General features: G+C 48.6%; 3 protein-coding genes and 1 pseudogene across 6 annotated transcripts; 2 read left to right on the forward strand and 2 right to left on the reverse strand.

Annotated features, from left to right (window-relative positions):
- The first annotated feature begins 12,457 nt into the window (after positions 1-12,457).
- Bsdc1 (BSD domain containing 1) lies at positions 12,458-43,411 on the forward strand. Of its 3 annotated transcripts, none has more exons than XM_063287288.1 (11): positions 12,458-12,768; positions 13,015-13,075; positions 15,904-16,020; positions 21,505-21,672; positions 22,766-22,820; positions 24,796-24,911; positions 25,311-25,379; positions 25,566-25,644; positions 26,466-26,936; positions 37,513-37,616; positions 43,275-43,411. In XM_063287288.1, the coding sequence occupies exons 1-11, from the start codon at positions 12,758-12,760 to the stop codon at positions 43,392-43,394; spliced, it is 1,371 nt and encodes a 456-aa protein (XP_063143358.1). In that variant the 5' UTR covers positions 12,458-12,757; the 3' UTR covers positions 43,395-43,411.
- On the reverse strand, positions 41,358-43,007 carry Tssk3 (testis-specific serine kinase 3). 2 transcript variants are annotated; one of them, XM_006238925.5, is made up of 3 exons: positions 42,552-42,724; positions 42,257-42,404; positions 41,369-42,084 (listed from the first exon to the last, which is right to left on the reverse strand). In XM_006238925.5, exons 2-3 carry the CDS (start codon positions 42,294-42,296, stop codon positions 41,423-41,425), a joined length of 702 nt encoding a protein of 233 aa, XP_006238987.1. In that variant the 5' UTR covers positions 42,297-42,404; positions 42,552-42,724; the 3' UTR covers positions 41,369-41,422. The 2 variants fall into 2 exon arrangements, with proteins under 2 accessions (NP_001007651.1, XP_006238987.1); NM_001007650.1 differs by lacking the exons at positions 42,257-42,404; positions 42,552-42,724 and adding an exon at positions 42,732-43,007 and having other exon boundaries at positions 41,358-42,084.
- A 56-nt stretch (positions 43,412-43,467) lies between the features above and the next one.
- Fam229a (family with sequence similarity 229, member A) lies at positions 43,468-44,457 on the forward strand. Its single transcript, NM_001109266.1, has 3 exons — positions 43,468-43,604; positions 43,684-43,830; positions 43,936-44,457. Exons 1-3 carry the CDS (start codon positions 43,468-43,470, stop codon positions 44,036-44,038), a joined length of 387 nt encoding a protein of 128 aa, NP_001102736.1. The 3' UTR covers positions 44,039-44,457.
- Positions 44,330-46,843, reverse strand: LOC108351143 (small nuclear ribonucleoprotein G pseudogene; annotated as a pseudogene).
- Positions 46,844-60,948: the final 14,105 nt, after the last annotated feature.

Genomic DNA, 60,948 nt, shown 5'->3' on the forward strand with positions numbered 1-60,948 from the left:
ACCACTGAGCTAAATCCCCAGCCCCTCCCGGGCACCCTTAAAAACTGCCATTTTCGGGCTGGAGAGATGGCTCAGCAGTTAAGAGCACCCGACTGCTCTTCCAGAGGTCATGAGTTCAATTCCCAGCAACCACATGGTGGCTCACAACCATCTGTAAGGAGATCCGATGCCCTCTTCTGGTGTATCTGAAGACAGCTACAGTGTACTTATATATATAATAAATAAAATAAATCTTTAAAAAAAAAAAAACTGCCATTTTCCTGTGTCAGTGTCTCTCCTATCTAAGACAGTGGTCTCCCCCACCCCAGGACAAATACCCCTGCCCCTCTCCCTTGCTCCCTTCTCCCTGTCCTTTACCTCCTGCCTTTGTCTCTTATTCCCTGACCTCTGTCCCTCTGGAGCAAATAAATCTTTGTGCTGAGAATTTGGTCTCAGGGACCTGGGCTCATATGGTTTCTAACATAGACTACACTTGGATTTCCTTTCCCAGTGCCTTTACATATTTATATATTTACATTTTAATTTCCCTCTCTTCCTTCTAGGCTGTTGTTCCGGAACTTAAATTCACCCTTTAGAGAATAGACTGCAGGTTATTATGAAGACTTGGTGGAGAAATGCCAAGGCCTTGGAGGGGTCTTCTCAGTTTCACAAAGCACCTATCAGAATCCGCGGGAGTGGATTTATTTTGGTTCATAGTTTCATATGAGGCAAAGGCACGGTGGAGTTTCTGGTGTCAAAAATGTGTGGGCTGGAGAGATGGCTCAGCGGTTAAGAGCACCCGACTGCTTCTCCAGAGGTCCTGAGTTCAATTCCCAGCAACCACATGGTGGCTCACAACCATCTGTAAAGAGATCCGATGCCCTCTTCTGAGATGTCTGAAGATAGCTACAGTGTACTTATATATAATAAATGAATAAATCTTAAAAAAAAAAAAAGAATGTGTGGTAAGCTCTGGGCATAGTGCCATATGCCTTTAATACCAGTACTCAGAAAGCAGAGGCAAAGGATATCTGTGAGTTTGTGGCCAGCCTAGTCTACAAAGCTAGTTCCAGCACACCCAGGGCTACATGGAGAAACATGTCTCAAAAAAAAAAAAAAAAAAAAAAAAGTCCACAGTTTCTTCTTAGCCCTTGTTGTGTGACATTATTCCCAAGGAGACATGAACAAAAAGACTATTCATCTCAGATGCGGAACCAATGGCAGATGAAGGTACCACCACTCCATCTTGGTGAACCAGTAAATTGTAATGGGGTTACCGACAGATTATGGGTGAGGGGTTACTTACAGGAGCAGGAATGACTCAAAGGCATCCTTATCATCAAAGCCTACCCCAGCATAGGGGCCAGGTCATAAAAGCTGGAAACCTGGAGTACATTGAACAGCCTTCCAGCATCTCAACAAGATGGAGAGCATCTTTTCCAGGTAGCTTGGCTGCTGTGAAAAGTCTCTCAGCAATCCTTACTGCTTTTTTTTTTTCTTTTTCTTTTTTTTTTTTTTTTTTTCGGAGCTGGGGACCGAACCCAGGGCCTTGTGCTTGCTAGGCAAGTGCTCTACCACTGAGCTAAATCCCCAACCCCTCCTTACTGCTTTTTTATATGCTTGGGGCCTAGTGGACCTGATCAGTTTCAGGGATTTCCTGAAGTCTTTTGAGTTGTTTACTTCCTAAGCTTACCAAGTTTCCTTGTACGATGGAGCATCTTACCTCCCTTTTAGAATATCCTATTGTTTCATGGCCCATTTAACATTCTGTGTCTTTCTTAAAAAAGATTTATTTATTTATTTATTTATTTATTTATTTATTATAAGTACATTGTCACTGTCTTCAAACACACCAGAAGAGGGCATCAGATCTTATTACAGATGGCCACCATGTGGTTGCTGGGATTATGAACTCAGGACCTCTGGAAGAGCAGTCAGTGCTCTTAACCACTGAGCCATCGCTCCAGCCCAACATTCTGTGTCTTAAGGCGCTTCTCTCTGGTTAGTTGGGACCCCTGCTTACCCTCACATGTATTATCACCCCTTGCTCTCATGTTTCCTGCAACCCACCTGAGAACGCCTGCCCAGGGGCTCAGTTTTTGATCACATTTGTACACAATCCCAGCTCCTAGCTGGACACATCATCACCTGAGGCCTCAAATCTATAAAATCCCCTTGCCTTAGCCTAGGTGTGCAGTTTCCTTGGGCCTGTTCCTTGGGAACAGGGAACCTGCCCAGAAGCAGTGTCTAATAAACCTGGCTTTATCTATTTTAATCTGGCCTAATCTGGCCTACCCAGAGCCTTACTAATACAGATGAGGGTGTAGCTAACCATTAGACTGAGCACAGGGACCCCATTGGAGGAGTTAGAAAAAGGACTGAGGTAGCTGAAGGGGTTTGCAACCCCACAGGAAGAACAATATCAATCAATCAGATCCCTCAGAGCTCTCAGGGACTAAACCACCAACCAAAGAGTACACAAGGAGGGACCCACGGTTCCAGCTGCATATGTAGCAAAGGATGGCCTTGTCCGGCATCAGTGGGAGGAGAGGCCCTTGGTCCTGTGAAGGCTTGATTCCTCAGTGTAGGGGAATGCCAGGGTAGGGAGGCAGGAGTGGGTGGGTGGGAGGGGGAGTATCCTTATAGAAGCAGGGGGAAGGGAGAACCAGGAAAGGGGTTAACATTTGAAATGTAAATACATAAAATATCCAAAAAAGAAAATTGTTGGGATTGGGGATTTAGCTCAGTAGTAGAGCGCTTGCCTAGGAAGCGCAAGGCCCTGGGTTCGGTCCCCAGCTCCGAAAAAAAAGGAACCAAAAAAAAAAATTGTTGTTATTAAGTAGCAACAAAATAGGGCTGGAGAGATGGCTCAGCGGTTAAGAGCACTGACTGCTCTTCCAGAGGTCCTGAGTTTAAATCCCAGCAACCACATGGTGGCTCACAACCATCTGTAATGGGATGCTCTCTTCTCAAGTGTCTGAAGAGAACTACAGTGTTCATATAAATAAAATAAATAAATCTTTAAAAAAAAAAGTAGCAACAAAATAATTTCTTTTTGCTTTGTTTTTCAAAACAGGGTTTCTTTGTGTATCCCTAGCTGTTCTGGAACTGCCTCTGTAGACCAGACTGGCCTTGAACCCAGAGATCTGCCTCCCTCTGCCTCCTCAGTGCTGGAATCAAAGGTTTGCTCAGCCACCCCAGCACCAAGCAAAGCAGATTTTATTTTTTTATTTACTTATTTTTTTTTTAGTTTCGTTTTGTTTTTGTTTTTTGAGACAGGTTTTCTCTGTGCAGCCCTGGTTATCCTGGAATTTGCTTTGTAGACCAGGCTAGCCTCAAACCCACAGAGATCTGTGTGCAATGAAGTAATGTATAGTTGGGGGCCACTAGGACATGATGAGCTGTATTAAAGGTGGCAGCATTAGAACCACTGAGAAGCACTGGTTTACAATGACACAGCCCATCAGGTCCAAGTCCAGTCAGGAGCAGGCTTGTAGCAGAAATCGGAGGAGAATGGAACAGCCTGTGCTGTGTGTAAACATGTCTCCTCCTCACCCCTCTCCCTTCAGTTTTAGCGTGTGATTGGGAAAGGACGTAACTGCTGGCCCATTGCTGTGTGGTCATTTCGTCCTATTTACAGCAGAGACGATGGTGAAGTGCAGACGATAGCCACCGAGCTGGAGAGAGAGCTTGCTTGGTGAAAGTGCTTACCTTAGGTGGTAAAGCCCCAGGACTCACATTTTAAAAAGCCAACTGCGGCCAGCCTGGCCACCTGAGTTCGGCCTGGGGCCTACATCGTGGAAGAAGAGAATCAACTTGTTGGGGAGCCTTGCTATTAAGGTGGCTGTCCTCCATGACCGGATGGCTTTCTGAGCTTGGTGCAAAATGGGGAACTCCATTTCTCAGGGTCTTCCCTGTCCCTGCCTCTCTTTGTGTAGAGAATGTTCTTGAACTCAGGGAGCAGGCCTGGTCTGAAAAGAAACCTTTTACAGAGCTTTTATAGGCTGTATAGCATGGCATGTGTGTGCACACACACACACAGAGACAGACAGACACACACATACACACACACAGACAAACACAGACACAGACACATACACAGACACACACACACAGACACACACATACACACACACAGACAAACACAGACACAAACACATACACAGACACACACACACACAGACAGAAACACATACACAGACACACAGACACAGACATACACACAGACACACATACACATACACAGACACACACACAGACACACACACAGACACAGACACACACACATACACAGACACAGACACACACACAGACACAGACACACACAGACACACACAGACAGATACACACATACACACACACAGACACACACACAGACACACACAGACAGACACACACACACAGACATACACACACAGACACACACAGACAGATACACACATACACACACACAGACACACACAGACAGACAGACACATACACATACACAGACACACACACAGACATACACACACACAGACACACACAGACAGATACACACATACACACACACAGACACACACAGACAGACACACACACAGACATATACACACAGACACACACAAACAGATACACACATACACACATACACACACACAGACAGACAGACACACGCACAGACACACACATACAGACAGACATACACACACAGACACACACAGACAGATACACACATACACACACACACAGACACACACAGACAGACACACACACAGACACACACACACACACACACACACACACACACATGCACGCACATATTCTGGATTCCCACCCACATGATAATTAAGTACTATACTATAACCAATCAGCCATTCCTGCTATCCTGATGCCATGACCAATTAATGCTTTCTACCCATAACATAAAAATGCCTTCATCTGCCCTATCCCTAAAACAATAAAGTAGACTTGTCTGGCTGCAGCAGTCTCCAGAGGTCATTCCAGCCATACTCACGGCTGTCTGAACCCTGGTCCCTGCATCAGCTCCCTTTCACCCTGAGACCAGTGGCTGTTGGCCTCTGGGGAGTAAAGGGGGCCATACCAAGTCCCATAAACTGTCTTTTGGCCCTTCACATGCACACACATCATAGCACACAGACACCCACACAGACACAAAACAAAAAGACAGAGTGTAGCATAGCTGGTTTACAGAGTGAGTTCTGGGACAGCCAGGGCTACACAGAGAAACCCTGTCTCAAAAACAAAAACAAAACAAAAAAACAAAATAAAACCAAACAGACAAACTAAAGGAGGCAGGCATGATGGCCCACGTTTGTGACCCCGCTGCTGTACCAGCAGACAGGCAGATCCAGGAGGCTCACTGGCAGGCTAGCCCAGCCTCCTCTATGAGTTTCAGGCCAGTGAGCAATCCTATCTCTAATGACAACAACAAAAAGCCAGGGCTGGAGAGACAGGTCAGTGGGTAGGAGCACTTGTTGCACTTGTAGAGAGGACCTGGGTTCAATTCCCTGCACCCACATCACCTAGGCTCAGAAGGTCTGACTCCAGCTCCAGGAGATCCAAGCCCTCTTCTGACCTCCTCAGCCACCAGCACATACAGAAAAGACACTGGGACAGAACAAAACCCAGAGGAATCTTGTGTTTTGTTTCAAGTCAGGGTCTCACTATGTGGCTCTGGCTGTCCTGCCCTCAAATTCAAGAGTTCCATCTGCCTCTGCCTTCCCAGTGCTGGGCTTAAAGCTATGCACCACCACAGCCTGACAAATTTAGATGGGTTTTTTTTTTTAATACTCAAGGTCAAATGTATTAGAGTTTTACAAGAAGTCGCTTGGGCTGGAGAGATGTCTCAGGGGTTAAGAACACTGACTGTTCTTCCAGTCCTTAGTTCAATTCCCAGCAACCACATGGGGGCTCACAACCATCTGTAATGGGATGCTATTTTCTGAAGTGTCTGAAGAGAACTACAGTGTCCTAACATATAAATAAAATAAATACATCTTTCAAAAATATACATATATTGGGGGTTGGGGATTTAGCTCAGTGGTAGAGCGCTTGCCTAGCAAGCACAAGGCCTTGGGTTCGGTCCCCAGCTCTGAAAAGAAAAGAAAAGAAAAAAATATACATATATTATCACATTTTCTTTAGTCATCTCGTGTGCGCGCAGGGGCATAGATGTCTGTGTTGTCTGTGTACATGTCTGTGTGTCTGTGTACAGGCATGTGTGCACATTTCATGGCACATATGTGCAGGTCAGAGGACAGCTTGAGCAGTCAGTGCTCCTCTTTCCAACATGTGTCCTGGGGATTACGTCAGCTTGTACTACTTGTCAGTTTCTACTACCCATAAGGCCATCTTGCCAGCCCGACGTCTGAAACTTTAATAGGCAGCTCTGGAAGCTAAACAAGAACCACTCTGTTAGCGTCCTCTGTGTTACCTGCACCAGGGAAGGCCATTCATTTTTGTGCCCGATTCCACAATTTATTTCATCCTTCCTGCTAACTTTTTACTGGTGTCTCCAGTGAAAACAGTGTGGGATTATGCCATTGAAGCTTCCAGAAGGTCTGGAAGGCTTGAGTCACCTCCTAGGATCATCCAAGTCCTGGCTGAAAACGAGGTCTCGCCAAGGCTCTGTAAATCTTCCCAGGACCACTCCCTGCGAGGAGCCTTGGAGAGGAATCGTACGAATGATCCCACACCGCCATCTAGTGGTCTATGAGTGTATGGGCTTTCTAGGAACAGAGCCAGGATCCTAGAGCCAGGATCCTAGGGCCAGCGTTGGGTTAGGGTTCTGAGGGGAGACAGGGTAAGATCATCAGACCTGACTCACGCAGTCCTCACAACAGCCGAGATTTGGATCACATCTTGGGTTTTTTTTTTTGTTTCATTTCTTTTGTTGTTTTCGAGACATGGTTTCTCCGTGTGCCTCTGGCTGTCCTAGAATTCACTCTGCAGACCAGAGCTGCCCTTGAAACTCAGAGATTTATCTGCCTCTACCTCCCAAGTACTGAGATTAAGGATGTGCACCACCACCGCCCAGCTGGATCACCTTTTAAGGACGAAGACAGCAAGATTCTGGAAAGGCCACATTGCTAGAAAGGGGTGTACTAGGATTTGAGTCCTAGAGTTTCTCTGTCCAATGAGTTTGAAGACTTGGTGAGCAAGCACCGTGCCAGCCTTGGAAGGAAGTTGTGAGCCAAAGGGATTTCACTGAAGTGTAGGAAGTAGCCTCTGTATAGTTTATTATCTCAGTGGGAGGATGGGACAAGAAGGCATAACACAAAAGGGGTAGAAATTTGATTTTTAAATTTTCTTTTAGATTTATCTATTTTACTTTGCATCTGAGTGTTTTGCCTGTGTGCATATGTGTACAGCACATGTATGCCTATTGGACTCCCTGGAACTGGGTTTAACAGGGCCCAGACCTTAGTAGGCCCTGAGACCCTAGCACAACTGACTCCATGATGGAAGGTGCTATTCAGACGGCTAAAACTCAGCGTGTAGACAGCACCGCCTGCTAAAACGAGAACGAAGGCCTGATCCATCAAAGTCCAGCTCTGGGGAAGCCTCTAAATGTGCTGACCTTGTTTTTTTGGCTTCCACAGTCTGCTTCTGGCTAACTGTTCTTGTTAACTGAAGTATGTCAGCCCAGGGTACAGTCTTTGTGCTTAAAAGCTCACCCTGAGAGAGGCTTGGGGCAACACTGGGATCCTGAGCTGTGTAATCACTGGCTGGGTAATAAAGACTTTCTATTGGCTTAAATGCATGTTGGAACAGTCTTCTCTGCTGAACACCCCACAACATGGGCTTACAGGTGGTTATGAGCCTTCATGAGGGTTCTGGATTCAAATCTAGGTCCTTTGTCAGAGCAATAAGTGGTCTTAACCACTGAGCCATCTCTCCAGGCCCAGAAACTTGATGTTAACGGACAACTTCAAGTTCATATGAGAATTCAAGCCTTTCCTAGTTTTGTGGCCTTGAAAAGAGATTTGGTGTCTCTAAATGTTAACATCTTAGTTTATAAAAGACTCCTTGTTTAATAAATGACCCTGCTTTGAACCCATCATTAATACATGGCAAACAAAACAAGCCACTTGTTAAGAAGGCATGTCTCATTGGCCTGGCCTAGAACTTGCTGTGGAGACCAGACTGACCTCAGACTCAGAGATCTGGCTACCTCTAACTCCTGAGTGCTGGGATTAAAAGCGTATGCCACTATGCACAAACAATGTTCTTATCCATTGGTGCATATCCATAATCCCAGCAGGGTGACTCTTCCAATTAACCGGCAGCTTGAGTCTCCTTAGGCCGTGTGGAGGTGGCAAGAAGCGACACAAATGGTGACTTTGTTCTGAATGAAGAATGAGGGATTCCAGGACAGCCCAGGCTGCACAGCAAGTTTGGAGTCAGCTACGTAGCAAGGCCTTCTCTTTCTCTTTTATTTTAAATTACTTATTTATTATGTATACATCATACAGCTTTCTGCTGCATGTATGCCTGCAGGCCAGAAGATGACATCGGATCTCAGTACGGATGGTTGTGAGCCACCATGTGGCTGCTGGGAATTGAACTCAGGACCTCTGGAAGAGGAGTCAGTGCTCTTTTTTTTTTTTTTTTTTTTTTTTTTTTAGATTTATTTATTTATTATATATAAGTACACTGTAGCTGTCTTCAGATACACCAGAAGAGGGCATCGGATCTCTTTACAGATGGTTGTGAGCCACCATGTGGTTGCTGGGAATTGAACTCATGACCTCTGGAAGAGCAGTCGGGTGCTCTTAACCGCTGAGCCATCTCTCCAGCCCGGAGTCAGTGCTCTTAACCCTGAGCCATCTCTCCAGCCCGGCCTTCTCTTTTTTTAAAAGCAGATTTATTTTTATTTTATGTGCATGGGTGTTTTGCCTGCATGAATGTGTCTGTGTGCATATGTGAGTGCTTGTTGCCTGCAGAGGCCAAAAAAAGGCCCTTGGATCTTTTAGAACTGGAGTTATGGAAGGTTGTGAGCCATGGCGTAGGTGCTAGGAATGGGGTTTTCTGAAAGGACAGCAAGGCTCTTAATTGGCAGAGCCATCTCTCCCTTCCCCACAGAGCCTGACTTACAAGACAAAATTCAGAAACAAAAGTAAACATAAAACAATGCCTTTGGTGACATCACAAAGGGAAGATGGAGGTGCAGTCAGCGGTCCGTGGGAGAGCACCTGTCTGCCACACTTGAGGTCCTGGCTTTGATCCCCAAGCTCCACAGAACAATCAACCCTTTGCTGACTCTCCTTGTGTTCCAAAGTCTTGGAACATGCATGTTCCTAGCCCTCCCCTCCGTCTTCTCCCTCCTCTCCATTTTAGCTGCTCCAGATTGTTTTGCACCAATCTTGTCACTGACCACGCTTTCCAGGGACTCATTCTTCCATTCATTCAACAACCGTTCTGGGTGCTGGAGGCAGACAGCACCCGAGACAAACAAAAATCTCTGTCTTCATGGGAATTACAGTTCTAGACGGAAGAGGCAGGTAATTTCTTTTTAAAAAAACTACAATACACAACATTATCTATGGTGATGGATTTGCAGGGTAAGAATTGAAAAGAGAAGAAAGATGGCAGCCCCAGGATGCAAGCCCAAGTACTTTCCCTTTGGATGGGATTGCTTTTGCTTGAACTCTGTGTAGCTCAGTCTGGCCTCGAACTCACAGAGAAATCCACCCACCTCTGACTCTGAGTGCTGGTATTTACCCTGTGTGCCAGACTCAGACACAAGCTGCAGTTCTCAATGACATGGTCAGAGTGGGTGAGAAACTGAGGTCAGATCACTGCAAGAAGAAGAGACAAATTCAAGGTCTCTGGGTCAGAAAAGCACCAGAAAGTTTCTGGGAAATCTAAGTAGCCACTGTATCTGGGGCAATGCGAGCAAGGAGGGGGGCGGTGCCAAGTCAGACCAATCAGGCAGGAACAGGAAGACAAACGTCAGGGCTTAACGGGGCTCTTCTTGTGAACAGATAATGCAGTTTGGAAGACATTGGAGAACGGCGGGAGGAGGCGTGGCAATCTAACTGGCATGTTTTTATATGTGAGATTATAAGTTAACAATTCGGGGCTGGAATGTAATTTACTGATAGCATGCTTGCCTAGCGCCTGCAACGTCTTGGGTTAAACCCTCTAGTTAAATACCTACACCATCCTAACCGTTTTCAGTGATTGGTCCTCGGAATCTGTCCCGCAGTGTGACGTAAGTCACAAGACCAAGCAGCCATCTCCATCGAAGCAGCTCCAGGCCATCTCCTCAAACTGAACCTCTGGACCCATTAAACAGAAATCTATATTCTCTTCTCCCCCCCAAGCCCTTCTAATCACCCTACTTTGTCTCTGAATTTGTCTAAGCACTTCACCTAAATGAAATACTAGTTATCCTCTTGTACCTTTTGTTTGGCATGACATCATCAAGAGGCGCCATGTTGGAGTTGATGTCAGGATTTCTTCCATTTTAAGGTTGGGTAATATTCCTTTACAGACACATTTATGTTTCATTAGGTTTCTTTCATGGGCTGGTTAGTGTAAATGACGTTTCTATGCTCATGGTGCTTATCTCTTCAAGTTTCTGCTTTCAGTGTCTTTTTATTTGGGCGGGGGTGGGCAGTATGTGATCAGTAGAATTGCTAGATCATAGAGTAATGTTTTGAGGAAATGCTTTATCACAAAAGCAGCCTTGTCATTTTACATCCCCCAAAACGTAGTTTATTTACAGAGCAAGCAAACTAGATTAAGGAAAGGCAAAAGTGGGTACAGGCTACACTCTCTAAGTGGCTGTGAGATTAACACAGTGGCAGACAGATAGCAGCTTTGCATCTGCACAGCAGCTGTGGAGATAGTAAGAAGTGACTGGATCCCACCTTTGTTCTAAAGGCAGAGCCAACAGAACTGAAAGAGGGGGGATCAAGGACAATTGGCTTGAGCAAGTAGAAGCATGAGGTTGCCATTTATAGACGAAGTTTATCTTCGGACATGTGAAATTTAATATGTGAATTATACATTTAATAGATCTAGAGAACCTGGTGTTCAGAGAAGGTATTTGAGGTGAAGAGAAAAATCTGAGAGTTGTCAGCATATAGGTGGCTTTCAAAATCTTGAGATTTGAGGTCATCTGAGGGATGATCATTCGATAGAAAAAAGAGAGCCAAAAACTGAGTTCTTGGACATTCTAGAAGCAAACAAAAATCTGTGTGGAGCAGATTCCAGAGGGCAGGTCAGGAGGGCTTGATGTCCTGAAAGTCCTTAGAACAAAGTCTTTTTTTTTTTTTTTTTTAAGATTTATTTATTTATTATAGGTAAGTACACTGTAGCTGTCTTCACACACACCAGAAGAGGGCATCAGATCCCATTACAGAGGGTTGTGAGCCACCATGTGGTTGCTGGGAATTGAACTCAGGACCTCGGGAAGATCAGTCAGTGCTCTTAACTGCTGAGCCATCTCTCCAGCCCTAGAACAAAGTCTTTAGAAAGGAGGCACTGTGGCAACTGTGTCATGTAAGATATTAATGGTTCGAATAGGAGAATAGAAAATTAGCCATCGATCTTGGGGACGAAACTTCCTTCAATCGATTGTGAGAAGCAAAAACCTGACTGAAAAAATAATACAAATCACAATAAAAGAAAAAAATCGGGAGGCTTTAAATAATTAGGATAGGAGTTTTTCCACCATAGAGAATCAGGGAAGTAGTGTGGTGTCAAAAGGGACACAGGTGCACAGCTTTACTCTTAGCCTGGAGTAGTTGACCAAGACAGTTGGAAGCCAGCTTCACTACACAAATTCCAAGCCAGTCCTGGCTACCGGCAAGCTTGTCTCGTTTAAAGGGGAAAGGGTGCGTTTTGTGAGTCTTTTCAACAGGAGAAATGCCAGCAACAATCTTTTTAAAGAAGAGTTAGATGAGAGGCGTTGGGGAACACTGGGAGAATTAGAATAGCTTGTTCCTCAGGCAGGTAAGAAGCTATGGGATCAGGTAGCAGAGATGACCTTAACTAAGGTGTGACCTTCTAGGAGGGGAGTCAAACTCCGGTCGGGAGTGAGGGTGGGGTTTGTGTTGATTGCTGTAGTAGGTAGGGCCACAGGATCTTTGTAAATCCCCCTTCCACAACTCAATAGACCTCAATTCCCCTCTATCAGTCGGCCTCAGGATTTTTCCGAACACACTCAGCTCACGTTTTCTTAAACTGGGCTTATTGTTGTGATAATTGAATGTGTATCTGCCACTCCAAATGATACTGGGAGTCATCCGGAGGATAGCTTAAATTAGCCTCTGGAGTCTCCCCCACAGCCTTGCTCAGAGAGAGGTCCGCACTCTGAGCTTGCTGAATTAGCCTGCAGCAGAACATTAAGCAGCAGCTAAGCTGCTGGTTTCACAAAGGGGGGCGGTCCTAATACTAGGTTCTAAGAACTCGACGTTGGAACCCCGCCCCTTTTCCTCTCCTCTCCTTCCAATTGGCGGTCTAACCACTGCCAAACTTGGCCCAGAGAGGCCACTGTAGTCAGGGACTACCGGGAAAGCTAGCCGCTGGTTGGTGGGACGCAAGAACAATCTAAAACACAATTGGTTCGAGAGTTTAGAGGCGGGACAAATCGAATTTGGGTCACGGATTGGACAAAGGAGGGACAAATTGATGTAGGGGGCGGGGATAAGGCGGAGAGTTGCGCTTGTGTTAAGATTGGGGCGCGCTCTTGGGGGCGGAGTTTGAGGGGGCGGTGCCGTGTCGAAAGTCAAAGGTCGGTAAATAGTGGTGATGTCATGCTGGCAAGATGGCGGAAGGGTGAGCTTGTCGTTCCGCCTTCTGGCGTTGGGGCCTGGGTTATTCAAGGGTTGGGGTACTGATCCAGGGTCCCCTATTGGGGACAGGCTGCCAGTGAGAGTGCGGACCGAGCTGAAAGGGCAGAGTGGAGGCGTGGTGCGAGGGGATGGGAAAGAGGCCCGAGAAGCCTCATCCGCCGGCCACAGCGGAGGCTGGGGCAGGAGTCGCAAAGCAGGCAGGGCCGTCAGATGTGTCTGTCTTCCACAGGGAGGACGTGGGGTGGTGGCGGAGCTGGCTGCAGCAGAGCTACCAGGCAGTCAAAGAGAAGGTAAGCCGGGCCAGCACCTTTCTCTCGGCGGGGCACCGCGGTCGTCTCCTTGCAACCAACCCTAGCTAGCCTCTGCCTGGATTTGTCGAGCTTCTGTGAGGCCATTTAAAAGATAAGAGTAAAACACCACCGCTAACAACACCTTACTCTTAAACAGCAATTTAAATATTAGAGTATATGACAATCACTACTCTCAGGCAGGTTGGGAAGACACTGTTGTGAATACCGTGAAAGGGAAGTACCTAACATCTTGTCTAGGCTAGGAAGTCATGAGCATGCCAAGGAAGGTGTGGCAAAGAAGGTGAAAAGCAAGAATCCTGGTAGAGATGCGGATTGCCATTGGCTGATGTTGCCTATGTGAATTGTTTGCAAAGGGAAGGGGATACAGCCTAAGAGTGGAGACCTGGGGAATTGGCTGGCTAAGTAATCCCTACAATGTGACTAACGCTTCTCCCTGTAGTAGGCAATGCCAGTTGGTGTTCCTGTTTTATCCCACAATACTTTATTTAAAAGCTGCTCAACTAAATGGTGGAATAACTAATTACTATTTACCTCAAGCCAATGAAGTGAGTCATGCTTCAAGGCAGACTCTAAGAGGCTTCTGATCCCAAATCAGCCCAGTACTTTAGGAACAGTTGTTTGTTTGTTTGCTTGTTTTTTGCTTTCTCCTTGGTCTGGGTTCTCCTGAATTGCCCCCTCTCTAGCTACAGCCCAGCACACCTGAGAATTCCCTGTGCTGGCTGTTTTGTTGAACATAAGAGACGGGACTTTATGCTAAGAATTAATGTGATACTTCAAAGAGCCATGCAAAGAAAGTGTGGTATTTAGCAGGTATTGCATGAGGACTTCCTGTGTGTTTTGAGGCTGATATCGGAACATCTCTCCCTTTAGTTCCTTATGTTTCTGGGAACTTGGGCAAATTATTTTGTTGTTGTTAGCGGTGGTGGTGCTTTGTTTTGTTTTGAAACAGGGTCTCATTGTATATGTAGCTCTTGGCTGCCCTGGAACCCTGATGTAGAGCAGGCTGGCCTCAACCTCACAGAGATCCACTTCCCACTGCCTTGAGAGTGTTGAGATTAAAGGCAAGCTTTGGTGTGTTTGTTTTTGTTTTTACCTTTCTAGGCTTCATTCCCTCACCTGTAAAGTGAAATATCACTATCTAATGGATGCCATGAGGATTAAATGATAATAGAACACTGAGACAATAACACTCTAGGTGCTATACAGGCACTCGCTCTTTGTAAGGGAGTGAGCAATTTTTTCTTCTACTTTTCCCTTGCTCCTTTGCTACTGGCTATCCCTGCTCCATTTGGGTCTGTCTGTTCCCTGCTGTCTTAGCAGACATTGACCCAGAGCCTACAACTTCTGAGAGGGCCCTATAATCTGCCTTCCTCTGCTTCCTTCCTGCTCCTGCCCTGAGCCTCCTGTACACCCACCCTATGCATCCAAGCACAAGCACAGACACAGCATCAGAGAAGGCTCAGCTGCTTTGTGCCCCCCAATGCAGATGTCCTGGTCCCACTGAGTCTGGGCACCACCACTACCACCACCACCCCCAGAACTTTCCTTCCTCATATTTTTCTCTCCCCCTTCAGAAACTCTTTCCTCAAGTCTGTGTCCAGCAGCCTGGCATACTTTAAAAATATGACGTCAATAGGCTTGATTTTGGGTCGCTCCCTCCCCACCCCTGAAGCCACCACCTGCACACTTATCTGTAATAACACATATTTCACACTTGCCAGCTCCACTGGGTACTCTAGCCCTTATCTTTCTGGAACTTTCTGTAGCAGTTAGTTGACACTAAGATGCTCCCCACTCCACCCTACTCCCCCCTTTTTTGAACTGTCACTCTTTCAACTTCTGTTGAAACTCTCTCCCAGTTCTCCACACACTTGTCCAGATTTTTCTTTCCTGACTGTTGAGCTCACGTTTCTCTGCCTGCCCTTTGAAGATGGGACTCTGAAGATCTTTGTCCTCAGCTCACAAGTGTGTGTGTTCTACACTCTCACTGTGCACCTCTCCTCAGGGGTGATTCCTGTTTCTTTCTTTAGACCCTTTGGTGCTTAAGGGTAGCTCTTACCAGACAACTACCCAGCTATCTTATGGTCACCTTGACTCTGAATGGCTAAGACTGTGCCAATCCCTAGAGTGACACATTAAAAATGAAAAATCTCACTGTGTTCCACTTGCTTCACCCTCTTAGTGGTTCCTTATTGTCCCACTCGGTCATGCCAGGTCAGAAGTAAGCAGCCCCATCCTAGGAAAAACAAAATAAAAAAACAGAATACTCAAAAACATGCTTTGGCCGGGCATGATGGTGCAGATCTGTAATCTCAGCCCTTGGAAGGGAGGAGGAGGTAGACGGATCAGCCTGCATGGAAAGCCTCCATACAAAACATGCAGGTGATTGATCCCACATGAAGCGAGAGGACAGGAAGGGGGGGAGGAGGTGAGCACAGGTGCTCCAGGAAGTTATCTTGGAGTTGGCAAGTATGACATAAGGAAGTTAGACATAGCAGGCAGCAGAGGACCAGCTGGCTCAAACTAGCTCTGAAACAGGTCAGTTAGATAGGGGCAAATGTCAGTCATTCCAAAGAAACTTAATGAGTGGTGAACAAAACCCAGAACAGTGGAACTGAGCCCTTGCCTGGGGTGGGGTGGATGGGGGGATCCACTCTTCTTGGATTTTTTTAAAAAAAGGCTCTTTTAATCCCAGCACTTGGCTCTTACTTCACTCATATTCCCACATATCTGTCTGGTGCCGAAGAGGCCCAGACACAGGGGATGATGGAATCTGCCAGCTTGGTCCTTCTCTCTGTTTTCCATAGTCCACTGAAGCTTTGGAGTTCATGAAGCGCGACCTGACAGAGTTTACCCAGGTGGTACAGCATGACACGGCCTGCACCATAGCAGCCACGGCCAGTGTGGTGAAGGAGAGGCTGGCCGTGAGTACTACCACACCTTGACTGACTGCCCTCACGGGTTGGTCTGCTCTGGGAGCCGGGTGGGCACTCTCAACTTTTCTCTCATTTTTACCATGTGGGAAGAAAATGATACTTTTCCTCCCACCTTGAGGGACTTGTTTGTCAAGCAGATAAGCTATAGAGTAAAAGTTTTCCCCTGTCTATAATGTGTTCCATGAGCAAAGCTATGCATTGTAGAAAACAGAGGTGGGGGCTGGAGAGATGGCTCAGCGGTTAAGAGCACTGACTGCTCTTCCAGAGGTCCTGAGTTCAATTCCCAGCAACCACATGGTGGCTCACAACCATCTGTAATGAGACCTGATGCCCTCTTCTGGTGTGTCTGACGACAGCTACAGTGTACTCATATATATAAAATAAATTAAATCTTTAAAAAAAAAAAAAAAAAAAAAACAGAGGTAGCGCGCGCGCGCGTGTGTGTGTGTGTGTGTGTGTGTGTGTGTGTGTGTGTGTGTGTGTAAATAAAAGGACTCCCTTCGCATGAAGGTAGCTGTTGTTAACATTTGGGTGATGTACCTTTATGTCTACTTTCTTTAGGGAAAAAAATGTGGGCCAACTAAATATTATTTTTAAATAATTGTGTTAATGTATCTATATGTTCTTGTGCGTGCATGTATATGCATGTGTGGCAGGTTAAAAGGCAACTGTGGGAGTCAGTCCTCCTGACTCTAGGCCATTAGACTTGGCAGCATGTGCCTTCACCCACTGAGCTTTCTTGCCGGTCCTGATTGCCGGTCCGGATACCTTTTTTTTTTTTTTTTTTTTTTTTGGTTCTTTTTTTCGGAGCTGGGGACCGAACCCAGGGCCTTGCGCTTCCTAGGTAAGCGCTCTACCACTGAGCTAAATCCCCAGCCCCAGGATACCTTATTTTTAACCTATTTGGTTTTCTCCTTCTGTTTTCCATTTCAAATAGCCTACAGTAGTCTCAAATTGATTACATATCAGAAAATGGCCTTAAACTACTGATTTCTTCCATATATTTATTTATGGGGCTGGAGAGATGGCTCAGCGGTTAAGAGCACTGGCTGCTCTTCCAGAGGTCCTGAGTTCAATACCCAGCAACCACATGGTGGCTCACAACAGTCAGTAACTCCAGTTCCAGGGGGTCTGACACCCCCACAAAGACATACAGACTAAACACTAATACACATTTTTTAAAAACCTATTTATTTATTTATTTGATATGTATGGGTGTTTTGCCTACTGTATACCTATGCACCACATGCATGCATTCCCCATGGAAGACAGAAGAAGAAGATGCTGGCTGCCCTGGAACTAGGGTTACAGATGGTGATAAGCCACCTTGTAGGTGCTGGGAATGGAATTGGGTCCTCCAGAAGAGGATGACTTAACTGCTAAGGCCAGTTTCTTACCTCATTGTTCACTTACATCATTGCAGGCCTCATTCTACATCGTCCTAAGAGCCCTGGTCTTTTTTTTTTTTTAACTAGTTAATTGATTAATTAATTAATTTATTTATTATGTACACATACAGCTTTTTGCTTGCATGTATACCTGCACGCCAGAAGAGAGCACTAGATGTGATTACAGATGGTTGGGAGCCACCATGTAGTGCTGGGATTTGAACTCAGGACCTCTGGAAGAGCAGTCAGTGCTCTTAACCACTGAGCCATCTCTGCAGCCCAACAAATCTTAAAGGAAAGGAAATATTGTTAGTAGGGAACTGGAGATGTGCTAGCGGGTTGGTGGCTTGTCTCATTAGTGACCAAACACCTGGTAAGAGCAACTTAATAAGGGCTTATTTTGGCTCACAGTCTGTCCTGTGGGGGACAGTTCATCCTCAAGGGGAAGGTGTGACAGGAGCCTGAGGAGGCAGCTAGTACATGGCTTCTCAGTCAGGAAGGAGATGGATGCTCACTTTCTCCTTACTCAGTCCAGGATCCCAGCTCATGGGCTGTGCTAACTACAGTCAAGGGGTAGGTAGTCCTTCATGCGTGTCTAGAGGCTAACCTAGTCAGATGACCCTCAAGAGTGTGCTCAGAGGCTTGGCTCTTAGGTGATCCTAGTCAGATGGTCCCTCAAGAGTGTGCTCAGAGGCTTGGCTCTTAGGTGATCCTAGCTTGTCAAATTGGCAGTCCATACTAACCTCAGATACAGCACGTACAAACCCTGACTCCTAATACTATACAAACTAGGTATGCAACACATTTGTGTAATTGTAGCTCTACAACATAGTGAATTCGAGGTCAACCTGAGCTACACAAGACTCTGTCCTCTCAAATAATTAATCTTTAAAATGTGTGCACGTGGGGCTGGAGAGATGGCTCAGTGGTTAAGAGCACTGACTGCTCTTCCAGAGGTCTTGAGTTTAATTCTCAGTAACCACACGGTGGCTCACAACCATCTGTAAAGAGATCTGATGCCCTCTTCTGGTGTGTCTGAAGACATCTACAGTGTACTCACATACATTAAATAATAAATCTTAAAAAAATAAGTGTGAACGTGCATGCGTGCACGCGTGCGCGCGCGCGCGCACACACACACACACACACACACACACACACACACACACCCCAATAAGATGAATTATAGATTAGCAAGTAAAGCACTTGTCACACAAGCCTGTTGTCAGTCTCCTGACTTCTGACTGCCACATGTTTACCATGCTGTATATAGACACGCCCAAACACACATCACACACAATAACAATAAATGTTAAAAGTGTGAGTACATTCTTATAGACTTCAAGTGTGCTTATCTTGTGCCACTTTATCGTCTCAGGGTTGTGTTCTGTTCTCTGAATTGTACAGTGAAATCCTCTGCTAAGGGAGGAGTTGGGTTTTAAAGTCAATACGTATCTTAGTAGGCTTTCTATTACTGTGATAAAAACACAGATGGTGGGCTGGAGAGATGGCTCAGCGGTTAAGAGCACCCGACTGCTCTTCCAGAGGTCATGAGTTCAATTCCCAGCAACCACATGGTGGCTCACAACCATCTGTAAAGAGATCCGATGCCCTCTGTATCTGAAGACAGCTACAGTGTACTTATATATAATAAATAAAATAAATCTTTAAAAAAAAAAAAAACACAGATGGTGGTGGTGCATACCTTTAACCCTAGCAAATGAGAGACAGAGGCAGGCAGATCTTTGACTTTGAGGCCAACCTGGTCTACAGAGTGAGTCCCAGGATAGCCAGGGCTACACAGAGAAGCCTTGTCTTGAAACAACCCCCCCCCCCGAAAAAAAACCCTCAAAAATCCCAGTAAAAGAAAGGGGTTCATTTGGTTTGCATAACCTAGCTCTCAGTTCAGGTAGCTGTGGGAAGTCAGGACAGGAACTTAAACTGGGTAAGCAGGAACCTGAGGCAGGCGCTGATGCAGAGAATATGGTGGAGTGCTGCATACTGGCTTGCTCAGCCTGCTTTCTTATAGAACCAGGACCACCAGCACAGGGTGACTTCACTCACAATGGGCTGTGCCCTCCCCCATCAGTCTCTAAGAAAATGCCCTACAGACTCCTACATCCAATTGAAGTTCCCTTCTCCCAGATGACTAGCACCTGTTCAAGTTAAGGTAAAACTAGCCAGCACAGTGGAAAAAGGAAAAATGTTATTTGATCAAGGATAACCTTGTAGTCTGTTTAATTTTCTGGTAGCATGCATGCATGTGTGTGTTTGGTAGTTTTGAGAATTCATCTCGCTAGCCCAGTCTGGCCTCAAACAAAACACATGGCAGTCCTTCAGCCTCAGCCTTCCAAGTTCTGTAACTATGGATATGATCCACCATTCCTGGCTAACATGCTGGCTTGTATGTACAGTTAGTTTTCCATTAGTCTAGAAATACACTGGTTTCCTCATTCGGTCTCCAGCTAAGTCAGTTACCCTGAGATTAGTAGAGGCCACAATGCTGGGGTAGGTCTGGTGACATGTAACTGTTTTCCCTATATAAGAGGCTGAGGCAGGACTGGACAGATGGCTCAGTGGTTAAGCGCACTGACTGCTCTTCCAGAAGTCCTGAGTTCAATTCCCAACAACCACATGGTGGCTCACAACCATCTGTAATGGAATCTGATGCCCTCTTCTGGTGTGTCTGAAGACAGCTACAGTGTACTTATATATAATAAATGAATAAATCTTAAAAAAAAAAATCCTGCTAGGGGCTAGAAAAACTGCTCTTTCAGAAAACTTAGGTTCAGTCCCCAGTTCACAACCACCTGTAAGTCCAATTCCAGGGGCTTCAGTGCCCTCCTCTGACCTCTTCATATGTGTACACACACCCTCACACACACATACTAACTCTTAAAAAACAAGAGATAATGTCAGTACATATTGATAATCCCAACACTTGGGAGGTGGAGGCCAGCCTTGGTTACATAACAAGTTTTAGGTCAGCCTGAGCTACATAGCAGAATCCTATCTCAACAAAGCAGCATTAATATAGTTTTTTTTTTCTTTTCTTTTTTTCGGAGCTGGGGACTGAACCCAGGGCCTTGCACTTCCTAGGCAAGCGCTCTACCACTGAGCTAAATCCCCAACCCCTTAATATAGTTTTGTATGAGAGTTTTGGACTCTGTCCTGCCTTTCAGTTCATCACCCCTGCCAAGCAGATGGCATATTGACCTGTGGTGGACAACTGCCTCTGCCTCCAGAGGATTCATTTGCCTTCCACTGTCCCCTGGCAAACATGGCTGCCTGTCCATATGTCTGCACAGGATATTCTACATCCTTAGCAGTGACAAAAACTTGTTTATGTCAGGTAGCATCCATGTATCAGACCTGGGATTCAAAACCACCACTGCCCTCTTTCCTGCTAGAATGACATGGTCTTATTTTGTGTGTGTGTGTGTGTGTGTGTGTGTGTGTGTATGTATGTGTGTGTGTGTGTGTGTGTGTATGTGCGCACGCGCGCATGCACACACACACACGCACTCATGTTCATGTAGGCTTGGAAGTGTGTGTGGGTTCATTTGCTTGTGTGCACAAGCCTCTAGAAGCAAGGACGACCTCAGGCATTCTGTAGCCACTCACCGTGTTTCTTGAAACAGTGACTCTCACTGGGCCTGAATCTTGTCAGGCTCTTCTCTGCCCTCTGGCCAGGGAGCACCAGGGATCTACTTGTCTTTGCCTCCCTGGCTCTGTCATCAAACCTGGTGTGTTACATGAGTCTATAGGACTGACTCGGGTTGTCAGACTTGCACAGTGAGCACTTCTAATTGGGCCATCTCCCTAGCCCTCCTAGCCCTTTTTGATCAACTTAGTTTGATATTTTGTTTTAACAATCAGTTGAAGCTCTTTTCAGGCCTACCTTGGGCATGTTCTGCATCCCCAACTGGAACTAGAGAGCTCTGGTTACCTCCTCCAGTCTGAGATGGAGAAAAGGACTTTTGCATGTCTCTGATTCTGTACTCCTCCCCTGATGCTTCACCTAGACCCCAGGTTGCATCCTGCCCCTAGTATACTGTCTTCCTTTCTTTGGTTTTCTCTGCAGACTGAAGGCTCCTCGGGAGCAACAGAAAAAGTGAAGAAGGGATTATCCGACTTCTTAGGGGTGATCTCAGATACCTTTGCCCCCTCTCCAGACAAAACCATCGACTGCGATGTCATCACCCTGATGGGTACACCCTCTGGCACAGCTGAGCCATATGATGGCACCAAGGTATTCACCAGCAGCCTTTGCTGGAGATTGAAAGCTTTACCTACCAACCTTTGATCACATAAGCACTGATGTGTTCAGGCTAAAAATATAGATTTGTATAATTGGGGAACACGAATAAAAAAGTAGATAATTTCTGCCTGCCTGCCTGCCTGCCTGCCTGCCTGCCTGCCTTCCCTCCCTCCCTCCCTCCCTCCCTCCCTCCCTCCCTCCCTCCCTCCTTCCTTCCTTCCTTCCTTCCTTCCTTCCTTCCTTCCTTCCTTCCTTTTTTTTTTTAATCCCACGAGGAGAGACTTAATGAGAGAAGAAGAGTAGAAGGGGGAAGAAGTAAAGACCGGCCATGGACATGTGGAGGGAAGGGGGTTGGGGGCGGTGGGGAGAGAAGGGACAGGGTTAAAGGGAAGAGGGGAAGAGAGAAGAGCAAAGAGTTTGTTCTTTCTCTCTCCCTTCCTTCCTTCCTTCCTTCCTTCCTTCCTTCCTTCCTTCCTTCGTTTTAGCTGTTTGTTGGCTTGGTTTGATTTGGTTTGGTTTGGCTTGGTCTTTGGGTTTTTAGGACAGGGTCTCTCTGTTTGGCCCTGGCTGTTCTAGAACTCGTTTTCTAGACCAGACTGGCCTCAAACTCACAGAGATTCACCTGCTTCTGCCTCCCCAGTGCTGCTGGGATTAAAGGCCTGCCTGCTGCTGCCCAGATTTGCTGGTGGGCTTTTAAATTTTAATTTTACTGAGACAGAATCTACTGTATAGTGTTGGTTGGCCTGGGACTCGGAATGTAGATCAGGCTGGCCTTCCACTTACAGAGATCTGCCTGCCTCTGCTTCTCGAGTGCTGGGTTTAGTAAAGGTGTGTGCCACTACTCAGCCTTGTTGGATTTTAATTTGGGGACAATTACATTATCTCACAATTTGCCCTTAAGTTTGGACTTTATTAACATAATTGCATTTGACTTTTCTTAAATTGCACATATTTCAGAAGGAGTTGTACATATGATTTTATAACCTGCTTACTGTATTTTCTTAGTTCTCAGGATTGGAATATTGGGTAAGAGACTTTTTCTGCGTCCACCTACCCAGAATTCTATTTGCTCTTTTGCTTACAGGCTCGGCTCTACAGTCTGCAGTCAGACCCGGCAACATACTGCAACGAGCCCGACGGTGAGGGGGTAGCAGTGGGAGTGAGCCTCTGGGGCAGACACATGGGGAGGGTGTAGATCATATCACGTTGTAGGCTTCGCAGACCAAGTAGTCCTGCATACTGGGAACAGAGTAGAACGCTATGGATCTTCTACTCTGTAGGTGGAGGGTCGGCTCCTTTTCCTCCCTGAACTTCGAGTATCTTCACCCTGTTTCTTGAAGAGGCTTTGCTCTTCAGGTCCCTCGTCTTCTCTGTTCAGCTTGTCTGCCACCCCTGCTGCTTTCCCAACCCCTCTGGTTCCTGTCCACTGTGCCCCATTCTAGAAACTAGAAACCAGAAATGAATAAGCCTTTAAACTGTCCATTCCTTCAGAACCAGGCTTCAAAGAGCAAGAAATGAAAGGCAAGGAGTCAGTCAGAGGTAATAAGGAGTGGGTTGACTCCTTCTACAGAATGATAGGTAGTGGGCCTCCGGAGGAGTGCACCTAACCTAGCCTGTGGGGCCTAGAAATAATATTGAGGAGTGCATCGTTATTCAGGCAAGGATAGGAGTATGTTTGAAAATTCAGAAAGAACAGGGAGGCCTGGTTTGGTGACACTAAGTCAGAGTTCATGAAGCTGTGAAGGCAGCCAGGGAGCTGCTGGGGAGGGCTTTATGTGTCAGAATAAGCACTCTCTTGGGTCATGAAAGACTCATGGTGATGGTTCTAGACTTTTCTTTAGTCATAGAGGCCTTTAAAAATCTGTCACCAGGCAGGTACAATAGCATAATCCTATAATACCAGCTACTTGGAGGCTGAGGCAGGAGACTTGAAAAATTAGGAGTACGCTAAGCTTTATAATGAGTTCAGAGCCAACTTGGGCAATTTAGCAAAACCTTGTGCTGTAGTAAAGATAAAAAGGACTTGGGATCCTTGGGTATTTGTCTAGCATACACAAGGTCATCTCTAATACCAGGAAAAAAAACTGACCAAAATGGTGAGTCCAGTGATGACACAATACTCAGCACTCAGGAGACAAGGTCAGCAAAGGTCTGTGAGTTTGAGCCCAGCCTGGTCTACACAGTAAGTTCCAGGATAGCCAAGGCTACACAGAGAATCCCTGTCTCAAAAACAACCAAGGAACAAATGACGAGCCTTCCTATAAGATTGTATGTTACTCGTCCAGGCATGGTAGTGAGTCCAGACTGGGGTGGCAGAACCAATCAGATCTCTGAGTTTGAGGCTAGCATGGTCTATATAGGAGGCTATCATGGTCTGCATAGCAAATTCCAGGCTAGCCAGGGCCACATAGCAAGGCAAAACACACTGACACACATTTCCCCTGTGGACCTTAGCTTTTCAAAGCTCACATTGTAGAATTGTAGGGAACTGTTGAAGAGTTTGAGGCCATATTGTGAAGGATGAGACAAAAGGCAGAAGGTGACCCCATGTCAGTGGTAAGGCCAGAGCCTGGATGGAGAGGACACATGTAACAGGGGAGCTTAAGAAGTACAATCAGTGTAGGTAAGTAAGGGGCTGGACTGTCTTCAGAGTTTCCAGCAGTAATGGAGTGGGAACGTGGATGAGCTTTTGTTATGACAGCAGCTGGATCTGGAGCCCAGGGTGGATTCTGGGTACCAAAGAAATAGGAATTGTCAGAAGAGGGGGCTAAAATGATTTCAAGGAGACTCATGAGAAAAAACAAAGTAAGGAAAGGAGATGGAGGAGCCTAGGCAAGACCTAGAATATTCAGAGGAGGAGGAAAGAAAGAGGGAGAGGAGGGCAAAGCCTCCTGGTCACATGATGTAGGGGAGGACAGAGAGACAGGACCATGATCTTAGAATTACCCACCCACCCCTTCACCTTGCCTCACCCTTTCCCCTTAGACAAAATGGCTTTGGAAAGATCCCTTACTCTTTCTTTACTGTTCAAGACCAGACTTAAGTGTTTTCTCTAGTCCAAGTGTTCTTTCCCTAGATGCAGAGAACTGAATGTCAGTGTCTGTCCCTCTGCAGGGCCCCCGGAATTGTTTGATGCCTGGCTTTCCCGATTCTGCTTGGAGGAGAAGAAAGGGGAGATCTCAGAGCTCCTTGTAGGCAGCCCCTCCATTCGAGCCCTCTACACCAAGATGGTGAGGGTCCCGCCGGCAGACCTCAGCTGGCTGTGAGCCTGAGGTGTTGGGACATATGGGAAGGATATGTGTAATGGGAGACCCTGTACAGCCAGATGGGCCTGTGCTGAGCCAAGAAGATGCCAGGACGGGGCTAATTTGCCAGCTTCTGGCAGGCAGAGAATGAGGAGAAATGGAGAGACCAGCAAACTCATATGGGAGTTCTGTTTTCCTTCCTTGGCCAAGCTTGGCCTGGAAGGTGGGTCTGGTTTGAATTAAAGTCGAGTGGAAGGGCTTTGACAATTGCTGTGAAGCTACGTCCTGTGTCTAGACTCTGCAAGAATGACTAGGAACAGACTGATAAGGACTTCACCCACACATCATTCCCAAATTTTCACCTCTATTTTCCTGTCCCTCCAGGTTCCAGCAGCTGTTTCCCATTCAGAATTCTGGCATCGGTATTTCTATAAAGTCCACCAACTTGAACAGGTATGCTGGGCTAACCTGGGAAGGAGACCACCCTACCCCCTAGCCCTGGGGGAAGCAGGCTGGATTTTTGTCAAGACAAGAAAGAGTTGAAGACTAGTTCTTTCTGGAGGTGCCGAGGACTCTAGGGTCAGGCCTAGGGCCTCAGAGGAGGGTACTCTAACCTGGTCATTGCTCTCCCATCCTCAGGAGCAGGCCCGGAGGGATGCACTGAAGCAGCGGGCAGACCAGAGCATCTCTGAAGAGCCTGGCTGGGAGGAGGAAGAAGGTAGTAGGCAATGAAGTGAGATGGTGATAAATGTGTCTGTGGTACTCTAGGCCTTTGGTGACATGGCATCCCTGGGAAAAGCCAGAGTGAGACAGTGTACGAGTGAACAGTCAGAAATGACACACAGCCTGTAACACAGGGCTTGTAGGACCCAGAGTGTGGGTACAGAAACCACACGTGCCAGCTGGGGTAGCTTGCTATGTCACACTGAACCTGCTATTGCAGTTACTTAGGAGTGTGCTGAGAATGTAGAGTCCTTCTTCCCCCAACACCCTTCTACATAAGACTGCAGGGTTGCTGTTCAAGGGCCTGGCACTCAAGAGGCAGATCTCTGAGTTCAAGGCCAGCCTGGTCTACATAGGGAGTTCTAGGTCAGCCAAGGTTACATAAAGAGACTATCTCAAAATAACATTAAAAAGAAAAGAGAGAAGACAAGACTGTAGCTCGGGATGTTTTAAATACTTACACTGTACCTTCAGCCTCCATTAAGAACTTAATGTGTGGTTAGCCCTTAGCCGAAGCCATTGTCTTTCTCACTGAGGTAGCAGGTTAAGTGCTGGCTGCACAGAATGAGACTAGAGTCTGGCCCAAACCCAGAGCAGACCCTCTTCTAAGCCTTGGCTTTCACATGTCTCAGGCTGTGAGTCATAGTCCAGCTTGTGCGTGACCAACTAGCAGGGGATGTCTTCCTGTGCTGGAGTAGCCGTGAGGGATACAGGCTAGCCTTCCTCATGGTAAACATGGCAGGGTGTGCATGTTCCAAGGCTGCCTTTGAACCAACTGAGGTTACACTCCCTCTTTCCCAACCTATCTTTCCACAGAGGAGCTTGAACGCATTGTACCATCTCCAAAAGAGGCAAAGCTTCCACAAGAGACTAAAACTTCTACAGCCCCTGAAAATGAGCCAGCCCCCCAGAGCCCTTGTGAAGAGATTCCAGTGGAGGCCCCTGCAGAGGCTACCCCATCAGAGAGCAGTGAGAGCATCTCCCTCGCCACACAGATCGCAAACCCAGCAGCTGCACCTCAGCCACCAGAGCTACCTAAAGACCTGTCCCAAAAGCTGCTCGAGGCGTCTTTGGAAGAACAGAGTCTGGCTGAGGATGCGGGTGAAACTGGACCCCCACCCCCCGTTACCTCCAAGCCTCTAACCCCTGCAGGCCGAGCCAGTGGCCTAGAACCCAGGCCTCCAGCCAGAGTAGAGACCCTGAGAGAAGAGGTGCCCACAGACTTAAGAGTGTTTGAGCTGAACTCAGACAGTGGGAAGTCAACACCCTCCAACAATGGCAAGAAAGGTAGGTCTGAGTGCAAGTGGATGTGTGAGCAGGGCAAGCAAGAGCTGCCATCGTGTGTGTGGATTATCTGTGTCCTCCAAGCAGATCCTGGGAGCTGATAAGCTCCCTTTGTGATCATGGGAGAGTAGCTGCATCCATATGCCATATTTATTAGCTAACACTACCTCGTCGGTGAGTGACGGATGATGCACTTGGGAGTCCTTGGGGTCTTTTTGTTTGCCTTGGCTTTGTCTTTGTTGTTGTGGGGTTTTGGGGGGGGGGTGTTTTTTTTTTTTTTAGATCTATGTACCATGTCCATGCGGTGCCCACAGAGTCCAGGAGAGTGTGTTAGATCTCCTGGGACTGAAGATAACAGTGTAGATGCTGTGAATCAAGCCCAAGTCCTTGTGAAGAGATTCCAGTGGAGGCCCCTGCAGAGGCTACCCCATCAGAGAGCAGTGAGAGCATGTCCTGTAAGAGCAGCCAGGGTTATTAACTTCTCAGCCATGTCTCTAGCTTCTGGTTTTGACTTTTTGAGACAGGACCTCACTATTTATCTCAGGCTGGCCTTAAACTGTAGCCTAGACTTGGCCTTTTTACTCTTTTGCTTCCCAAGTAGTAGAACTTCAGGAATGAATCACCATGCCCAGTGCAGTGGGGTTCTTAAGAATCAGCAAAATGAAGTGTATGCCAGGCCTGTGCTAACCGTCACATGGTTTGAGTGTTTGCCTATTTCCCACACCTCATGTCCATATTCTCTTCAGGTTACAGATGAAAAAATGATGTCTAGAAGTGCTAAGTAACTGTTTAAAGTTGCTATGACTGAGAAGTAGAAAGCCTAGCTTCAGACCCAGGTTATGCCGGCCTTGAGTTGTGACCTTACCTTACCTTATCTCACATTTGGCCCAGTCATAGCCTTTTAAACAATTCTGCTTTGCTGTTATTGGGGGTTCCTGTGGTGTTGGGGTTAAAGGTCTTCTACCTGTGGAGCCCTGGGGAAGTCACCTTCTCTCAGCCTTTTGTTGTGAACCATGGAGACACCATGGACCTCGGAGGCCCGTGTCTCAGGTGAGCTGTTCCACAGCTGGGCTTTAGCTATGTCTGAGCAGTGGAGTTGCAGGCTGCAGACCATGGTTATGTGAAAGAAGAACCTTTTCAGCTCCCTTTCTACCCAGGCATGGGTAGATCTGTCACCTGTGTCTCCCAAGACCCCACTGCAGATTGCCACTCCTTGACAGACATGCTGCCATAAAGCTTGCCCTGCAGGGGAGGCCTGGCCTGCAGCATGATGGTTTGCTGCAGGAAACAGTAAATGGGCTCGCCTCAGCCTCCATCAGCACTGACGTGTGCGCCCTTGCTCCTTGACGGAAACCTCCAAGTCTCCAGTCTGTAACACAGTGCTTCTGTTTTGCTTCTGCTTTGTTCAGTGAGGTCATCCATTGAGCTCCTCCTGCCCTTTATGAGACATGGAAGGGGGTGGGGCCGCAGGGACAGGCTTTGTGATGAAACATGAGCACTATGGGACAGCTCTGACACTGGAGGCATTCAGAGAAAGGAGGCCTCTGAGCATCAGCAGTGGTTCACCAAGGAGACAGACAGGTGGAGAGTTGGTGCAGGTGTTGGGGGTCATAGTTCAGCTGGAGGGGCGTGTTTCAGTGGTTATGATTAAAGCTCCCATCGCATTTCTCAGGAAAGCAGGATAATTGGTTCTTGTTTGTTTGATGTTTTTTGAGACTGGGTCTCATCATGCACTCCTGACTAGCTGGAACTTGATTGTGTACCAGGCTGGTCTGGAATTCACAGAGATCTCTCTGCCTCTTCCTCCTAAGTGCTAGGATTAAGTGTCTGCCCACACCCATCCGAGTGGGTTGTTTTGGGATTTGTTTGTTTTGTTTTTGTTGTTGTTGGTTTTTTGTTTTTGTTTTTCCCTCCCTACCCTCCGTTTTTGTTTTTTAAAGATTTATTTATACACTGTAGCTGTCTTGAGACACAGTGCATTGGATCCTACTACAGATGGTCATGATTCACCATGTGGGTGCTGGGAATTGAACTCAGGACCTCTGGAAGAGCAGTCAGTGCTGAACCACTGAGCCATCTGAACCATCTCTCCAGCCCCTTGTTTTGTATTTTTTTAAGATTTGTTTATTTGTGTACGTGAGTACACTGTAGCTGTCTTCAGACACACCAGAAGAGGGCATCAAATCCCATTACAGATGGTTGTGAACTACTATGTGGTTGCTGGGAATTGAACTCAGGACCTCTGGAAGAGCAGTCAGTGCTCTTAACCACTGAGTCATCTCTCCAGCCCCTGAGTGGGTTCTTAAATAGCAATTGAGAACTTAGTATCTGGAGCTGGACTCGGAGGATTGGACAGAGTGCCGAAAGTGACAGGGTCCAGAGGCTCAGCTCACTCATGAGCCTTGTGACTTTAGGAAAGTCACTGCTCTTCTCCAAGGCCCTACTTTCTCTTCTGCAAGTGGAGATTGTTTCATGGTAGCCCTCACTTTGGGGAGCAACTTTGGTAGAGCCCTACTTTGGGGAAATGAGTGTCCTCTATTGCTGTGATAAACACCATGATCAAAAGCAACCTGTGGGGAGCCTCTGTTCTATCCTCTCCTTCCAGGTAAAGCCCATCACTGAGGGAAGTGATTGCAGCTGCAGGGCAGGAGCTTGAGACAGGAACCTGGAGGCAGGAGCTGATGCAGAGGCAGGCCGTGGAAGGAGGCTGCTTATCGGCTTGGTGTCTTTGGATTGCACAGGTCTTATAGAACTCAGGACCACCTGCCCAGAGGTAGCACCACCCACAGTGGGATGGACCTTCCCACATCAATCATCAACCAAGAAAACACCCCACAGAATGGCCAGGCTGAGAGACATTGTCTTCATTGTGGTTCCCTCTTCCCAGATGACCCTGACCCTAGCTGCATCCAGTTAACCAAGGAAAACAAAATGTAACCAACACTGTGGTAACGATAGGCGATAGTCTCTTATTTTCTATATCTAGACCTGTGTTAAGCACTGGATATGCCTTCATTAGAGACTCACAAAGCCCTCTACGATCTGTGCAGTTCCCTATTTTTCTACTGGTAAAAAACAACACAGGCGTCAGTGGTGGTGCACGAGGCAGAGGCAGGGGAATCTCTGTGAGTCCCAGGACAGCCAGGGGGGCTGTTCTCTGTCACACAGAGAAACCCTGTTGGGAAGGGTTGGGGACAGGCGTAACCTACAAAGGTAGAAAGGTAGCTCAGCAGTTAAGAACACCTGTTCTTCCAGAGGTCCTGAGTTCAGATTCCAGCACCCACCCAGGCCTCTCAAAACACCTATAACTAACTCCAGTTTCCGGGGATCTGATACTCTCTCTTCTGGCCTTTGTGTCACTTACTCGTGTATGCTGACACATAGACATAGACATAAAAATAATCAAATTGAAAAGAAAGGCCCCCTGGAAATGAACAGGGAGATCAGGTTGGTGCCTGGGACATAGTGTGTAGGAAGGTGGGGGAGTGCTCAGTAGGCCTGACAGGAGTGGGTCATGGCCATGGATTTCAAGTGACTTAAACCATCTCTGTTGTGCTTCCCCACCTTGCACTGTGGTTTGTCTGTTTTTGAGACAGGATCTTTCCATGTTCCCCAGACTGGCCTCAAATCCTCCCTCTTTTTTTTTTTCTTTTTCTTTTTCTTTTTTTCGAAGCTGGGGACCAAACCCAGGGCCTTGCGTTTGCTAGGCAAGCGCTCTACCACTGAGCTAAATCCCCAACCCCCTCCCTCTTTTTTTTTTAAGATTTATTTTAGTCTTTAGTTTATATCTTGGCATGTAAGCTTGTGTGTATTTAGGTGCCTGTGGAAGCCAGAAGATGGAGTCAGAGCCCTTGCAGCTGAAGTTAAAGGTGTTTGTGAGCCACCTGGTGTGGGTGCTGTCCTCTGTAGAGTAGTAAATCCTCAACCACTGAACCCCTCCCCAGCTCTGGCCTTGAACACATGATCCTCTTGTCTCTGTCTCCTAAGTGGTAGGATTACAGCTGTATGCACCAGGCCTGGCAACCCATGCCTGTCCTTCTTCTGTCCAGCCACAATTCCTTGTTTCATGACAGGGTTTAGCCAGGTAAAATAAGAAGAAAAACATCCAGGTATCTGAAAGGAGCAGAAGCCAAGCCTGCTGGTGCGCTTCTGTAATCCCAGGGCAGGGAGGCAGAGGCGGGAGAATAAGGAGTTTGGTGTCATCCTTGGCTACATGACACCTTGTCAGGGGGCAGAGGATCAGAACAGTAGTTTGTGAGATCTTATCGAGCACAGGGATGGAATAATGGGTGGGATTGATTCCTGGCACCCACGTGGTGGCTTACAACCATTCAGAACCCAGTTCTAGAGATCTGGCTTCCTTTTTTTTTTTTTTTAAAGATTTATTTATTTATTACATATAAGTACACTGTAGCTGTCTTCAGACACACCAGAAGAGGGCATCAGATTCTGTTACAGATGGTTGTGAGCCACCATGTGGTTGCTGGGATTTGAACTCAGGACCTCTGGAAGAACAGTCAATGCTCTTAACCGCTGAGCCATCTCTCCAGCCCCTGGCTTCCTTTTCTAACCTTTAACCTATATGGGCATTAGGCCTGCATGTGGTACACATACATACGTGCACATACAGGATTCGTACATCTGAAGTATAATTTGGTTCGTGGGGATGAGGAGCTGGCTCAGCAGTTAAGAGCATGTACTGTTCTTGCCGAGGACTCAGGTTCAGTTCCCAGCACCCACTTCTAAGGAGGATTAAGGCCGCCTGTAACTCCAGCTCCTGGGATCTGATGTCCTCTGATCTCTCTGACTGCACTTAAGCACAAACCCACACACAAGTACACATAGTTAATAATGTTTAAGGCCAGCCATAGTGGCACATGCCTTTAATGCCAGCACTTAGGAGGCAGAGGCAGAGGCAGGTGACTCTTGAGTTCCAAGCCAGCCTGGTCTATACAACAAGGTCCAGGACAGCTACACAGTGAAAGCCTGTCTCCAAACAAAAGTACTAAAATAACTCTTTTTTTCTGTTTTTTGGAGCTGGGGATCGAACGCAGGGCCTTGCGCTTGCTGGGCAAGCGCTCTACCGCTGAGCTAAATCCCCAATCCCATAAAATAACTCTTGAAAAAATAAAATTTAGATTTCTGATACCCAAGGTTATCCTCTGGTCTGCACACATGTACACATGTATATACACACACAAAGAATTATGGTTCCATGTGGAGTTGCGCTGCAAGGCAGGCGAACAGGTAGGAATTGGAGATTATAGAAGTGACCTATGGCTAGTGCTCTAATCACCCTGCTGTGCTACCTTCCACACTCAGCCTGGAGACAGACAAGTGAGGGAGCCAGTGTAACTCAAGACAGGAGCAGTGGGGACAGGGCAGGGGGGGAAGCTTTCTCTGGGGTACTAGAAACTAAACCCAGAACTTGCCAAAAAGCTGAGGATAACCTTGAACTTCTGATCCTTCTGCTTTCTACCTGCTACCCAAATGTTGGGATTCCAGTTGTGTGACACCAGGAGCAGTTTGCACAGTGCTGGGGTCCAACAAAGAGCCCTGTACACCGGGGGGCAAGCAATGACCTGACTGAGATATAGCCTCCTTTTGTTGTAAGAAAGGGTCTCAAGCCAGGTGGGGGTCAAGCACGCCTTTAATCCCAGCACTCAGGAGGGAGGCAGAGGCAGGCAGATCTGAGTTCCAAGGCCAACCTGGTCTACAGAATGAGTTCCAGGACAGCCAGGGCTACACAGAGGAAAACCTGTCTCCAAAAAAAAAAAAAAAAAGCAACAAGAGAGTCTCATATAGCCCAGGCTGGCCTTTAATTTTTTTGTTTGGTTGGTTTTTGGTTTTTGGTTTTTTTTGAGACAGTTTCTCTGTGTGTCCTCAACTGTCCTGGAACTCACTCTGTAGACCAGGCTGGCCTCAGACTCAGAGATTTACCTGCCTCTCTATCTCCCAAGTGCTGGGATTAAAGACATGTGACACCACTACCAGGCCTTAGGTTTTTTTAATTATTTGTTAGATTTATATTTTATGTGTATCAATGCTTGTCTGCATGTATGTCTGTGTACCACATGCATTCCTGGTGTCTGCAAAGGCCAAAATAGTGCCTCGAATACCCTGGAACTGAAATTATAAGTGGCCATGAGCTGCTGTGTGCGAACCCTTGGATCTGAACCCTGGTCCTGTGCAAGAGCAGCAAGTGCTCCTAGCTCCTGGGTTCTCTGTCCAGCCCTCTCTATATGTGTGTGGTTATGTGCTCTGAGTTACTGGAGTGTAAGTCTCCTAGTGTGGGTGCTGGAAAGGACCTGAGGCCCTCTGCAGGAGCAGTGCACATCCTTAATTGTTGGACCATCTCTCCTCCTTCCCAAGCCTTGCTTCAAATCTTTTTTTTTTTTTTTTCCTTTTCTTTTTTTCGGAGCTGGGGACCGAACCCAGGGCCTTGCACTTGCTAGGCAAGCGCTCTACCACTGAGCTAAATCCCCAACCCCGCCTTGCTTCTTGATCCTCTTGCCTCTGCCTCTCAAGCGCTGGGATTACAAGGATATGTCACCACACGTATATATGGTATGCTTTGTTCTTACTCATCCCTCTCCCCTGCTGGAAGAAAACCTTAAAAGTGATGTCATATACCAGGCCGTGCTGTACAGTGGACCTACATCTCCAAAACCCAAGGCCTGGGTCTGGGGGCTGTATTTAATGGAAGGAAAGGCAGTAGCTTGGATACTGCTTCCTTTTCCCTCTGACACTTACACCACATCTCAGGCTACCAGACTGGATCTGTGTGCAGCAGGACTGCCCCAGGTTGTGCTTGTCTCTTTAGCCCCTCAGCAGAGCACGGAAGGAAGTTAAGATGAGTGTGTGGCCTATGGCCCTGGGTTAAAGGCCTACTTCACTATTACCTATGGAACCTGTTTTTAATCTCCATTTATCTGAGGAAGTAGAAAAACAGTGGCACAAAAAAATTAACTGGGTGATAGACCCTCAGGTTAGTAATCACCCAGAAAACAAAACAAAAGGCTCCATCAGGAGGTCTTAGCGTTCTTAACCAGATCTTGTAACTTGCCCTCTGTGGCAGGACAGGTGGCTCAGGTCTATGCCATTGAAGTCTTCCTTCTGTCCAGTAAACTGGGACTGTTGATACCCAGCTCAGAGGGGAGATATGCAATGCTCTCAAGTGCTAGTCCACACATTTCTGCTTCTAGAAGGGTCTGCCCTAGCATATAAGCCTATAAGCCTGAAGAGAGCTTCAAGGCCCAGAGATCGCCCAGAGATCGGGAAGCTGTCATGACCACAGCCTAGCTTAGCCAAGAGTCTGGCTTTTGGCAACAGGAAGCCAGCCACACTAACATAAACAGAAGCATGTCCTGAAGGCACAGCTCCAGGAAACTTTCCCTACAGCATTAGAACTTGAGTCTTGGTTATAAGTCTGCTCTGACTTGCAGTGGAACATGTAAATTACTTAACTCTCAGACAAGGCCCATGAAAGGACAATAGGGCCCTACGTCTCCATTTGTTAAACCTCATTGCATTTCCTCCTTGCATTTCCATTGTGATTGGCAGGTGGCACGTGGCACGTGTTTCTCAGACAGCAGCTCATTTCTTTGTAGAGTTAACCACGATGTCTAATACAGAATCCTGGGCTACCCCTGGCCTGCTGCGTCACAGTGCAGCCTCTCCAGTGGTCCTTGCATAGAGGGCGGTTTGCCCTGAACTGCATTTTTGGTGTTTGTTTTTTGAGACTGGATCTCCTGTTTCATAGTCTGGCTTTGAATTCACTAAGTGGTAGAGGACGACCTTTTGAACTTCTGACTCCTAAGTACGACAAGGGTGGCCACCACACTGGATTTTTTCAGTGCTGGGAACCAAACCTAGCGCTTTGTGCATGCTGGGTCAGTGCAGTACCAGCTGAGCTGCGTCCCCAGCCTGTTTTGTTTTGTTTTGTTTTTCAGCATAATTTGAATAATTAGCAGTTCAGAATAATTTGCCCAGTACTACACAGTCACCCTGGGCCTGCCAGGATCCAGAAACCTTAATTACGCTGCTGTGGTGGTGAGAGAGGGGTGTGCAAGTCCATTTGAGCAGAATGTACAGAACAGCAGCAGACTTCATTTCTTACTGATGACTTTACCATGTTTTCAATAGTACCTGGAAGAAACCATGCCCACGTATGTTTAAAGTAGTTGTCACACTGTAAAAACTGCACAAAGGCAAGAGGAGGGAACTTTGTATGAGCGGGACCAGGACATAAACAGAGTTCTTTGGACTATAGAGTCTGCTGTCAGCACACGGAAGTGTCCACAGGCAACATGTAAACAGAGGCACAGATGTGTTCAGGAATGGTTTGAAAGGCTTTAATTTTTTATTTTTTAATTTTTTGGGTTTTCCAGGCAGGGTTTCTCTCTGTAGTCCTGGCTGTCTTGTTTTTAGGTTTTTTTTTTTTTGTTTGTTTGTTTTTTGTTTTTTTCGGAGCTGGGGACCGAACCCAGGGCCTTGCGCTTGCTAGGCAAGTGCTCTACCACTGAGCCAAATCCCCAACCCCGTTTTTTTTGTTTTTTTTGTTTTTTTTTTTAAGATTTATTTATTTTATTTATGTGAGTACACTGTAGCTGTCTTCAGACTCACCAGAAGAGGGCATCGAATCCCATTACAGATGGTTGTGAGCCACCATGTGGTTGCTGGGAATTGAACTCAGGACCTCTGGAAGAGCAGACAGTCAGTGCTCTTAACCACTGAGCCATCTCTCCAGCCTCCCTGGCTGTTTTCTAACTCTCTCTGTAGACCAGGCTGGCCTCAAACTCAGAGATCTGCCTGCCTCTGCCTCCTGAGTGCTGGAGAAAGAAGGCGTGAGCCACCACTGCCTGGTGACCTTAAAGGTTTTTATTTTTGAGACAGGGTCTCACTGTCTTACAACACCAAAAAAAGGGAATGCGCTACCATATCTAGGTAGTTTTTAATTTTTAAAGATTTCATGAGTGTTTTGCCTGCATGTATGTCAGTGTCTGACATGCATGTCTGGGCCCTTGGAGGTCAGAAGAGGGTGCTGGATTCCCTGGTACTAGAGTTGTGGAACGTTGATTGCCATGTGGGTGCTTAGAATAGGATCAGGGTCAAGACTAGCAAGTGCTTTTAACCACTGAGCCGTGTGTGTGTGTGTGTGTGTGTGTGTGTGTGTGTGTACCTGTGCACGCACAAGTAGAAACACCTTGTGATTGTGAGTTGGTTCTCTCTTTCCATCATATGTGTTTTGAGGATCGAACTCAGGTTGTAAGACTTGACAACAAGCGTCTTTACCCACTAAGCCATCCTGCTGGCCCCTGTATTCCACAGAAACAGTGGATTGGATTTGATCCACAGGCAATAGTTATCCAGCTGCTGACTTAAACAAGAGGTCTAATAATATTAGGTATCAACTTGATGTTCTAGGCAACAGGGACTATGTAAGAAAAACACGCATTATTCTTGGAGGTCTTTAAACTCCCTCTGCTATTGGACAGTAAGCATAGTTAGCCTGTTCTATGTTACAAAGTAAATGCAGTGTGAAGAAGAGCAGAGGGAAGGGGAAAGGAGGTGATGGAAAGGAAGGTAGAGAGCGCCTAGCTTGCAGGAAGCCTTGGGTTTGATCCTCAGCACTGCGTAACCTAGCACCTGTCTCACACTGGAATGGCTCACTTAGAAAGGAGAGGAATGAGAAACTACACAGCGAGGTTGAAGCTGGGACACTTCAGACCCTGTTTAGAGAATTGTTAATAGGATAAAGTGGGCGTGTCAGCTAGGTGGTGCTCCACAGCCTGTAATCTCATCCCTCTACGGCTGTGAAGCAGAAGCAGATGCTTATGAGCTTGAGGCCAGCTTGGTCTAGGGCTAAAGTTTCTCGGGGAGAGGCAAGTCAATTCTTTTTCACCCTTATAGGAGAGAGAGAGACAGAGATGCAGACACAGAATGGGAGCAAGCAAGCACAAGCAAGCACACCCAGGCATGGATATAGACGTCAGAACAGCCTCTCTAGAGCTTTCTCTCTCATCAGCCCTATTTTTTATTAAAAATAAAAAAAATAAAATAAAAAAGACAGTGTCTCATCCCTGCACTCGGGAAGCAGAATCAAGTTGATCTCTTTAAATTCAAGGACATCCTGGTGACAACCAGGACTATATAGTGAGACCGTGCTCCAAAAAAAAAAAAAAAAAAAGACAGGTTGGTCTAGAAAAATCAACTCAAGGCTGATCTTGGGACTCCTGATTCTTCTGTTTCTGCCTCCCAAGTGCTGGGGAACACAGAATATGCCACCACAGCTGGTTTTATGCAGTCCTGGGAACAGAGCCCATGGCTTTGTTCATGTAGGCAAACACTGGGCTATATCGCTAGCCCTGAGTGTATACAAGTATGTTGTGTTGCTGGGGATCTTATTAGACTTGGGTATGAAGTAAGGTCATTGAGCCCAATTAAAAGTGGTTTATGGAAGACGTTGTACATTGTCATCCCCTTTAACAATAGCACAGGCACAGTGCGCCTAGCCAGCCTTCTTCAGACACTCCCTCCTTGTCACATGGTGCTCATTATGTGTGGCTCATGATTCCAGGCTCAAGCACGGACATCAGCGAGGACTGGGAGAAGGACTTTGACTTGGACATGACTGAAGAAGAAGTGCAGATGGCACTTTCCAAGGTGGAAGCCTCTGGGGAGGTGAGTAGGCCTAGTTAGCAGGACAAGCATGGACACTAGGGTAGAAGTGCTTTGCCAGCAAACCTTGCCAGCCTTCAGGGCAAATCCCTACGTCTGTCTGAGCTAATGCTCTTGGGAGAGAGTGAGGTTGTACAGTCAAACCCCTAACAGCTACCACTGGGCTCTGCTGCTCATCTGTCCCAGGAGTGAGTCCTGACCTTAGCCTTAGCTCTGTATCAGTTACCCAAGGAGCAAGAACCACCACGGTGGCACCTATGAGAAGCGCAGGGAGGCCACTGCCTCGAGCAGATAGGCCTGGGTTTGATACAGGGAGAAGTAGAGATGCTGAGCCCTGGCCTGGCCGTGTGACCTAGGAGACCTTAGCGAGTTCCTGGCCTCAGAGGCAGAAGGCCTTGGGCTGGGTCATTTAACATCTGTCTTAGAAGCTGTAGTGAGGGAAACCATGTGAGCACTGTAAGTGGGGTGCCTGTCATGATGTCATTCAGTAGACATTAGGGCAGTAGTTTAAGTTTGGATGGGCCTTTATTCTTAACTAACCTCCCCAAATCAAGAGTTGACCCAGTTTCTGCCAGAAATGACATGGCATACTTGTAATCCTGCCACTCGGGAGACGGGGGGCAGACAGAGCTCTGAGTTTTAGTTCAAGGCCAGCCTGGTCTATATAGTGAATTCTAGGACAACTAGGACTACACAAGAGATTTGTCTCAAAACAAAACCAAAAGAGGTAGTCAGTTTAGAGAGACTGTCTGCCTGTGAGCCTCAGTCTGTGTCTGTGGCCCTCTCTTTCTCTTCCTCTCTTCCTCCCCCCATCTCTCTTTTCTTTCCCTCCTGGGTGGGAAGGCCCAGGTTGGCCATGAATTTGCATCATTCCTCCTGCGTCAGCCTCCTGAGTGCAGGGATTGTAGGCATGGCTCAGCGATGGGATCTGGTTTTCATTTTGAAAAGCTGGGGGATGGGGGGATTAATGTACTCACTGTTACAGAGGCCTCCTCGATGTCCTATGAAGGACTTACTAGCTTATGTCTTAGCTCTCTTTAAATCTGAGTGAGCTTGGCTGGGAATATGGTTCTGTGGTAGAGCACTCATCAAAGCATTTAGGAGCTCCTGAGTTTGATCCCCAACTCTGAGGAATATGCAAACATACAAGAGCTGACTGCCAGGACAACAGAGCCCCACTCAGGCCCTCTGTGGCAGCAGTCAGCTGAGAACAGGCCAGCAGTGATAAGGAAGAGCAAACTCGAGCAGGAGGTTAGAGTGCAGAGCCCTAGAAGATCTGTACAAAGGGAACATACTCCAGCAGGAGGGAGGAGTGTCCATTCGGTCTGTGACAGGAGCAAAAGTCCAGACTCCCTAAAACTTTAAAGTTAACAAAAGAGGGAAACGTTTTAGCTGGCTGGTGATGACTTAGCCCTTCAATCCCACCACTCCAGGAGCAGAGGTAGACAGGGTCTCTGTTAGTTCAAGACTAGCCTGATCTACACAACAAATTCCAAGACAGCCAGGGCTACACAGAGAAACCCTATCTCAAAACCAAACAAACAGAACAACCAAAAGCAGACATCAGCACTTGCAGCCCTGCACCCGTCTCTGAGAGTTCTCGGCTTTGCTCCAGAGATGAGTGTGCTTAGTGGAGGTGTTTCCTTTGGATCTGAAGAAATCAAAGCAGCAAGCTTCTCTCAGGCAGCGTGCATCTGTGTTACATTCCCAAAAGCCAGGGATTGTGGGGACAGCCTGGTCCAGTGGTCGCCTGGCTCAGTGGGGAAGGTGGGCTCTGGGCGTGACTCAGTGTCCGTTCTATCTCCTCACCTTTGCAGCTTGAAGATGTAGAGTGGGAGGACTGGGAATGAGGGGAGCCGGAGCAAGCAGCTCCCCCACCCACGGCACATCCCTCCTCCCTCGCTCGATCCTCAGTCAGCCTTGGAAGACACTGAGAATGTCCCCACAAATGGCCTCTGCCATCCAGAACTTCGAACATATTCTGGTGGCTCCCTGCTGGCCCTCTGCTCACACCTTGGAAGAGCCTTTTTAAATACAGATCCAGAAGTCTGATTTGTGCCAACCTTAGGATGACCTAAGGCGAGGACCCACCCTGCCCCCATCACCGGAGAGCCTGCATTTCCCTGCTATTGTGGGGATCCCTACTGGGAAACCTCCAGGGGGCAGCTGTCTCCTGCAGAGACAAGAGCTGAAGCCCTGGTCTCTTTGAAGACAACACACACTACCCCATAAAGCTAGTAAAGTCAGCAAGGAAGGCCATGCCACCTGCCCTTGGCTACCCAGGAACACTGGACGACGGCTTCATTCCTGTCCCAGGGAGGAAGGGGCAGTCATCTCTGGGACACCTGCCTCTGGGATCGCCATCCCAACCATTTCCCATTCCTGGGAAGTCCTATGGGCTCAGAATCCTAAGACCAAACCTTAACTCTTCTCCAGTCCACACCGGGATATCCCTACACCTTCCCAGGGCTTTTATGTCACATGCACCCAAGTCCTTAGCCCATCTGTGCCACTGCAAGAGTCTGCTCTTGTATTTCCCTCCCTCCCCAGGAAGGGAGGAGCCACTTTCAGGCCCTTCGGTGTGTTGCCTGGTAGGATAATGGCTCCAAGCAGCTACCTACCTACCTTGACTCCCATAGCTTAGGACAAGTCTGCTATGAACTATATGTAGTGAACAGAGAGGAGTACTCACAGGCCAGCCCCTCCTCAGCCCTCTGTTCTTGAGGGGATATGCTGGGATGAGCATCCTGAGACTATCTCCTGCAGAGGCCCTCCTTCCTGAAGACAGTCAGCCTGGGGCTCTTACCATCCGGAGACAGTGAGGGCCGCATGAAGACCTGGTGCACAGATGCTGCTCTGGTGATGCTGTATGCTGGCACACCCACCAGTGACTCATTTAAAGGAGCTTGGTCAGGACGCTATGAATGGTGGGCACTTCAAACCTTCAGTGAAGGGGATAGGGTGGACAGAATGCTAAATTTTTTTTGATGGGATGGGTTTTTCTCTTTGTAATTATTTTAATTAACCTTTTGGTTGTTTGTGCAATATTATATATTTTAAATTATAATGCATCTCCCCAGAGTATTTTGTAGCTGGGAAAAGAAAAAAAAAAGTAAAGAAAAAATTCTAACAGCTGTTAGTTTTGTAATTAAAAAGGAACAAAAATAAAAGAAGTTTGTCCTGAGCCTTTTACAGATTTGCCATAACAGCATTAAAGTGATTGAACAAAAGCCAGAAGTGTCTGGGGATGTTTGTCCCCCTTGGCAGAGGTTCTCACAAGTGAGGGTGTGACTTCCTGCCTGGAACTGGGAGCATAGGTGGGATAGCCTGGGTCCTAAGGATGCTCCTTGTCTCCTTCCTGACTCAACTTGGCCTCTGGTTTGAGAAAGGGATGGGCCCAAGCAGCTTCTCACCAAGCCGAGGAGTCAGGAGGCCATGTCTGCATCCCAAACATGTTTGCTTTTATTTGGAAGGCAAGTCGTAGCCCCTGGGTGGCTCCCCGGGATCATGTTTCTCTCCTCACTTCTCCCTGCCCATTGATGTTAGGGTCTAACTTAATGAGCGCTAACTAATCACCTATATGAAAATCATTTGAGAGCCATTAATAAAGGAAAAATCTAAAGAAGGCCCTTAGTTCCAGCAAGGTCTTTACAGGGAAGGTAAGAGGCCTGTGGGGCCGCAGGAAGGAGGTAGACGTGAGCTGTGGGATAAGTGAGCTTAAAGGGTAAAGTATAGATCACCATGTTAGAAGCGGGTTTCCGTTTGCTTTCTCCCCCTACTTTATTGGGGAGGACTTGCCATTGCTTGTATCAAGTGCTTGCTAGCCATGGGTGCCAACTAACTTCTTCGATTGAAGGCCGGAGTATCATATCTGGTTCCAGGAGCCGCTTGAGCAGGTCCTGGCATTCGGTTGAGATGCCCAGATGGGTGGGGAAGGACACCCCCTTCTGCTGCTGCCACAGCATCTTGGGGATATCTGTATCATCAAAAGGTAGGCTTGCGCAGAGCATTACATACAGGACCACACCCATGCTCCAGACATCGCCTTTCTTGCTATCATGGGGTATGCCCTGTAGCACTTCAGGGGCGGCATAGGCTGTGCTGCCACAGAAGGTCTGGCTCAGCTCCCTGCGTGACTTGGGTAACACCTTGGCAAAGCCAAAGTCGGTCAGCTTCAGATTGAAGCCCTGCAACAAGGCGTTCTCACACTTAAGGTCCCGGTGGGCCACACCACAGCCATGGCAGTAGCGAATAGCCTCCACCATCTGGCGGAAGAGGGCCTTGGCCCGGCTCTCGGGCAGCGGCCCTCCGTTCAGCACACAGTCAAAGACATCCCCTCCCTCAGCCAGTTCCATCACCAGGTAGATTTTTCCATCCGCTGATTCCAGCATCTCATACACCCGGATGATGTTTTTGTGGTCCAGGGTACGGACAATCTGGAGCTCCCGAGGCAGGAATCTCTGGATAAACTCTGAGGAGAAAAAGTGGGGAGACAAAAATCAAGGTCAAGGGGCTGGGGATTTAGCTCAGTGGTAGAGCGCTTACCTAGGAAGCGCAAGGCCCTGGGTTCGGTCCCCAGCTCCGAAAAAAAAGAACCAAAAAAAAAAAAAAAAAATCAAGGTCAAAATGGCCTAGCTCCTCACTCTGGACTCCTGCTTTCCAGCTTCTAGACACCCGCCACATCTAGGTGTTCCTCCTCGACTCCCTGAACAGTCTCGGGTGTCTCTAGCAGCAAATATTGCCTTTTATTACTTCATGATTAGCTCATCCTCGGAACCTCCTCCCAGCAGCCTGTGAGACCACAGAGGAGGTATTTGGGAAGGTCAGAGCTATTGAGTCCCAGTACCCTTTCAATCTTCCATCTGCGTTGGCACCAGTGCTTGCTGTCTTCTGGCCAACACCTCTTGGGACAGGAAAAACCGAGGACCCTTTCTTTACCTTGTGCTTTCATTGTGGATCTGGAAAGGTGCGAGGATCCTGGATTCCCCACATCCTTCTATTTAGGGCAGAAATCTGATTTGCTTTCTGTCATTCTGACTCAGGGAAGAAGAAATGTTCTGAGGAAAGGGCCCACCCATGTTAGCTAGCCCACCCTTCCTCCAAAGGGCCCCAGCTCACCTTCTGGCCCTCCCATCTTGTCTATAATTTTAATTGCCACTTTTCTTTGATGTTTTTTGGAAAATGCTTCTTTGACTTTTGAGTAGGTCCCTTCCCCAATGGTCTTGCCCAGCTGGTACCCATTGGAGAGTAGAAAGTCCTCCATGCTGTGTAGCGCCTCCTTCTTGTCACCCTCTCAGCTCATGCTGCCTCCACGAGGCAGCTCTACTCCACCATCGCCCTTGGCCTGCTTCTTTTCCCCCCAAGGACTTCATTCACAGCTGCCTCCAGGGCTAGAACATTCTCCGTCTGGACACAGCCACAGGTGGTGGGGAGGGAGAGGACCAGACATTTTTAAACTCCTGTCCAATTGTGATGTAAATGCTGTGTGACCCTCAGACAACATGGGCAGTGTCCCTACTTTCCCTCACCACCACCAGCAAACCCAGCATGGGTTAAGTCATTCTTGAGTAAGGCACGGAGTGGTAGCAGTGCTGGGGAACGGGCCTGGGCGGCTGTGTAGGGCAGGGATGCGGGGCTTCTCCATGTGGGCTCCGCTTCCAGGCAGGTCACCCTCGCCTCCGAAGTCCCCATCCAGCTGTTGGGGAAGAGTGCAAACCGGTCACCAAGGTGCCGTCACCAGAGCCCTCTGGCTTCAGGCCCGGGCCTTCACTAAATGCCTGAACGCTCCGGGACTGCCTAGAATTCCAGCGAGGAACAGGCTGTGTGAGGTCAGCACGCAGAGACCCGGGTCACAATGCAGTCCTCCCCTTCGACGCTGGGGCCCGGGCGCGCAGCAGACACCTGCCAGGCTCCGCCTGGACCGGAGCGTCCTCCCGCGGCCAGGGCTCGGGCAGTTGCTTCCAGCCTGGGACCGGCCTCGGCCTCCGGCAGGTAAGCCACCGCACAGGAGGCGGGCACGGGCAGGGAGCATCTAGGGGCCCAGAGCTGCCTGACCCCCACTCCTATACAGAGTGCCCCGGGGCCTGGACATGAGTGCCCAGGAGACCCCACAGGGTCGAAGATTCCCCATTGAGGCCGGAGACTCCCCTGGCCTTGCCTCCGCCCCCGAGTCCCAGGATAGCCCGGAGCCTGTAGCTACGGATCAAAACCCTGTCAGGTGAGGCCCCATCGTCATCCCCAGGGCCCTGCCCCAAAGAACCCAGGCGCATCCCCGGGCTCGCCCCAACACTATGCGCCCCCTGTCGCCTGCCGCTTTCGCCAGGCCGCTCCGACGCTGCCCGGGCTGCCACTGTCTGACGCTGCTGCACGTGCCCATCGACGTCTACCTGGCCATGGGCGGGAGCCCCCGGGCCCGTGCTACCTGAGTGCGCCTGCGCACGGCAGCTCTGCAGGAGCCGGGACGGACGAGGCCAGCCGCGGGCCACCACGCTGAGGTCGCACGCGCCGAGCACGAGACAATGATGCACATTTTAAAATAAAAGAATGATGCACATTTTAATAAAGCACAGCATAAACTGTTCTTTCCACTCCGGGCTGGCCGTGTATGTGTATCCGTCGGATCATCGGGCCCACCGGCTTCTCTGACCCAGCCAGTATCAGATCTCTCCTATCCCTTGGGCCACCTCCTCTCTTGGACCAGCCCTCCACCCGCCTCCACTTCCCTGCCCACCTTCCTCTAGGAGGTTGTCACCCTCTTTCTGGCGGTTACTACCCTTTCCCTGCAGAAATCTCCGGTTGTCAGTCTCCCCGGTCTTGGGTTCACCAATGACATCTTCGTTTCTCTGCGAGACATTGGCTGCTCAGAGCAGCTTGGGGCAGAAGCAAGAAAGGGAAAGTCGAGCAGGCGATGTAGAAAAAAATAAGAGACTGACCACAGTAACTCCATGTAACTCTCCCAAGCAAGAATTAGATTTGACTCCCTGTTGTTCTTTGTCCCCCCCGCCCCCCGTAGGGGTCAGGGGGTGACCCCATCTGTTTGGACCTTTGGTTTCTCCTAAGACTAGCAGAATTACTGATTGAGAAGAAAGTTATTTGAAAAATATGTTATGTTTTTTTCTTTTACTTTATGGGCATGAATGTTTTGCCTGGATGTATTTGCACGCACCAATTATGCCTATTGAATTCCCTGGAACCACTGTGTGGTTACTGGAACTCACACCTGAGTCCTTTGTAAGAAGAGCAGTTGCCCTTAACCACTAAGCCATCTTGCCAAAACCACCCCCACCCCCGCCCCAATTATTTTTCTTTTCTGACCTGGCCTAGAACTTTGTAGCTAAGGCTGGCTCTGAACTCAGGAGATCACCTTCCTCTGCTTCCTGAGTGCTCAGGTTAAAAGCACGCACCACCATGCCTAGCCCCCCAAGTTTCTTAGTTACCTAGTTCAGTAATGAGGAATTAAAGGACATGCCCAAGGTTTCCCCATAACGGGTAATGCTGGGACATCAAATTCCATTTCCTGAAACTAAACGCCTTAAACTGCCCTCCCCGAAGCAGAAGCCATGACAGGAAGGTCCCCAAGAAGGGAGCCTGTTTAAGTGGAACTCATTCTCACTTTGCCTTTGTTAGTCTATAGTAATAATGGTGGTGGGGTTTTTGCAAGAGAACCTTTGTAGCCTCGGCTGGCCTCTACCTTTGATCTCCCCGACTCAGTTTCCCAAGAAAAATCACGTGTGTGCAATACATCGGGCCTTACAGTTTGCTATGGTTTTAAAAATTGTTATTCTCTGTAAATATGAAGCTCTGTAACCCAAAGGTCTAGTTCAATCTCCAGTCCCTTGAGATCTAAAATGAATGAATATATCTCTCCCCTGACCCACACGAGGTGGAGTCCAAGCCCCTCTTTAGGATACTTCAGCTCCTTAAGGTCCTGTGGTCATCTCAAAAGGGCAATTTTTGATTGGTTGATTTAAAAAAAATTAAATAAACAAAAACCATACAGGTTCTCACACAGCCCAGTCTTGACTTCAAGCTCAGTAGGTAGCTAAGGCTGGCGTAGGGTGTGCCATAGGCTTGTGATACCACACGGGGTTTTATTCAGTGCTGGGGATCCAGCCCCTAAATTTGCACCTGCTAAGTGGTCTAACCTGTGCCTTTTAAACATGTTTTTCCCCCCTAAGTATCACTAAAGTTTATTTAGCAAAAAGTTTCATATGAAAATGCACAAGATCTAATTCTACATCACAATCAAACAGGCCTTCGGGAACACTGCTGAACACTCGTTAGACTTTCCAAGGCTTCTAACATGATGGCACTGTTTCCTCAGATGACCACCGTCCCGATTTGTTCAGTTGCCCTCTGCTTACCATCTCCACACACCCATCAATCACAAGTTTCATAAAGGGATCAAAGCCCCGCAGTATTCCTTGTACTTGCCTGCCACTGTTTAACATCAATGATAACTTCTTATCCATAAACTTCTTCAGTTCAGGAGGGCGGGCTTTGCTCATGGCGACTCCTCAGCTGGAGCGGCACAACAGCAAAGATAAACATCTTTTGAAAGACTGGTTGTTTTTTTTTTTTTTTTTATCTATTGATATCGTGGTGGTTTGGATGTGCTTGGCCCAGGGAGTGGTACTCTTAGGAGGTGTGACCTTGTTGGAGTATGTGAAGCCTTTCTCGGAGGAAGAGTGTCACTGCGGGGATGGGATTTGAGACCCTCCTCCTAGCTATTTGAAAACGTTCTTCTCCTATCTGCCTTTGGATCATGATGTAGAACTTTTGGCTTCTCCAGCACCACGTCTGCCTGGATATTGCCATGCGCCTGCCATGATGACAATAGACTGAACCTCTGAACCTGTAAGCCACCCCCAATTAAATGTTGTCCTTTATAAGAGTTGCCTTGGTCATGGTGTCTCTTCACAGCAGTGAAACCCTAACTTAGACGTGTTTTGCCAGCATGCATGTCTGCTCACTGTGTTCACGCACTGTCCACAGAGGTCAGAAGAGGCTGTGAGACCGTCTGAAACTGGGACTGCAGGCAGCTGTGAGCCACTGTGTGGATTCAGGGCATCAAACTCAGGACCTCTGGGAGAGCAGCTAATACTCACAACTGCTGAGCCATCTCTCCAACCCCTTTTTATTTTATTTATTTTTATATGAGCATTACAGATGGTCATGAGCCACCATGTGGTTGCTCGGATTTGAACTCAGGACCTCTGGAAGAGCAGTCAGTGCTCTTAACCACTGAGCCATCTCTCCAGCCCCCTTTTTATTTTTTTTTTTAAGCAGATTTTCTGTGCAGTTCAGGCTAGTGTGGCACTCAGCATGCTCCCAGCACCTTCTCAGGGCTGGGACTGCCGTGCACCACCACACCCAAAAAGCTCTCCCTCCCCGGGGTTCCTTAAATGCTGGGCTCTGTGGCCTCATCCAGCCCTAAAATGCTAAATCTTTCTCATTCTCTCTTTCCTCTCTGGTACTTCATTCCCTGCCCCACCCTCTCCTCAGCCTTCCTTTTCTTTAAAAAGACCATTAAAAAAAAGCCCTATAAGATAAGCATTTCCTACCATCTCCTATGCACTTCAGGCACTGATCTTACCGCGCAGGCCACGATGGGCTGGATAGCTCACTAGCTTTAGAATGTCAGCGAGCCAGGGAAAAGGGCATTCCAGGTGGAGCATTGTGGGCAACGGCTTTAAGGCGGGATGGTGAAAGGCAAGATCAGGAATTGAGTTTTTACCACTCAAGCCGGGAGCGTGCTCACACTGAGAGTCCACATGTGATGCGGGACACATTAGCCGAAGAAAAGGTACAGCGAGGCAGCCTGGAGGGCCAAGCTCGGGAGTTCAAACTTTGTTCTGCAGAGAGCATGACTAAGCCAGGCTCCAGTCCTCTGTTTCTATTTCCCCTTCTCTTCTGCTTCAATCCAACCCTGAGTTCAAGTCCTGTCCCTGCCATTTTCTGACTGTAGGAACCTGATACCTAAGCCTCTCTGAGCTTCCATGGCTGTATCTGGAAAGTGGGGTTTACGTCACCTGCAAGGCGTTGGTAAGGTCATGTCTGTATAGTACTGGGCTGGCGGCCAGACTCAGCTAGCCCTTGAAAAAAGCCCTTGAAACTGCTGCCACTCTGACCTTTGACTTCAAGGGGCAGCAGAGAGCCAGGCAGCCACGGACACTGTAACCACACAGCAGAGGGATGGATCTGGAACCTAGGCAATTAGGGAAGGGACAGCTTCTAAAAGCATCCCTAACTGGAAAGTTACTACTGCATTCCTCGCTCTCAAGGGTAGGGCTGGCCAGAGACTCTAGTACTGGGCTTCCTGGTCCCAAGCCTTATTCTCTGGGCCTGAGGAATGAGAAGGGACCCAGAAAAAGATGTTTGAATCACTGCCTTCTCTCTCAGATACCTTATTAGCTGGCCCCTCCCGAAGGGACCCCCTTTTAGAAGGAGGGGGCGAATCGAAGTACAGATGGACCCCCAGGTTTCCATGGAGATGGCAGGGAAAGGGTTGCTTTATCACCATGGCAACAATTGACGTCAGCACTCTTTCCCATCTCTCAATATGAGAAGGGGGGCAGCCACCCCAACCACAAGCGAACCCCCCACAAAGCCTCCTCCCTTTGCTGAGCCAATCAACTGAAGGGTGGACAGGCTTAATATAGCATAGAAGGTAAGATGCACAGGCTCAGTTGTCCGTCAAGCCTCAGTTCAAATCCTCACCCTGCCTCCTCCTAGCTGTGCAACTCTGAGCAGACTCCTTAACCCCTTCAAGCTTCACGGGAACAAGCGGGATAGCCTCCCTTCAAGAGCTGCAAGGAGGCGCAGGCCACACACTGGGACTAGACCATGGGAAGAGCACAGTGACAGCTTCTCCTGGGATCTGTCTGTCAGTGAGGACTTGCAGATGTGATTCTATTAACCCCTAGAGGGGGCCTCAGGGTGATCATGGACCAGACCCCAGGATGCGTGTGCTCTTGACGAAGTCAGCCAGTGGAATTTCCAGGCTCTGAGGAAACCACAGATGTCACTTTCCCTGGAGCCCATCACATCCGGGCTTTGACCCAGCTTCCTCCCTCTCCTCCTCCCATATGCCCTGTACTAAGCCTTGTTAGCAGCCTTCCACTTCCTGAGCCTCCCTCTACTCCTCTAGGAAAAAAGCTGAATGGGAGAGCACAGGAAGACAGGGGCCAGCCCTGCAGCAGCAGCAGGTTGAGCAGCATGAGGAAATGGGGCTCCCACACCCACTGCCCTTTCCCAACCCCCACTGAGGACTGGGCCTCAGAGGGGCTCCTCGTCCTGGCCCATTTCCTCCAGTCCAGGCAAACGAGGCCTGTCTACATTTCCCTGTCACCATTCCGAGGGAGACACCACCAGCCATCCAAACTCCTCAGGCAGCCCCCTCAACATTGCCAACTTCCGCACTTGGTTTTTCCAGCCTTCAGCCCCAGAGGAAGCACTTCTGAAATCTCTCTTCAGTGGCTTCATGGTACACTAGATACCAGGCAGCTCCTCAGAAAGCAATCTTCCTTGAGAGAGAGAGGGGGGGGGGGGGGAGGTGTTGAATAGGGGGGTTCCAGGTTGGCCTCCTCCAGAGTGCTAGGATGAAAGGCTTGTGAGGCTATACCCAGCCTGCTTTGAATTTTCTGTTCATTTTAGCTTCCTACCTTCAAGCACGAGTACCTTAGGGCTGGAATGGCTTCTCAGATCCCCACTTAGCCCTCAGGTCTCCGCCAGTCTTTACCTCAGGAAAGGCTACCCTGCCCACTTTGTCTTTCTTGTTCTGTTCAGTCCCGGTCTGTGTGTTCACTGAGGCCTGGGGCTCTGCTATGCTCACCCTGACATTGCTGGGGCCTGGAGTGGGAGGGCTCCTAAGTCTGCAGACTGGACTAGCTAGTGAATGGCTGCTTGCCGAATCCACAGAAGCAAGCAAGGCCCTGATGGAGCCCGCAGAGACCTGTCTGGGAGTCAGAAGCGACTATCACAGGAAAGTGACACTAGGACAAGCAAGTCGTGGAGGTGGGAAATGTCCAGACATTAGAATGGTGTGTGAATTTGGTGCTGAAGAGACTGCAGGGATTGGGGGCGGGACTGAGGGGGAGGAGAGGGATGGGAAAGACACACCAGGTACACTGGTGCTTCGTCCTAGCTGCCCTACTGGGGCAGCCATGTAGGGGATGAAGGGTCAGCAAAGACAGGAGCATAAGAGGAAGCTAGAGACATGAGCCTTTCTAGCTGCTTGAATAGAAAAATGGAGAGGCAAGCGTGGGGTGGTGGTGGCCTATCCTAGTACTCCAGGAGGCTCAGGGAGGCAGATTGCTGAGTTCAAGGCCAGGCTGATGCTCCACACAGGGAGTTCCAGGACAAGCCAGGGTTATACAAGGAAACCCTGTCTCGGAAAAACAAATACCAAACAAACAAACGGAAAATAGTCAGGCGTACACACTCTTAATCCCCAGATCCTATAAATAAATAAATAAATAAATAAATAAATAAATAAATAATACCAGTCACCGGTACCTGTACTTTATATATTTCATTTAAGATGCTGAGCTGGGGAGATGGCTCAGCAGTTAAGAGCACTGGATGCTCTTCCAGAGGACCCAGGTTGAATCTCCAGCACCCACCCATCAGACCCAGTTTACAGAGCACCCAATACCTCTTCTGGTCTCTATGGTCACCAGGCAAACAGTGGAGCATAGACAAACACTCAGGAAAAACACCATAGACATTATATGGATGGATGGATGGATGGATGGTGGATGGGTGGATGGATGGATGGATGGATAGATGGATGGATGGATGGATGGAGGAGGAGGAGGAAGATGATTAAAAAAAAAACCCAAAGCTTAGACTTCTGGCTTAAGCAAGCATTTTTTTTTTTTTTTTTTTGGTTCTTTTTTTCCGGAGCTGGGGACCAAACCCAGGGCCTTGCGCTTCCTAGGTAAGGGCTCTACCACTGAGCTAAATCCCCAGCCCCTTAAGCAAGCATTTCTAAGGGAGGCCCTAACTGGTGTGATGCAGGAGCATGACTGCTGTGGTCACACCACCTGCAGGAGGTGGTGGGGGTGGGGCAGAGCCCCATTCTCCGACACACACTGAAGGCATGGGAACCCAGGTTTGGGCTTCCCTGTGCCCAGGCATGCTACAAGACCGGGGTAGGCAAAAGCTGCTAAGACAGCAGGAAAAGGAGCGCAGAGTGCCCCCAAAACAATGGGAGGGCCCCAGAGTATCTCAAGTGGGAGGGAGGTTCTCACTGTGTGAGTGTCCAGTCAGCCACTGCTGTGGGTCAAGTCAGATAAAGACTCCACTCATCCCTCGGATTTAGCAACAAGGAGGTCAGTGATGACCTTCGGGAGCTGTTCCCATGGAACGGTCCGGGAGGAAACCAGATTGCAGCAGGGGCTGAGGGGAAGTGTAACACAGCCAAGAATGTTGGCCTGAAAGGGAGCTGGAGAAGGGAGGGGCCAAGGAAGGCTTTCTGTCCTTTCAGATAGGCAGGACCAGAGCCTGCTTGCTGATGGGAGGGAGCCATCTTGGAGAGGCTCAACCAGGGATCGAGGAAGGGACTGGGAGAGGGAGACTGTCCAAGGAGAGAAAAGAGATCCTGAAATATGGCTACACAATTGGGGGGGAGGGCAAGTCAGGGCCTGTGCTGGACTCTGGGGGCTCAAAGTAGCTGCCCACTCTCCTCTGAAGCCTGCGTGAGTCACTAGGGGTTAAATAGTCCAGACTGGCAGTGTGGAAAAGGGAGCTAGGCCAGGACATTCTTCAGAATCTCCATACCAGGGAGCAGGATCCAGCCTGGGTTCATAGTCCTGAACCCGTGCTTCAGCGAAGTCAAGGACACGCAGACTTGCCCCACCCTTTTGCTTTTTGCTATCCCTCTCCAAACCTCAGTTCATTCTTCAGTGAAAAGAACATTACAACAGATGGAAGGCTTGGGGTCTCCCCCACACCAAGACAGGGTAGCCTGAGTAGCCCTGACTATCTTGGAACTCACTCTGTAGACCAGGCTGGCCTAGAACTCAAAGATCCACCTGCCTCTGCCTTCCAAGTGCTGGGATTAAAGGTGTGCACCATCGCTTCCCAGGAGAGGAATTTTAACGATTTGGAGTGCTAAAGAAGGGAGTAGTCATGGAGTCTTCCTGCTCTTCAGCCTGGCATGTGTTTGGAACATTAAAGTGGGAGAAAGCCTTTGAGATGTGTGTCCCTGTAAACACACGGACAGGGTTGTGGGAATGGAGGCCAGAGGCCTCTGGGTGGTGTGTGTGTGTTCCCTGAGGCTTTCCTGCACTCAACCCCACCCTTCCTACAGGCTCTGGGCCTAAGGGGCTGAGGGTCTATCTTTGGGAAAGTTGAAGACACTGGTGTGTGTGTGTGTGGGGGGTGTTGTCCCACCAAAGATTAACCCTACCCCAACTTCCTCACCACCTGACCTGATGTCTCCTCCTAAAGGCAGTGGGCCCAGGGGGGCTATGGGCTTCCAGACCTCCCCTCTACACCTATGGAGGTATTAAATAGTCCAACCCTGGGTTAAGAGGACCGGACATGCTATTCACTGAGACTGTCCACTTCCTGGTGAACTTTTCTTCGGTCCCGGTGAGGACGAAAGGAGAATGTCACTGGATAAAACGCCTTGACCTGGCAGCAGGTCTGGGGGTTGGAGGGAGGTGCCCAGGTCCTTGGGAAAAGGCAACCCGGGACTGGGGGAAGTTTCCGATTCCTCTCCTGGGTGCCTATCTTTCTAGATCGATTACAGTGACCTCGGTCTGTGGGGACTCCTCCCTGTGTGTACTCTCCCTAAGTGATCAATCGGCATCGCCTGGGCCAGAAACTGTATTTCTGGGACCGCCGCTGGGCCTCTTTGGAGCTCGCGGAAGCCGGGGAGACTACAGCCTGAGTCCCGCAGCGTCCCCGCCTGCCGGGTAGTGCCGTCGCTTGCCCAAGTACAGGAAGCCGCTCTGTCCGGGCCATCGGCCGGGCGACCTGCTCCCACCGAACACACTCGCTGGCTAAGGCGCCCAGACTCAGAAGCGGGTCGGGCAACGGGTGGGGTTTTTTGGGGGAAAGAAGGCGTGGCCAGAGAGGAGAGGGGCGGGATCCCTGGTGGGGAGGCGAGGCGGGTCCGGGTTCGGCCGAGCCCTGGAGGAAGTCCCGAGGTCTGGGCATGAGACCCGACCCTCGGGAGAGGGGGCGGAGTCTGAGGGGGAGGGAAAAGGCCTGCGGGGGATTCCAGCCCTCGTGGGAGGGCGTGGCCTGACATGGGTACTTGTCGGCCGGGAAAGGGGCGGGGCATGAAAAGGCTGGTCCCCACCTCGTCTGCCCTGCACGGGACCCTTCACGTGGAAGCTCTAGTGACCTAACTACCAGTTTCTAGGCAGAAGGAAGAAACCGGGTTTCTTCACGCCCTCCATAGCGGGAGTGAGGGGCGGAACTTGGAAGGAGCCATGGTTGGGGGTGGGGAAGGTCGAGCTAGAAAGAAGATCCAGCCTCTGGAGCTTTGACCTCCGCCGCATTTTAAAAAGTGAAATTCTTTTTTTTTTTTTTTTTTTTTTTTTTTTTTGAGGAGGAGGAGGAGGAGGAGGAGGAGGAGGAGGAGGAGGAGGAGGAGGTGTTAATCACAGCTTGTGTAGGGAGTTCGAAGAACAATCCGCGGGAATCATTTCTCTCCGGAACTCCTTCCGCCATTTGGGTTTTGGGGATTGAATTTAAGTCGGAGGGCTTGTTAGCAAATGCCCTTACCTTCTGAGCCATCTTGCCTGCCCACAAATGTATCTTTCTTTTTATTTTTAAAGGTTGGCAAATATAGGCATACTGAAATGCCTATTCACCAAAGAAGGAGCCCAAAACAGTTAACAGACTGGAGAGATGGCTCAGCAGCTAACAGCGTTTGCTGCTCTTCCAGAGAACCTGAGTTTAGTTCAGTAAGCATGTTTGTGGCCCACAACGTCCAGTTACTCTAGCTTTACAGAAACACTCTTCTGACCTCTGGGGGCATCTTCACTCCAGTGATATACACACAGAGAGACACACATATATGCATGAGAGAGAGAGAGAGAGAGAGAGAGAGAGAGAGAGAGAGAGAGAGAGCGCCCCACCACCACTACCAGTGGTAGCACAGGCTTTTAATCCCAGCACTCCAGGAGGCAGAGACAGGCAAATCTCTTCGTGTTCAGGGTTCCACAGAGAGACTTTGTCTCCAAAAATAAGACCCAAACATAGGGCTGGAGAGATGGCTCAGTGGTTAAGAGCACTGGCTGCTCTTTCAGAGGTTGTGAGTTCAATTCCCAGCAACCACATGGTGGGTCACAACCATCTGTAATGGGATGCGATGCCCTCTTCTAGTGTGTCTGAAGACAGCTACAGTAAACTTATATATAACAATAAAATAATTTTTAAAAAAGACCCAAACATAATGGCAGCTTTGTCCCCAGCACAAGGAGTTAGGATATCTTCAACTATTATCTAGGAAGGCCTCAGAACAAGAGTGACTCCAGCCCAGGGGCTAGTGGGCAAGATAAATGGCCAAAGAAAAGAACGACTCAGAGTTGGCTTGAACGATGGGGCCAATCTCCTGCGTGGTACCTGTGCGCTCCATATTTCTGTGCAGCTCTGAAGTCTGTGTGTCTGCTCTGCCTCTGAATTCCATGTAAATTTATTTATCGGCCCTGTTTTGGCAGCCTGACGTTTTTTTCCTCCACTGCGTTCTCGGGCATCACACTGGTGAGACAGTCGAGGTCCCTGTTCCCCTGACTAGACTCCTCTATGAATGGGCCATTAAAAGGCATCAGAGATAAGCAATGTGTTGTATTTGAGAACAGGGCTGGGCCAGGTGCTGCTTCATGTGGGGTGGGCAGGGACCATCTTACTCACAGGTCTAGACAGTGCCTGACACACTGGACTCGGTAATGTTGAATCAGTTGATCAGGAAGCTCTGTCACCTTGGAGGCTGAGGGGATCAGCCCTTTCTCACCGCCAGGAAGTATTCTAGATGGAGGCAACAGCATAAGTCTGGTTGGTGACCCGTATCCTCTGGCTCTGAGCTTAAGAATCCTATCGCTCTGGCTCTGCTCCTGCTTACTGTGTTTGCGATCTCGGGGGAAGTGCATTGGGTTTAAACAGGACCCAGGAGGGTCCCCAGGAAAACTGCCCAGCTGATTCACTGCAGCAAAAGACTGATCTAGGCAGATAAACCTGGCTCTTCCCGGAAATGCATCGGTCCAAGGACTTTGGCAGTTTTCCAGAGTAGTGACATCCTGCAGCCCTGAAGGAAGTTCTCAGTCCTGTCTAACCATGGCCCCTGCTGAGGCAACTTCAGTTTTCCAGTCCTGTTGCCTTGTGGGCAAAGGGGAGGAGTTGGGCTGGGCTCACAGTAGCAGGTTCTGTCTAGACCGAAGGTTGGGGAAGACCTGACAAGGGTGGGGAGTGATTGCCTGAAATTCCTCAGAGGAAAACCTCAGAAGGACAGAGATGGTTGAGGACCGTGTAAGCATCCATTACAAAGACCTCCGTATATGGGTGCAAACCCAAACCCGGCAGCGGCAGAGGGAAACAAAGCCAGGGCTGAGCGGTCTCAGCAACAGCCCAGAAGACTGACACTTTGTTTCCTTTTGCACGAGGAGTTTTCTCTTTAAGCCTTGTGCTCGGTCTGTAGAAGGGAACCATCCGCACCTAAACTGTCCTCAGAGGAGGAGCCCGAGGCCCACAGACACTAAATGACTCATCCCAAGACATCAGGGCAAAGACGTTTGTGACTGTTTGAGCTCAGGACACCTGGAATGTACAGTTAAATTCCCTGTGCCTTGAAGCTCCAGAGGAATGTCACAGGTCTTCTAGGAATCTGGAGATACAGGCTTCGGTCTACTTGGGTAATGATCCCAAGACCCACCTGTGCTAAGCCAAAGATGAACAAAGGTGGCCTGGGAGCCCTGCACAAGCTGGTGTCCCCTCTCTATTATGAAGATACCCACCCCTTGCTTCTCTGAGCGACGAGGCTCTGCCCTTCAAGTCCCAGATAAACAGCTTTGTTTCCTGAGAGCTGCCTCCACTTGGTGCGGTTGTGTGCTGGGAGCTCTCCGTTCTTCCCAGTGATATACAATGCGTTGACTGCTACACTCCTGTGGTCCTCCCCCTCCACCCATGTCGTCTGTGAACACTCAGCGGGGCAGACAGAGCTCATGCCAGAAAAACAAAACAAAATAAAAAAAAACACAGGCCATCTGAGTGAAGGTTCTTTGGAGGATGGCAAACTTGTTTGGGACTTAGTAGTTCCTCTGAAGGGTAAGAAAGGCTCCAGGGATCCCTTGAGCTGTGCTTCTTGATAGCTGAGAAGACCCTGAGGGTGAGAGGTTGAGCACAGACAGCAGGAAGGAGGGCAAAGGGGAGGGAGGAGAGATCAGGCAGTTGTGAGCTGAAAGTCTCACCTCAGCCAGGGGCCACCAGACATTCAACTAGGTCTGCCTGCTAGCTAAGGTCAGCTGAGGGCCAGAGCGGTGGAGAACACGTGGGTTGGAGGAAAGTGTAGGAGAGCCATGAACACATTTAAAGTAGAGATCCATGCAAGTCAGTTCAGTCTGTGGCCTTCAGGTTTCTATGCTTGCTCATATAGTCTTCCCGGTCCTGTGTGGTCCTGAGGCCAGCAGTGGTCCTACCCCATCAAGTACATCTCCCCATCAAGGTGTGGCTGGAAGTGTCCATGGCCCTCAGTGGGGGCCAGGCACGGTTGACACATACCTTTAATCCTACTACTCAGGAGGCAGAGGCAGACAGACCTCTTCTGTGTCTGAGGCCAGCCTGGTCTAAATAGGTAAGTTCCAGGCTGGCCAAGATTACATAGTGAGACCCTGTTATAAATAAAAGGGGGAAAAAAAAAGTCATGAGAGCAACAGCACTCAACTTCCTGAAACCAGCACACTCCCAGGCCACTTCCCCCACCTGTCACTGCCCAGTCCCCCCTGGCTGGCTCTAGTCTAGACTTTACAGTCTCTCTCTCACCCACAGCCAGTCACTCACAGCAGCCTTTCTTTAGACCAGTCCAGCTGACTCTTCTCGGAATTCTTGCTGTCCCTTCTGATCTGTTTCCCTGAGCCGGTTTGTCTGTGTCCCATCGGTCCCTGTGGAGACACCCAGAGTGACCTCTAAAGGCAGTTGAACCCAGGCCAGAGGTCTGGGCTGGGAACAGAGATCTCGGTCACCTCCCTATAGCCTCTCATTGACATATGAGAGGTGGGAAGAAGAGACAGACAGACAGATTAGTTCTCTGTCTCTGTGTCTGTCTCTGTCTGTCTGTGTGTGTGCCATACATATTTTTACTCCAAACTCACAGATCCCAGCAACGTCCCAGAGGCACTTCAAGTCATCCTGACCCAAACCACCCAACTTCCACTCAGCCCCCTCTCTGCTCTAGGCTAACCCTGTGTAGCACTGCAACCCTTGCCCACTGGCCTAAGACAGACCCTCTGTGCCACCCTCAGCCTTGCTCCTTCTTTGTCCTTTCCCATGTCCTTGCCACCACATTTGGCAAGTGAATAGGTCACCCATTCTTCCTAGATACTGTTCCTCCCTCAGCCTCAAGGACACCCTACTCCCGGGTCACTCCCTCTTCCCTGGCACACCGCTGGCTCTCCCTCTTGGTACCTCATCCAGAGTCCTACTTGGAGTCCCTGGCCATACTCTGTCTCTAGTGGGTCCCACTGTGTCCTAAGGCTTCAAAGGTGGGACTGTCCCAAGATGTTATTTAAAGAAGACCGTATCTCCCTTTCGATTCAGGCTCCTCTGTCCACTCGATGCCAGCCTGCTCTCTCCATGAACTCCTCTGGGCATCTTCAAGTTCAGCTCCAAGGCTATGCCTTTAGTTCCAGCCTTGAGATCAGTGAGAACATGGGGCTCAGGGAGCGCTGGCCTTGGCTACCTCTCCTGACTGCCTCTGTCTCCTCTGGCTTTGATGACTACGACAGACTCGGCTCCTTTCAAGACAGCATGGAAAAACAGTCAGGCAGAGGGTGTCAAGGTGCAAGAGTGGGAAGGGAAGAGAGACACGGTTGCACTGGCAGCCAGATCTTGTGTTAGGGACATAATGGAGACCTCAATTGCTAGACGCTCTTCTAAGAGCAATGCAGAACCAGAACTAAGAGCCAGAAAACCGAATGAAGCCTGTTTGTTTTGTTGTTGGTCGGTTGTTTTTGTTTTTATTTTGACAAATGATTTCCCTCTGTGGTCCTGGATTTCCTGGGACTCACTACGTAGGCCAGGGTGGCCTCAAGCCTACAGAGATCCTCCAGCCTCTGCCTCCTAAATGCGGGGTTAGTGATGTGTGTCACCAATGGACTCAAATGGAGCATGTTTGATTTCAGATTCCTTTTTCATTTATATTTTATTAATATATTAATCATTTATAAAATTATAAAAATTATTTACATTAGGTTTCTTTTCTCTTTTATTGGATATTTTATGTATTTACGTTTCAAATGTTATCCCCTTTTCTCCCTCTCTCCTCCCCCTGCTTCTGTGAAGATGTTCCCACTCCCACCTCAACATCCTGGCATTCCCCTACACTGGGGAATCAAATCCACACAGGACCAAGGGCTTCTCTTCCTACTGATGCTAGACAAGGCCATCCTCTGCTACATATGTGGCCGGAGCCATGGGTCCCTCCATGTGTCCTCTTTGGTTGGGGGTTTAGTTCCTGGGAGCTCTGGGAAGGGGGCGGATCTGGTTGGTTGATAAGATTCTCATTTCTTTGTACCTTTCATTCCTTCTCTTAATTACTCAAAAAACAAACAAACAACAACAAAAACTGGTCAGAATGTAGCTTAGCAAACTGGGATGTATCTCAGAGGGCTGGGGTAGCTCAGGGGCTGGGGTGTGGCTCAGTGCTGGTGTATACACCTTGCCTGCATGAGGATGGTTCAGGCTGGCTGAGATGACTGGGTTCCATCCCCAACGTTGCAATAGCAAATGTGGAGCGAACTGCACTGTAAAGTTCCCCTGGGATGGTGGAGGGTTTGTCTAGTAGCAGAGAGAGAGAGAGAGAGAGAGAGAGAGAGAGAGGTGAATTATACATCCCAGGGGAAAGCAGGTCTTCCTCAGAGCAGTGGCTAAAGAAAGGCTGAGCTAAGCTGGGCCGAGCTGGGCTGAGCCTTGGCTTAGCCCTGTTTCCTGCTGGAACAACCAACGGGACACAGTGAAAACTGCTGAGCAGAAGCTCTGAACCCAGGGACATGGAGTCCGCTCTGGGAAGAGTCATTCTTTCCCCTTGGTGAATCTTGAGAGGTCCTGGGGAATGCTTTATCTGGATGTTAAGACAGAGGACCAGAGAGAGGACTTAGCTGATGAGGTAACTCTTCCACAAAACACAGGTACACATAGAGAGACACATAAGCACACATGGAGATACACACACACACATGCAGAGGCGCACAGGCACACGCACAGGGACACACAGAGGCAGAGGCACAGAGACACACACAGGCACACACAAGCAACAAGGCGTATCACACACAGACAATAGAGAAGTGGAAACTCAGAGAGCGTGAGGTTTTTGTAGAGGACAGGGCACGTTCAAATGTCCTGAGGTAAAGGAGGCACAACACTCTGAGGGAATGAACAGGTCCTGGAGTTGAAGCTCAGTGGGTCAACTAAAGGATAAGAAAACATCTCCGAATGCCCGCAGGATCTGTATGCGTGAGCACCGGGCTTCTGGCTTCCTCTCATGCCCCTAGCTCATTTAACCCACACTGAGTAGCCTTAGGGAGAAAGTATAGTCGCCATTACCATTTTGTAGATGTGGATGCTTAGGCAATACCACACCTTGTGACGACCTCTGTGACTCCCAAGGTCCTCATCTGACAGAGATGGCAAAGGGGAGGGAACCGGCCTACAGTTACAAAACTGGAGGGCAGCATGCCTTAGATCACCCGGGAGGAGGAGGCTGAGGGGAAAGGGTGTCACGGAGGCTACAGAGAGGAAAGGGTGTGATTGGAGATGGACTGGAAGTTTCAGTTTCCCTGCTAAGAGGGACTTCCCCTTTGTGGGGGATTTTGGCTGGAAAGTTAAAAGCAACCCAGACTTTACAGTGGGATAGTCTTTCCCCAAAGGTGCCCAAGAGTTGAGGAGGGAGGGAGTCGGGGCAAGGGCAGGCTTAACACAACCCAGATAACTGGGTTGAATTTCTGGTGACCTCATCAAGCTTGGGGAATTGAGCCAGGAGCACGAGCCTCTGCTCTCAGGGCAACCAAGCCCCACAGAGAATGTGCCTGGCCAATCAGCTTATGTGCCGTGCCGTCAACCCTGCCCTTGCACTGGTGCCCCCCACCCAACTCCTACATATATACCTCAAAAGAAAGGAAGGGGAGGAAAAGCAACAGCTCAGGAGAGTCTAAAATTCTGAAAGGGAATTTTTCAGAATTCTCCAGAATCCATAGCAAGGTTCAAGGTTTAGAACTGACAGGGAGGTTACAAAATTGATACCTCCTGGCAATTGAGGTAGAACCCAGGGAGGCCAGGCCCATGAAAAAGTCACCCTGGGTCCAGAAGTCCGTACTCAAGGGTCTTGGTTCTGTTCTTGCTGGGCTCCTCTTTTTTTTTTTTTTTTTCTTTTTTCTTTTTTTTGCTGGGCTCCTCTTTGCCAAGTCCCTAACTACTCTTATTCACCTGAAGTATTTTTCTAGAAGCCTCCAGCTGAGCTCAGTGCCCAGGGCTTTGTGCTAGTGTCTCTCTCTCTCTCTCTCTCTCTCTCTCTCTCTCTCTCTCTCTCTCTCTCGTTTTTTCCCTATTCTCACAGAAACTCTCCACTAGGCTTCTGCTTCCTCTTCAGCCTCTGAGAACTGTGACGGCTGTACCTCTAGGGTCCTAATGTGCTCAGTCAATGCCATAAGCCACCAGCACTGCCGCCTGTCAGCCTTGCCTAGCTTTCTGAAGATCTCTCCTGTGCTCAGGGATCCCCTTCGATCTGTATTCTGGAAGCTCTTGTCTCAGTCTGGCTTCTTCCCAGGCCCTCCCTTGCTGCCTGCCCCGCCCAGGTAGTGCTCCTGAAGCCTAAGTACTTCCTGGATGACCTCACACAGCAGAGAAACCAGAGGCCCTGATTTCCCCGGGTTAGCCCTGTCTTAAAAACCCGACTGTTGTCCGCCTCAGGTCACTAGCCAGACTTGAGTCTCTGGCCTTTGGCTCTGAAATATGCTCATCTCTATACAGAACCATGTCTTATTCTGGTTGCTCCTGGACTGCCCCTGGACCCCTCAAGCCCATCAAGGCGAAATTTAGCAACTCTCCAGGCTCCTCTGATGCCTGGCCTCACTCGATGGATGTTTAACTGGCTACCATCCAAAATAGGAAA

This window comes from Rattus norvegicus, chromosome 5 (assembly GCF_036323735.1).
Source record: "Rattus norvegicus strain BN/NHsdMcwi chromosome 5, GRCr8, whole genome shotgun sequence".
NCBI lineage: Eukaryota > Metazoa > Chordata > Mammalia > Rodentia > Muridae > Rattus > Rattus norvegicus.

Excerpts from the sequence above, each read along its gene's own strand:
- Bsdc1 (XM_063287288.1), top strand. Across the intron at positions 26,937-37,512 it reads CTCCAACAATGGCAAGAAAG|GCTCAAGCACGGACATCAGC; the intron begins GTAGGTCTGAGT and ends TCATGATTCCAG. Across the intron at positions 37,617-43,274 it reads AGGTGGAAGCCTCTGGGGAG|GCAGGTCACCCTCGCCTCCG; the intron begins GTGAGTAGGCCT and ends CTCCGCTTCCAG.
- Tssk3 (NM_001007650.1), bottom strand. The coding sequence starts at position 42,876 with ATGGAGGACTTTCTACTCTCCAATGGGTACCAGCTGGGCAAGACCATT. Across the intron at positions 42,085-42,731 it reads CAAGATGGGAGGGCCAGAAG|AGTTTATCCAGAGATTCCTG; the intron begins GTGAGCTGGGGC and ends TTTTCTCCTCAG.
- Fam229a (NM_001109266.1), top strand. The coding sequence starts at position 43,468 with ATGCAGTCCTCCCCTTCGACGCTGGGGCCCGGGCGCGCAGCAGACACC. Across the intron at positions 43,605-43,683 it reads CCGGCCTCGGCCTCCGGCAG|AGTGCCCCGGGGCCTGGACA; the intron begins GTAAGCCACCGC and ends ACTCCTATACAG. Across the intron at positions 43,831-43,935 it reads ACGGATCAAAACCCTGTCAG|GCCGCTCCGACGCTGCCCGG; the intron begins GTGAGGCCCCAT and ends CGCTTTCGCCAG.